The 72,089-nt window shown below is 44.9% G+C and overlaps 2 protein-coding genes across 5 annotated transcripts in view; one reads left to right on the top strand and one right to left on the bottom strand.

Annotated features, from left to right (window-relative positions):
- The window catches only part of LRRC36 (leucine rich repeat containing 36), a 43,383-nt gene extending 6,123 nt beyond the window's left edge, over positions 1-37,260 (top strand). The window contains exons 4-15 of one of the 3 annotated variants that reach the window (XM_073605840.1): positions 9,498-9,582; positions 12,371-12,459; positions 14,340-14,413; positions 15,152-15,200; positions 18,458-18,838; positions 20,921-21,210; positions 22,931-23,090; positions 25,101-25,225; positions 26,829-26,952; positions 27,647-27,761; positions 31,820-32,058; positions 35,462-37,260. In XM_073605840.1, coding sequence (XP_073461941.1) covers positions 9,498-9,582; positions 12,371-12,459; positions 14,340-14,413; positions 15,152-15,200; positions 18,458-18,838; positions 20,921-21,210; positions 22,931-23,090; positions 25,101-25,225; positions 26,829-26,952; positions 27,647-27,761; positions 31,820-32,030 — 1,703 coding nt within the window. In that variant the 3' untranslated portion in view covers positions 32,031-32,058; positions 35,462-37,260. Of the gene's footprint in view, positions 1-9,497; positions 9,583-12,370; positions 12,460-14,339; positions 14,414-15,151; positions 15,207-18,409; positions 18,839-20,920; positions 21,211-22,930; positions 23,091-25,100; positions 25,226-26,828; positions 26,953-27,646; positions 27,762-31,819; positions 32,059-35,461 lie in introns of all 3 variants that reach the window. The other 2 variants (XM_073605838.1, XM_073605839.1) reach the window with 2 other exon arrangements.
- A 6,707-nt stretch (positions 37,261-43,967) lies between these two features.
- AKTIP (AKT interacting protein) lies at positions 43,968-66,502 on the bottom strand. Of its 2 annotated transcripts, none has more exons than XM_073605841.1 (10): positions 66,372-66,502; positions 58,832-58,924; positions 56,478-56,686; positions 56,336-56,400; positions 55,212-55,312; positions 54,117-54,205; positions 53,924-54,022; positions 51,998-52,105; positions 50,362-50,422; positions 43,968-46,969 (listed from the first exon to the last, which is right to left on the bottom strand). In XM_073605841.1, exons 2-10 carry the CDS (start codon positions 58,874-58,876, stop codon positions 46,865-46,867), a joined length of 882 nt encoding a protein of 293 aa, XP_073461942.1. In that variant the 5' UTR covers positions 58,877-58,924; positions 66,372-66,502; the 3' UTR covers positions 43,968-46,864. The 2 variants fall into 2 exon arrangements, with proteins under 2 accessions (XP_073461942.1, XP_073461943.1); XM_073605842.1 differs by lacking the exon at positions 66,372-66,502 and adding an exon at positions 59,187-59,249.
- Positions 66,503-72,089: the final 5,587 nt, after the last annotated feature.

Here is a 72,089-nt window from a genome sequence, read left to right as displayed (position 1 = left end):
TTATTTGGTTCAGATGGTGTCAACTGTGTGTGACAGCAACCAGGTGAGGAGTACAAAGACAAGTGTGTCTTGTCTACAGTCAAGCATGGTGGTGGGAGTGTCATGGTCTGGGGCTGCATGAGTGCTGCCGGCACTGGGGAGCTACAGTTCATTGAGGGAACCATGAATGCCAACATGTACTGTGACATACTGAAGCAGAGCATGATCCCCTCCCTTCAGAGACTGGGCCGCAGGGCAGTATTCCAACATGATAACGACCCCAAACACACCTCCAAGATGACCACTGCCTTGTTAAAGAAGCTGAGGGTAAAGGTGATGGACTGGCCAAGCATGTCTCCAGACCTAAACCCTATTGATCATCTGTGGGACATCCTCAAATGGAAGGTGGAGGAGCGCAAGGTCTCTAACATCCACCAGCTCCGTGATGTTGTCATGGAGGAGGGGAAGAGGACTCCAGTGACAACCTGTGAAGCTCTGGTGACCTCCATGCCCAAGAGGGTTAAGACAGTGCTGGAAAATAATGGAGGCCACACAAAATATTGACACTTTGGGCCCAATTTGGACATTTTCACTTAGGGGTGTACTCACTTTTGTTGCCAGCGGTTTAGACATTAATGGCTGTGTGTTGAGTTATTTTGAGGGGACGGCAAATTTACACTGTTATACAAGCTGTACACTCACTACTTTACATTGTAGACAAGTGTCATTTCTTCAGTGTTGTCACATGAAAAGATAGTATAAAATATTTACAAAAATGTGAGGGGTGTACTCACTTTTGTGAGATACTGTATTTACTAAATAATTGCATTTCCATGTTCTGTGTACTGTGGGAGACCATATATAGTGAATGCAGGCTCCTGGGTTTAGTAACAATTCCTTTTTAAGCTGACTATACACACTACAATCTGCTTGTACAATTTCCTTAAGATCTGTCAGCAACTATGTTGTGCGGGAGCCTACCTGATTGGATTATTATTATTTTTTTTATATATAATCTTTATTTATATATGATAATCATGTACAAAAACACGGTCATTCAAAGACACTGATTGGGTCATTTAGCTGGGCCCTCAGATTTCATTGTGTCAGAAACCAAAAAATCAGACCGAGACAGAAGTACAGTTAAATCACACTTATTTAATAATAAAAGTAAAATAGAACAAAACGTAGTCAAAACATAGCCAGAGTTCAGGAACCAGAACGGATAGTCAGACAAGCCAAACATCAGAGAGCTGGAGATGAGCATAGTAAAACAGCAAGCAGGATCTGGAGCCAGAAGGAATGTCAGCCAAGCAAGTCTTTTAACAGGAATGCAGGAGATAGTCTCTGTGATGTTGACCATGGCGAAGGCAGAGATCCTCTGGGCTGGACGGCTTCAGTAGGCAGGACTGACGAGCAGGATATCATCAACAGCTGAGTAACTGTGGAGAGATAGGAGCTTGCAATTAGCCGACAGCTGAGAGAAGAAAGGGCTGAGCCCAGCCCTGACACATTGTTTTGGTAAATCTATGGGAAACTGTGCTATCATTTTTGTAACATGTCAAAAGGTTTACTTCTGCAATAGAGATTTCCGTGTTGGCTTGTTTATGAGGATACAGGCTCCAAACATGTGATTCTAATTCTCCATAGCAAGTCACTGACCTCAGCAAGCATGCGTCCAGTGAAATGTTCGGACATCCGATATGTACATACTGTACTTGGTTTGGTTCAGTGACTCAATAAGCACTGAGGCCAGGATCAAAAATGCAGCCCCCAAATTTACTGTATTAGCTGCTGTCATAAATCTGTGGTGACAGGTGCCCTTTAAAAAAAAAAAAACACAACTGTATACTTGGCGATGCCTTTGATCTAATCCCGCCCCACAGATCAGATTTGGGGTTTTTGCTAATATTTGCGTCCTTCAGTTTTTATTTTTGTAAGTGCTCTCCATTGTGTATTGCAAAATAATGATCAACTAACTGATGGAGGAGCTGACCTGAGATCGTTGACTTCCATGTAAGAGAATCACAAAAGGATTCATTTCAGAGGATTACATTACCGGAGTCCCTAGCAACCCTGGAAGGCCTCTCTTTTTATTAAAGCTAACAAATGTTTGCCGTGCATTGGGCACCATTTAACTTAAAGTATAACTAAAGGCAAAACTTTTTTTTATTCGTTTTGGACAGAGAGGAGAGGGATTAGAGCCCCTGTCAGTTTTTATTGTTGTCTGTGTCCCCGCTGGGGAGACCCCCCCCCTCCCTATTTGCATACCTCCCAACATTTTGAGATGGGAATGAGGGACACCTACTAACAAAGGTATGTAGGCATAGGACACGCCCCCTGCCACACCCCCTTAAAGGAGAATTAACCAAAAAAAAAAGGTTAATTAAATCCACAAGGACTTTTTTTTTACCACTACTATTCCTTTATATTGGCTTTTAAAATGTACTAATGCAGCAATTTGGAAATTGGATGAAAGGTTTAGCACTGGGAAACACTTTTTGAAAGATAAAAAGTGCATTTTACATACAACTATATAGATCAGACCAAAATGAGGGACGAATGAGGAGGAATGAGGGACAGAGGGACATTGCTCCAAATCAGGGACAGTCCCTAGGAATCAGGGACAGTTGGGAGCTATGTCTATGTGTCCTGTTTACCATTATCATTGAAAGTGAAAGTAAAAGAAATTGCCCAAATTTTGGGTCGTCCCCAGAAAAGTAATAGAGGGGAAATCTTCCAATGGGGACACTAGATCTGGTGACTTTTGGGTCCCCAAGGAATTGCCCTAATTTACAGGGATTTTCTCTCACTTCCTGTTTGGCTATGGGACAGGAAGTAAAGGGAAATGTTGGCAATGGGACACAGATGGTAAAAAAAATTGGCAGAGGTTATAACCCTCCCTTGCTCTATCCAAAATGGAAAGAAAAAGTTTTGCCCATAGTTCTATTTTAAAGTGACACTAAACATAAAAAGTTTAATTGCCATCATCCCTTCTTGCCAGTGTATTTCCTTTAATATAGTGGTCAGCACAGTGGTGTAGTGGGTAGGGGCGGCACAGTGGTGTAGTGGGTAGGGGCGGCACAGTGGTGTAGTGGGTAGGGGCGGCACAGTGGTGTAGTGGGTAGGGGCGGCACAGTGGTGTAGTGGGTAGGGGCGGCACAGTGGTGTAGTGGGTAGGGGCGGCACAGTGGTGTAGTGGGTAGGGGCAGCACAGTGGTGTAGTGGGTAGGGGCGGCAGAGTGGTGTAGTGGGTAGAGGCGGCACAGTGGTGTAGTGGGTAGGGGAGGCACAGTGGTGTAGTGGGTAGGGGCTGCACAGTGGTGTAGTGGGTAGGGGCGGCACAGTGGTGTAGTGGCGGCACAGTGGTGTAGTGGGTAGGGGAGGCACAGTGGTGTAGTGGGTAGGGGAGGCACAGTGGTGTAGTGGGTAGGGGCGGCACAGTGGTGTAGTGGGTAGGGGCGGCACAGTGGTGTAGTGGGTAGGGGCGGCACAGTGGTGTAGTGGGTAGGGGCGGCACAGTGGTGTAGTGGGTAGCACTCTCACCTAGCAGTAAAAAGGGGTCGCTGGTTCGAATCCCAACCACGACACTACCTGCCTGGAGTTTGTATGTTCTCCCTGCGTGGGTTTCCTCCGGGTACTCCGGTTTCCTCCCACACTCCAAAGACATGCTGGTAGGTTAATTGGCTTCTGTCCAAATTGGCCCTAGTATATGAATGTGAGTTAGGGACCTTAGATTGTAAGCTCCTTGAGGGTAGGGACCGATGTGAATGTACAAAGTATATGTAAAGCGATGCGTAAATTGACGGCACTATATAAGTACCTTAAATAATAATAATAAAAAAAATATCATGTGAGTACCTTGTTTAACCTTTTCCCACCGACGTGGCACATATATGTGGCCTCTCGGTGGGTGGGCTTTAACGCCGAGAGCCCCCTTTTTTTTTTTCGGTCTATGTAATCACTTTTCAGTGCCGAGAGCGTGTGCGCCCTGCGTGCTCCCGACACCCTCACCGGCGGGGACTGGAAAGCTCCCGGGGAATACTTGCAATCGGGAGCTTTTTCGATCATGTGACCATGGCAGTGAGAAGGGGTTATCATTGCTGTTCAGAGGTCTAATGACGTTTCCCAGGTCTTTCCTGCCCTCGGTGAAAGTTCTTAGGGAGGAGTTTCTAGTACTCTGCTGATGTATGAATCTCTGTCTGCACATCGCTGATTGGTGTTGTGCCGGTCACATGACATAAAAAAGAAGCTTTTAGGATAGAGAATCAGTGTAAATAATTACTAGCAACAAAGCTTCATACAAATCTATATTTCAAGGTAAATATTTATGATTTTTTTGCAATCTCATGGTTTAGGTGGAGTTTTTAATTTGACTGACAAATAGCTTTCACTTTGTTTACACTGTAAAGAGATCTGGAGGAGGTTCTGCCAATCACAGGTTGTGCCACGCCCCTTCAGCCTGTGTCTCTGATATGTATGTGCTGGGACTAACAGGGAGGTGAAGCCTCCATCATTCACCATCTTATAACTATAGTGTTTAGCAATGTGAGGACTTGGAGGAGGAGGGAGAGAAGAGTAATGTAATTTATCACTGTGTGTATACGCTTACATGTGTGACTTTATAGTTACATGGGCTGCACAGATAAGAAAAAAGGAGCAAATAAATAGCTTAGAAGGGAACTGAAACTGGAGCATGCTCAGTAGATATCAACAGCTGGTCTACACAATCTCAGGTGCGATTGGTAGTTCCGCTCTTACAAAGTTCTTACTGTAACGGGCGTCTTGATTGGAAGATTTACATTCACGTCTTCTAGTGGCAGCTGAATTTTGGATTTCCTCCCTCTCTCTCTCTCTTTCCGTCACCAGGACTAATAGGTTGGGGGAATCTCCTTGACAGATACAGACAGCACTAAATACTTTGCAGCGTGTCTAAACCTTTCCTGCACTATATCAAAAAAAAACTTAAGGTGAACCACCCACAATGTGTATTGGAAGCTGTAGCAAATCAGATAGAGCCCCGCCTCATTTTCCCGCCTGGAGGATGTCTAGCATCATCTAGTCCTTCCGTCCCCAGCTCTACTGTCCCTGGCCCACCCCTTTCATTTATTGGATTTCAGTTCCTTTAGTCCTGGAGCATCACATGTGGACAAAACAGTCAGCTATCTGTAGGTTGGGAATGCCCACTGCCCCTGAATGACATCCACCCATCGAGGCATTTTGACGCTTGCATCAGGACTGAGAGCTTTTGGAAGCAGTACTGAGTCCGGGTGTTGTGATAATTCCAGGAATATATATACAGGTAAAGCACCCTGCCAGCCCCTCCCACTAGCCATGACCTTCCTGCATTGTATAGAGAAGCACAGAGACCCCTTGATGACATAACTGGGCCTAACTTATGGTATGCAATTAAAATGGAAAGGTTTTTTTTTATTTTTATTTATGAGCATGTTGCTGAGGGGAGATAGGAGGTAACCATAATAAACTGCAAGGGGTTCTAAAGCCTTAATGTTTTTCACCTTGAAGCATTGTATGCATTAAGGGGAAAACCTGTTGTGCTGCAAAATCCACTCCAGCCCCCCCCCCCCCCCCCACCTTTACACTTACCTAAACCCGATCTAATCCAACGATGTGTCTCTCTCGTCTCTGGGCAGATTTATAGCAGCAGGAGCCATTGGCTCCCACTGCTGTCAATCAATTGCTGTGTCGAGCGAGTGGGGGGGTGGGGCCAACCACCTGCTCAGTGTTAATAGACAAAGACTTGCTGAAGAGGAGGAGCCTGAAGTCGAAAATGGGGGACCCCAGAAGAAGAGGATTGGGGCTGCTCTGTGCAGAACCAATACACAGAGCAGGTAAGTATAACACAACATTCGTGCATGCTCGCACCCGAGCCCCATTGCTGCGTCCATTGACTCGGCCCCGCCCTGCCCCGCCCCCACGCTTTCACTCATCACTGGCTTTGATTGACAGCACTGGGAGCCAATGGCTCCTGGTGCCCCAGCAAAGCTAGCAAAACCTGGAAGTGAGGGGAGATAAGATTTACTACTTTGGTTATGACTTTGGTCCAGAGAATGTAAAGTCAGATCAAAGTCGCACTGGAAGTTGTGTGACTTTGGAGGCGCACTAATGTAAAAGGAGCCTAAGATTTAAAGGATAAGTTCACCTTTTAAAAATAAAATAATAAATGCACATTTTTGTGCAGGTAAAAAAATGTACATTTACTTTTTTTTTTTTTTTTTTAAGAGCCTGGAAAGCATTGCAGCAGATTGCTGATGTAATGCAGGGCTCCTGCAGACAGTCAGTGTAAGCTGTCTGTCCGTACCTCATACGGGCAGGCAGTTACAAACTGACAGGAAGCTCAATGAACTACCTAGATCAGGGATATGCAATTAGCGGACCTCCAGCTGTTGCAGAACTACATGTCCCATGAGGCATAGCAAGACTCTGACAGCCACAAGCATGACACCCAGAGGCAGAGGCATGATGGGACTTGTAGTTTTGCAACAGCTGGAGGTCCACTAATTGCATATCCCCGAACTAGAGCTTGGGTGCTCAACCTGTGACCCTCCAGCTGTTGTGAAACTTCAAGTCCCATCATGCCTCTGCCTTTGGCAGTCATGCTTGTAACGGTCAGCCTTGCAATGCCTCATGGGACTTGTAGTTCTGCAACAGCTGGAGGGCCACTGGTTTAGCACCCATGACCTAGAGCGCTCAACAGCGCCGTGATAGTTCATTGAGAACTACAAGCCCACATCTGCAAAGGATGTCGGTACTTGTAGTCTATTCAATCACAGAACCCTGTGAACTAATGATGCAGCCGTGTGGGCTGAGCTCCGCACTGCCATGCTCTATTCAAACAGTGACAGCTGGTACGGGGAACTTCTCCCCGTACTGCTGTCCCACAGAGGGCTGGGATTACCGAGTCAATGCAGGAGTGGGAACATGTTACATGTTCCCAAAGGTGAACTTATCCTTTAAAAAGTTTTGTAGATATGCAAAGATAATTTGGATACTAGGTCCCCATTCACACCAGTGCGACTGGTCATTGCGACTTGCATAGACTTCTGTTAAATTAAGTTGCAAGCCTCAATGAAATCAGCAGTGCAAATCGCACTGAAGTAGCGTGATTTCAAAGCAGCATCGGCGTGAACCAGGGCTTACGGTTACTGCATGGCAGCCACTCCATTCAAAGGAGAAGATTTACTAAAACTGGTGCACACAGATTCTGGTGCAGCTGTGCAAAGTAACCAATGACCTTCTAACTTCAGCTTGTTGACCGGCTGAATTGCGATCCATCTATGACCGTTCCCGCTCCATAGAAATCGATCTAAGCCTAGGTTCACATTGAGGGCGGGTTTGAAATTGTGTGAGTTCAGCAGAACTTCACGATTTTAAACTGGAAAAGCAGTGTGACTTTGGGGGGGGGGGCTGTGATTTGACAGACATCTGTGCGGGTTCATGCACAGATGTCTATTCAAATCCCTCTCGAAGTCGCCAAAAGTAGTAGAGGAACTACTTTTGGGAATCGGTGCGGTGTCGCACCGATTCGAACGGTGCTGTTGCCGGCAATAGCCGGCGATTTGACATGTCAAATCGCATGTCAAGAGGTATGAAAAATGAAATAGTAGAGTGAGATTATATTGAATTAAAACACTAAACATAATAGGACACGAAAATAGTAACTTGAAATTTTATTTTTTTATTTTTTTATATATATATATATATATATATATATATATTTTTTTTTTTATTACTTTTTTTTGTTGTTGTTGTTTTTGTATTGTTGGTTGTTTGACAAATGTAATAGGGCGCTGTAAAGCCCCCTTCTTAATTATACTTTGAATGTTTTACACAAATTGAGTTTTGGTTATGGGTAGGTAAGTGGGTGGGCTTTTTCCTTTTTTTTGTTTTTTCTTTCTCTCTTTTGAACAAGACATGATCAAAGATCCGGTGTGTTTTGGTTAGTGTGGTGTATGTTAATGAAAAGATTTATATAGATATATTGTGCAATGGGTATTTCCATGTTGTATGTTGAAATTTGTCTTAAAGGGGCTGTAAAGGTTGGTGTTTTTTTCACCTTATTGCAACCTATGCATTAAGGTGAAAAAACACCTTGCAGTTTTACTTACCTGAGCCTCGAAATTTCCGTGGGCGCGATCCCGCGTCTCTCTCTCCACGGCTTCTCGGCTCTTCGTTGGATAGATTGATAGCAGCGCAGCCATTGGCTCCCGCTGCTGTCAATCAAATCCAATGACTCAGGGGGCGGGGCCGAGTCACACACTGCCCGTAAGGTAACCCCCTTGGAAGCTTCCCAGAGGGGGTTATCTATTGCGAGGGGGAGCCGCCGTGGTACCCCAGAACAGGTGGATCGGGGCCACTCTGTGCCAAAATGAACTGCACAGTGGAGGTAAGTATAACATGTTGTTATTTAAACAAAAAAAAAAAAAAAAACTGTACCTTTAGGCTGCTTTCACACTGGGGCGGTAGGGGGCGTCGGCGGTAAAACAGCGCTATTTTTAGCGCTGTTTTACCGCAGTATTCGGCCGCTAGCGGTGCGGTTTTCACCCCCTGCTGGCAGCCGAAAAAGGGTTAAAACCACTCGTGCAGCGCGGCTATAGCCGCGCTGTCCCATTGATTTCAATGGGCAGGAGCGGTTTAGGAGCAGTGAATACACCGCTCCTTCACCGCTCCAAAGATGCGGCTTGCAGGAGTTTTTTTCTTCTCCTGCCAGCGCACCGATTCAGTGTGAAAGCCTTCAGGCTTTCACACTGAACAAACAGCGGAGGTTGTTTTGGGGAGGTTTGCAGGTGGTATTTTTAGTGCAATAACGCCTGCAAACCGCCCCAGTGTGAAAGGGGTCTTAGTGTCACTTTAATAAAGAAAAAGTGATTAAAAAAAAAATCGCATGTCAAAAGGTCCCGATGTGAACGCGGGCTAATGATCTATAGTGAAAAACGTTTGTAGATCAGCCAATAGGCAGCAGCTGCTGATCAGTGTATTTTGACAGTCGCACTATCAAAATACATTTGTACAGCATGTGTGAATAGGGGAATGTCTTATTTTTTTTTTTTTTTTTTTTACCATTCAGCCCACCTGATGATCAAAAAAAAAAAAAAAAAAATCGATCTTCCTATGGCCAGCCCTAGTTTTCCTAACATCCCCGGAGGGCTCTGCCTTGATGTGCTTTTATTTATTTATTTATTTATTTCTCGGTAGGTATTTGTCCTGCAGGGTAGTTCAATGGTTAACCCAAAGCAATCTTACCCACAGAGTGAGTATAATAAGGGAGGTCCCTGCCCAGGTTTGTGTTGTGTACTGCCTGGGATGTTGCTATGGCTTCCTCAGGAGTTTGTTTGGCTTATGCATGAAGTTCAGTTCATCCAACTGTCAGCCAGGCCCATTACTCGTCTCGCTGCACCGGCCATGCAGTAGATCAGCAGAAACTAGGAGGAGGAGGGGGGGTCAGTACAGCATTTCACACCTTCCAGATCTAACTGCAGATATGTCACTCTTTTCAGATGAGAGACCGGTGAGGGAGAGCGAGAGAAAAAACGCAACGTATAACTTCCAGCTAAAATCTCAGGAGACGTCCGAGTCCGGGAGGTGAGTGCTTACAGTCCGTAAAATGCCCCTTTTTGTTGTTTGGGGGGAAGACATAAAATGACTATTGTCATGCATGTGAATGGAGCTACAGCCGGATGTGCAGCTTGCCACCTGTTTGCAGTGTAGAGATGCCTTGCAGGGCTGTTCATACTTGTCTGTTCCTGTGTAGGGTGTGCTGAGATTGGTGGATCTCTCTGGCTGCTTTCACACTGATCAGTTTTCTTCTGTTTTTGCGTTTACAATAAGCAGAAGAAAAATTGCACGACCATAAAATCCTCTCTTCACAGCAGTCCATTGCGTTTTTAAAAGTCCTGCATGATACATTCTTGGTGCATCTTGGGTGTTTTAAAACCGTACCTCTCCATTGAAATGCATTGAAAACGCATCAAAAACGCACCCACGGTTGTGTGTTTGGTGCATTTTTTGAGTTACATGGCTGTCGTCAGGCAAACAGGAAACGCAGCAAAAATGCATATTGCCCCGTACACACGGTCGGATTTTCCGACGGAAAATGTCCGATCGGAGCGTGTTGTCAGAAATTCCGACCGTGTGTGGGCTCCATCACACATTTTCCATCGGATTTTCCGACACACAAAGTTTGAGAGCAGGATATAAAATTTTCCGACAACAAAAAATCCGTTGTCGGAAATTCCGATCGTGTGTACACAAATCCGACGGACAAAGTGCCACGCATGTTTAGAATAAATAAAGGGATGAAAGCTATTGGCCACTGCCCCGTTTATAGTCCCGACGAACGTGTTTTACGTCACCGCGTTTAGAACGATTTTCCGACAACTTTGTGTGACCGTGTGTATGCAAGACAAGGAAAAAATCCTAGGATTTTGTTGTCGGAATGTCCGAACAAAGTCCGACCGTGTGTACGGGGCATAAGTGTTTTTACCACGTTTTTGCAACAGAGCAGCGTGAAAGCAGTCTAAAGCTGGCTACACATTGTACAATTTTCTTGTTCCATTTCTTTTAGATTTACCTTCCACTGTGTAGTGCAAGGGCCTGCCTGCTTGCCTACAATTTGAAAGTGTTTAGTGTCTGACCTCATATTACATGGTTTTGGTAAATCTAAGGCCGGGTTCACACCTAAGCAAATTGGATGCGGGTTTCTCCACATCCAATTCGCATAGCAGGAGAATGTGACTGGCTCCCTATGGAGCCGGCTCACATATCTCTGTTGCGGCTGCGGAGCGCACTGCACAGTAATGATGTGCGTCTTTGGCTCCGTTTCAGGGCCGAATTCAGGCATAGATTCGGCCCGGAAACAGGGGAACAGGGACGCACAGCCAGTTCCAGTGTGAACCGAGCCTAAAGGAAAATTATACAAGAAAATTGTATAATGTATGGCCAGCTTTAGGCCGGGTTCACACTATTGCGAATTGGATGCGGGTTCCCCACTTATTAGTGTCCTAATAATAAAAGTCAGCAGCTACAGTATGTGTAACTGCTGACTTTTAATTTTTGGAGGGGGGGACTCCGATTTATTCTCCTCCTCCCCTGCAGCACACGCTTACCTCTCCTTCACTTCCCCACCACTCCATTCAGCTGCTGTAAGAGAAGAAAATACTGCATACTTGCAAGTATGGAGAAGCATGTGACTCATATAAAGCTGACACCTTGGCATCGGAACCTTCATTTAAATTTGTTCCTATTTAACTTAAAGAATATAAATTCAGTTTGCACCAAACGCCTTTGTAATACAAGATAATACCTTGGTAAAGTAACAGTGACATCATCGCTGTGCTGTACAAAGCCTGTGCAGAGAGCAGAGCTGTGGGAGGGACCCAGCATGCCCCACCCACCACAGTCTACCTGCAGAAAACTACAGGAGGGGGGCGGAGACAAGACCAGTCACCCTGCACAGGAGAGAGAGTGAGCAGAGCTGTGGGAGGGACCCAGCATGCCCCACTCACCACAGTCTACCTGCAGAAAACTACAGGAGGGGGGTGGAGACAAGACCAGTCACCCTGCACAGGAGAGAGAGAGAGAGAGAGAGAGAGAGAGCAGAGCTGTGGGAGGGACCCAGCATGCCCCACCCACCACAGTCCACCTGCAGAAAACTACAGTAGGGGGGTGGAGACATGACCAGTCACCCTGCACAGGAGAGAGAGAGAGCAGAGCTGTGGGAGGGACCCAGCATGCCCCACCCACCACAGTCTACCTGCAGAAAACTACAGGAGGGGGCGGAGACAAGACCAGTCACCCTGCACAGGAGAGAGAGAGAAAGAGAGAGAGCAGAGCTGTGGGAGGGACCCAGCATGCCCCACCCACCACAGTCTACCTGCAGAAAACTACAGGAGGGGGGCGGAGACAAGACCAGTCACCCTGCACAAGGTGAAAGAGCAGCAGTGAGCGGTCTTTATTACAGGAAATCTCACACTGGATTAATGCACAGGCCTGAGAGAAATATACAAAGCTCACCGAGATCCAAGAATACACATAATGACTGAATGTAGACAATATTTACTCATCTCAGAGTTCAGCTTTTAACAATCCTGTATTGGTTTGTAATGTTTATTTGGATTTAGCTGTGTAGTAACTGACAGAGTGAATGGTGGACTTGAGTATTAAAGGATTTGTACACGTGATAAGTGATGTCACAGCAGCTTAACTGGCAGAACTCTCAGCTTTTAGTATGTTGTAGACATGGGAGGGGCTCAGTACGGCCATATTGTGTTGTGTAACAACGTGAAGGGTCATACAAATTTATATATGGTTATGGATGATGTGAGTAGACTGTGTAAGAGATATCAATAATAAATTGCTATTGACGTTTCAGCTCTATGCACAGCCCGTCACGCAGCCATCTCTATGGGGATAAAGGAGGAGCTAAAGCTCACTTGGATTTCGGATTGAGCAATATGACTGGTAAGATCTTAAAACTGTATTAAGCAGAATCAGTATTTACTTTGCTAATGCAGAAAGATAGAAGTAGTCTCTATAGCAGTAATGGTGATAAAAAATATGTAGAAAATTGTACCATCATCCTGAAACTAAGAAATAAAGAGGTCGGGAGCTTGGTCCCCAACCAAGCCTCCTTAGAGAATGGGGGCAATTGGACTATCTCGGTACAATATAAACTAGAGTAAATTCAAGTATGTAGGCAGACATGTAAAAAATGTATATAAAGGTTTATTATAACAAAATTAATAACACATAACAAATAATCAGGTACAGATTAAAAGCATGGTAACAATCCATATGTATCACCAAGATACAATAATGATCCCCAAACGGGGAAGATCACAGTGGGATAGTTGATCACGGATAACATCTCAACTAGTTTCGCGGTCTAATGCAATATCTGTAATTTGATCGGCAAATGTCAATAGTATTGTTATTGATCATTTGCCAATCAAATTACGGATATCCTCCTGACAAAACGGCATTAGACCGCAAAACTAGTAGAGATGTGATCCGCGATCATCTATCCCACTGTGATGTTCCCCGTTTGGGGATCATTATCTTGGTGATACATATGGATTGTTACCATGCTTTTAATCTGTACCTGATTATTCACTATGTGTTATTAATTTTGTATTAATAAACCTTTATATACATTTTATACATATCTGCCTACATACTTGAATTTATTGTAGTTTATATTGTACCGAGATAGTCCAATTGCCCCTGTTCTCTAAGGAGGCTTGATTGGGGACCAAGCTCCCGACTTCTTTATTACTTTACTAATGCAATAATGTATTTTATTGATTATTGCAGTGGCTGTATGCGAATAGAGCCTCTGGCTGACCCCGGACACAACCAGTGTGTGTTCAGGATTTTGGCAGAGTTCTGGCCGCGGCGAATCCTCCAGTTTGTATGCAGCCAGAGCACAGAGGGGATTATTTACAAAAGGCAAATCCATTTTGCACTACAAGTGCAAACTACAAGTGCAAAGTGCACTTGAAATTGCACTGAAAGTGCACTTTGCAGTGCAGTCGCTGTAAATCTGAGGGGTAGATCTGAAATGAGGGGAAGCTCTGCTGATTTTATTATCCAATCATGTGCAAGCTAAAATGCTGGTTTTTATTTTCCTTGCATATCCTCCTCAGATCTACAGCGACTGCACTTCCAAGTGCACTTTTAGTGCAATTTCAAATGCACTTTGCACTTGTAGTTTGCACTTGTAGTGCAAAGTAGATTTGCCTTTAGTAAATAACCCCCAGAGTGTTGTTGTGTACAGAGGAGGTGTTTAGCCACCTCTGAACGCAGCGAACCATGCTCCCATGATGACCATCCATGTGCATGTGGCCTAAACATCAGCTTTAATGCAGTGTGTTGTATTGCATGTCTTCAAGTGCATTTGGAGCAGCTCAGTGTAAATGCAATTTGCTTATTATTTCAAAATAATACATTGGGGGTTATTTACTATAGCCAAATCCACTTTGCACTACAAGTGCAAACTGCACTTGAAATTGCACTGAAAGTGCACTTGGAAGTGCAGCTGCTGTAGATCTGAGGGGGACAAGCAAGGAAAATAAAAATCAGCATTTTAGCTTGCACATGATTGGATGATAAAATCAGCAGAGCTTCCCCTCATTTCCGACCCCCCCCCCCCCCCCCAGATTTACAGGGACTGCACTTCCAAGTGCACTTTGCACTTGTAGTTTGCACTTGTAGTGCAAAGTGGATTTGACTTTCGTAAATACCCCCCATTGTGATACCAGCATTTATGTTCATGAAATGTTTCTCTGCTGCATTTTGTATAATAGAGACAATTCTGACACTCTGATCCTTTTTTGTTTCAGAAATGGGCAGGACAAATAGTCAGGAACAGCATTCCAGAGATTATACCAGAGGCTCTTCTCCCTCTAAGTATCAGGTAAGTTTACCTTCTGTATAACATATAAAACCAGGGGTCATTCTGAGTTCTAATCCCATTTCTAAGGGCAGATGGGTTCCCCAATACTCATAAGTGTTCAGTTCAATTCCATCATTGTTAGCTGCAGACAAGCAGTGTAATAAAAAAAAAAAAGTCAAATGGAAAAAATTGTCAATAAACTTGAAGAACCGTTTCTTGAGATAATTTTGTTCTGCTGCTGGCCTGATCCCCCACATACCCACTAAAGGTACCCATAGGCATGAAATGAAAACTCTCAGCTGGACCAAGCTGTGACTAATTCCACTGACCAGTTACTGGTTGTAAACAAATTTAGGGTTGTCCTTAAAACCGTAATAAAGTGGAGAACAAGTTTGGTGACAACCAGGGATTCTCTCGCTTTGGAAGGATTTCCTAATACTTCCTGTTGTGGCTATGGGACAGGAAGTGAGGGGAAACCTTCCCAATGGGACACAGATGACCTGACAAAGATTATTACCCTCCTTTACTGTATCCAAGTTGGGGAAAAAAAAGTTTTTGCATTTAGTTCTACTTTAATAGGATCACTTTAGTCCTCCAATTGAATGAGCGTCTTTGTTCTGGGCATATGAATTAAAGTATTACCAACAGTATTAGAATTCAAATGGAAAGAGTCTGTTTTCACATTAGCTCAAATTATAATTATGATAACATTATATTTATTGGATCTCCATTTACATGAAAAGTTGTTTCCATTTACAGTCAGAAGAGCACCAGTCCTATCTACAGCCACAAACCGACTTTGAAGATGGTATTGGTATAATATTTTGATATTTATCTTATTCATACTAAATTATATTTCTATATTTCAAATCAATTAAACTAAAGAAAACTGTGCTTAATGCAGCAATTAATTTACAAGTGTTATATACAGTGCCTTGAATAAGTATTTATACCCCCTGAAATTTTCCCCATTTCGTTACAACTAAAAACGTAAATGTATTTTATTGGGATTTTATGTGATAGACCAACAGAAAGTGACACATAATTGTGAAGTGGAAGGAAAGTGATAAATGGTTTCCAAACTTTTTTACAAATAAATATGTGAAAAGTGTGGGGGGGGATTTGTATGGCGCCCCCCCGGAGTCAGTACTTTGTAGAACCACCTTTCACTGCAATTACAGCTGCAAGTCTTTTTGGGGATGTCTTTACCAGCTTTGCACATCTAGAGAGGGACATTTTTACGCATTCTTCTTTGCAAAATGGCTCAAGCTCTGTCAGATTGGATGGAGAGCGCCTGTGAACAGCAATTTTCAAGTCTTGCCACAGATTCTCAATTGGATTTAGGTCTGGACTGTGACTGGGCCATTCTAACACATGAATATGCTTTGATCTAAACCATTCCATTGTAGCTCCGGCTGTATGTTTAGGGTCGTTGTCCTGCTGCAAGGTGAACCTCCGCCCCAGTCTAAAGTCTTTTGCGGACTCTAATGCCCTGTACACACAGGCGGACTTTTTGACAACAAAGTTCCGACGGACTTTCGACGGACTTTAGAATGATTGGACTTGCCTACACACGATCAAAACAAAGTCCGACGGATTCGTACGTGATGACGTACGACCGGATTAAAATAAGGAAGTTCATAGCCAGTAGCCAATAGCTGTCCTAGCTTCGGTGTTCGTCCGTCGGACTAGCATACACAAGCGGATTTCTGGGTCCGGTGGAGTTCCGACGTAAAGATTTGAAACATGTTCCAAATCTAAAGTCCGTCAGATTTTCGACAGAAACAGTCCGCTGAAGGTCCGATGAAGCCCACACACGGTCAGATTGTCTGCCGGATTCGGTCCAGCGGACCAGTCCGGTCGAAAAAGTCTGCTCGTGTGTACAGGGCATAACAGGTTTTCTTCTAAGATTGCCCTGGCCTGTATTTGGCTCCATCCATCTTCCCTTCAACTCTGACCAGCTTCCCTGTCCCTGATGAAGAAAAGCATCCCCACAACATGATGCTGCCACCGCCATGTTTCACGGTGGGGATGGTGTGTTCAGGGTGATGTGCAGTGTTAGTTTTCCACCACATATAGCCTTTTGCTTTTAGGCCTAAAAGTTAAATGTTGGTCTCATCTGACCAGAGCACCGTCTTCCACATGTTTGCTGTGTCCCCCACATGGCTTCTCACAAACTGCAAACGGACTTCTTATGTCTTTCTTCTTGTCACTCTTCCATAAAGGGCAGATTTGTGGAGAACACGACTAATAGTTGTCCTGTGGACAGATTCTCCCACCTGAGCTGTGAATCTCTGCAGCTCCTCCAGAGTTAATATGGACCTCTTGGCTGCTTCTCTGATGAATGCTCTCCTTGCCCGGCCGGTCAGTTTAGGTGGACGGCCGTGTCTTGGTAGGTTTGTAGTTGTTCCATACTCTTTCCATTGATGATGGATTGAACAGAGCTCCGTGAGATGTTCAAAGCTTGGGATATATTTGTTATAACCTAACCCTGCTTTAAACTTCTCCACAACTTTATCCCTGACCTGTCTGGTATCAGCTTAAAGGGGGCTAAATAAAAAATGCACCCCACACTTTTTTAGATATTATTTATTTCTAAATAAAATTGGAAACCATTCACCATTTTCCTTCCACTTCACAATTATGTGCCACTTTGTGTTGGTCTATCACATAAAATCCCAATAAAATACATTTACAATTTTGGTTGTAACATGACAAAATGTGGAAAATTTCAAGGGGTGTGAATACTTTTTCAAGGCTTTGTATGTACAGCAGCACAAAATACAAGTGCATAGATCAGCTTTCAAATATTGTTGCGCTGTACCCTTTAATTAAATCAAGTGTGATGAAATAAATAAAAATTTCAAATAAATAATATGTGAAACAAATCAATATATAGTGAGTCAACCCCTCCACTCAGATTTATACTCTGTGTTATATCATATGGTCCAAAAGAAATGTCCATCCAAGTGACTTAAAAACTCGAAAATCTCCTGGTGAGTTCCACCACCATTGCCACCCACAGCCTTTTACCAGTCGGAAATACCCCAAATTATAGGTGGTCTTAATACACTCACAAATACATAGGATCTGATGCAGCAAGATGTATCCTATCACATGGGAACCACAGGGCACAGCAACAGGGATTCTCCTAAATCACCTCTCTTGCTCCACATACATCAATCTGGCAAGAGAAACAAATAACAGCCTCCCATTGTGTATAACCACCATCTTTAATGGTCTATAAACTGTAAATCTACTTACAATCTGATGTGTGTAAAGAGCATTGCAGAAACCTAGCTCTGGCGTGCATGATGACGTCAGCACAGGCCTCCCCCCCAATGTGTTTTGTCCCATTAGACGTTCCCAAGGGGTCCGCTGAAAATAGGATGTTATTTTTTTTTCTCTTGCTGGATTGATGTATGCGGAGTGAGAGGTGATTTAGGAGAATCCCTATTGGTGTGCCCTGTGGTTCCCATGTCCTAGGATACATCTTGCTGCAGCAGATCCCATGTATTTGTGAGTGTATTAAGACCACCTACAATTTGGGGACTTTCTGACTGGTAAGAGGCTGTGTGTGGTGGAACGCATTGGGAGATTTTTAAATTGTTAAGGTACTTAGATGGACTATAAGATATAACACAGAGTATAAGGTATATCTCACTGGCGGTGTTGACACATTATATATTGATTTGTTTCAGGTATTATTTATTTGAACATTTTATTTATTTCATCACACTTGTTTTATTTAGAGGTACAGCACAACAAAGTTTAGTTTGCAAAGTTGTTATTTCTATATTTACTATGCCATTTGTAATGGGAAATATCTTGTGATGACTGGAATGCGTAGGGACCAACGGAGTAATAACAAGTGATAATTAGGATTGAAATGCTGGTTATAACTCTGCTGACAGTTGACCTCATTTAGCTGGACAGAATGGTCAGGGGTGTTTTGTGAGAGAACCCCACTGAGCTCAGACTTTTTATATTTCCCCTTTGCTTTGTTTTCCTGTTTAGAGTACAGGCCATTGCCATCCCCAACACGCTCTTCTCTCCGTTCTCCAGGCCCCTCTTCTCGTGCTAAAGAAGGGCACCGCGTCACCTTCGCCGACTCCACAATGTCTGAGTTTTTCCCAAAGCAAGAGGATATTTCTACGCCTATGAAAAATGAAGAAGATATCAGCTCCACAAAACATTTGGGTTTTAGCTACCCGGACAAATTGGGGACGGCATTTAACTTCAAGAATACCTACCTAACATCTACACCAGTAAGGAAAGATGCTGCGGGCAGCGAGAGGATGAGGGCAAGCACTCTCGATGGGAAGGAAAGGGTTAGGTCTGGTGACATCGATGACATCGGCCAAAGCTCAGAGACAAGGGACCGTCTCAAACCCTCACATAATGGCGAGGAGACCAGCAGAGAGAGGCTACTGCGGCTGAGTTCCGGTATCAGACTATCATTTATATCTCGTCTTTTTCTCTCCCTACTCAAAAATGTATTTGTCTTGCTTCCACCCAAAATGGCCCTGTAGGACTGTGATAGAAAAAATGAATTGTAAGCTCCTTTGAGAGCAGGAAATTAGGTGAGAGGTTCAATGCTGTCTTTTGTGTCCACAATCTTAAAGAGATATATATGGGCATGTGATGAACTTAAAGGATAACTGTACTTTTTAAAGACACTAGTGTACTCTATCCAGGAACATAACAAAGCTATGCTAATCTAATCGTATTACCTCTGCCTGTGCTATCTCTATGCTTTAACTGTCTTCACAAGCCCAAGCCAGGGTGTGAACACTGATTTGTTTTCAGTCAGCCTGTCATCCTGGGTGCCAACCCAATGGGGCCTGTTCTTCCCTGAGTTCGAACAAAGAAAGACCCACCTCCGTCACTTTTTTTTTTTGTCAAAGCTTTTTGAAGTTTTGGCAAACAAATGTGGCGGAGGTACGTCTTTCTTCAATTCAATTCCCAAGTGCCATTGGATAGACTTCTTTTCAGTTGTTCCCACAGGAAGTCAGTGGAAATATCTCCAAAGTTAGAGGGGGGGGGGGGGGCTCTCCCAATCTATTAACAAGATATTTGGGGGGCACACTCTAAAAAATGCATTAAAGATGGTGCAGCCATAAGACCATACAGTAGAAGAAAATATTACAGCGCACACATGCAAAAAAGACATTTACCTCAAGCAAGGCTAGTTTAAAACGCCTAAGCATTTCTAGAAAAACATTTTCAAAAAATATGGGGATTTGGTCACACCATATTGCTATATGGTGCTAAGCCCACTTACTGCGACAAAGTACCCCATAATCAGTGGGTCCTACACTATTCATGGAGTGGGAGAACCTGCATCTCTGAACCATGAGAGCATTGCACTCTTCTAAATGGGAGAATCATAAGGTATCCACCCATGACACAAGTGGACACTAATTAAAGGTACTTATGTTATGTAAGCGCTGTAATATTTTCTTCTACTGTATGGTCTTATGGCTGCACCATCTTTAATGCATTTTTTAGAGTGTGCCCCCCAAATATCTTGTTTGTATATTGTATGGATTCTGACCAAATCCTTTTGGGTGCAGAGCACCTCACTACATAACATAAGTACCTTTAATTAGTGTCCACTTATGTCATGGGTGGAGACCTTATGATTCTCCCATTTAGAAGAGTGCAATGCTCTCATGGTTCAGAGATGCAGGTTCTCCCACTCCATGGATAGTGTAGGACCCACTGATTATGGGGTACTTTGTCGCAGTAAGTGGGCTTAGCACAATATAGCAATATGGTGTGACCAAATCCCCATATTTTTTGAAAATGTTTTTCTAGAAATGCTTAGGTGTTTTAAACTAGCCTTGCTTGAGGTAAATGTCTTTTTTGCATGTGTGCGCTGTAATATTTTCTTCTCCCAATCTATTGTCACCACTATTAAAAAGTGTCCCCTTTTGGAAGATTTTCCATCTATTCCTGTTTTGGTACCAACTCAAAACATTTGATTGTCTCCCAATATCAGTCCAAAAAGGCCAGTTACCCAGGATAAATAGGGAGAGTAAATCTTTCCCTCGGGGATACAGACCGCAATACAACATATCTCATATATATTCATTTTGGTTAAAGTAAGGGAAGGTTATAAACCCTATCAGTTTTTTTGCTATCTGTGTCCCTTTATGGGGATATTTGCCTTCACTTCCTGTTCTACAGGAAGTGAGAGGAAATCCCTCCCAAAGGGAGGTACCCACTGGTTGTCACTAAGTTCACCAGAACTAGTGTCCCCATTGGAAGATTCCCCTCTATCAACCCAAAATTTGGAATTTTCTTTGACTTTCTATGATAAAAGTAAACAGAAAAAATAAAGAAAGTGAATCTTCCCAAGGCTAGGTTCACACTATTGTGGTTTCCCCAGGCTCAGAAGCTCTTCCATTTGAACGTTTTAGTTAGTTATACTTTAAAAAAAAAAAAAAAAAGAAAGAAAAAACTGTAGCTCTAGACAATGTTTCAGGTACAGTTGATAATTGTACATATGTTGTATTCTTCTAGATCTTTATATTACAACACATATGGCTGACCCACCCTCGTCTTCCAGTTCTCTCTCTGCTCTTAGAAAAGGTTTCAGTGACATCTCCAAGACCTACACGCTGCCTTCTAAACCCACGCTATCAAACGCTCACTTTACTGCAAAAACTGCCGAATTGTGTAGAGATTACAAGAGCGCCTGGAATCCAGAGAAATCGTCCACTTCAAACTTGACTCAAATGGGACTGAAAAGATCCAGCAGCCTGAACTCCCTGATATCGCCGAAACCCTCCGATCTCTATTCAGACCTGCATGTAAGTCCATAACCACACTGTATGATCTTTTTAATATGGGAGAATTCCCAAAGTGGTTCTAAAGGCAGAAGTTTTTTTTACCTTTTTAAAGTGTTACTAAACCAGTTATAGTGAACCTTGGCACCCCAGATGTTTTGGAACTATATTTCCCATGATGCTCATGCACTCTGCAGTGTAGTTGAGCATCATGGGAAATGTAGTTCCAAAACATCTGGGGTGCCAAGGTTTGCCATCCACTGTACTAAACCCTCGTTTTGTTTTTTTTTTGTTTTTTACATTAAAATAACAATTATGTCATACTTACCGGCTCTGTGTAATGGTTTTGCACAGAGCAGCCCCGATCCTCCTCTTCTCGGGTCCCTCACTGGCACTCCCGGCCCCTCCCTCCTGCCAAGTGCCCCCACAGCAAGCAGCTTGCCATGGGGTACTCGTGCATGCTCGCTCCCAAATTGGCTGTGTGTCCATTCACACACACAGGTATCACTCCATATTCCCATCGCACACGTTCCTGGATACGCTCTCAAAGATTTGGGTGCTGCAGCAACGGCCAGCTGGAAGCTGGTTTGGAAAGTCACAAGGGAGATATTTGCCAGCACACCATGGATCGACAAGGTAGCATCCAAAACGGGTTTTTATTGCATGATCACATCACAGAGAAGTGTAGGAGTGACCCCGACCTGCAGCTCTGTGTGTCCATTCAGACATGGAGCCTTAAAATGTAATAATAAAATACAATCTAAATAACAATTCTCACATAAAAAAAAAAAAAGCTGTCAACCCACTCGGCCCGCCCCCTCCATCTCCTGATTGGCTCACTGTATGTGATTGACAGCAGCGGGAGTCAATGGCTGGCAAAGGCAAGGCTCTCGTGGACATTGTTGGATCAAGAGTGGGCTCAGGTGTTAGGGGGGGATGCTGCACACAGAAGGTTTTTTACCTTCATGCATTGAATGCATGAAGGTAAAAAAACTTGTGCCTTTACAACCACTTTAATGCATTCTATGCATTAGGGTAAAATTCCTTCTGCATGCAGCCCCCCCTCCATCCCCCCTTCTACTTACCTGAGCCCGATCTCAATCCAGTAATGAGCACAAGAGAAAATTACACTCTCCCTCCTCATTGGCTATGGCTCCTGCTGCTGTCAATTACAGCCATTAAGGAGAGAGGGGGGGGGGGGGCGAAGCATGCCTGGCAAAGGGGTCCTGTGTGACTCTGAAATGTTGCACTTCTCTGTGATGTGATCATGCAATAAAAACCCGTTTTGGATGCTACCTTGTCGATCCATGGTGTGCTGGCAAATATCTCCCTTGTGACTTTCCAAACCAGCTTCCAGCTGGCCTTTGCTGCAGCACCCAAATCTTTGAGAGCGTATCCAGGAACGTGTGCGATGGGAATATGGAGTGATACCTGTGTGTGAATGGACACACAGCCAATTCGGGAGCGAGCATGCACGAGTACCCCATGGCAAGCGGCTTGCTATGGGGGGCACTTGGCAGGAAGGAGGGGCCAGGAGCACCGGTGGGGGACCTGAAAAGAGGACGATCAGAGCTGCTGTGTGCAAAACCATTACACAGAGCAGGTGAGTATACCATGTTTGTTATTTTGGAAAAAAAAACATTTTTTGCCTTTTTTTAAAGCACTTTAAAGCATAATATTGGTTGGCAGCAATATGCAATACAATAGCAATGTCATAGAGCAATACAACGTTTGTTGTTTTCAGAGAGAGGATTTGCTGAGTGAAAATGAGCTGAAGAAAAGGGAGAGCTCGCCCAGTAGAAGTGAGACTTCTTCCATCTCAGATGTTCTCCAGCAACTTATGGACTTAGTGGATCGGTACTGGAATGGCTCGGGGTCTCTCCTTCACAATCAGAGATTTCTGGGTGAGTATCTTATATTATCAAGCATTTGAGGGATAGACAGGAAGGGACAAGTAAGAACTTTCTGGTCCTTTCCCTAGAAAAATACTGAAAGGCACACTGCAGCTTCCATATGTACCAAAATATATATGACTGCTCACTCACCAAGAACAAATACAAGCACTATTCACAATGTAGCACTTAAGGAAACCTCTACTGAAAGAGTACACAGGATGCCATTGATGACCTCTCCTTCTACAAATGATAGTTGCCTGGCTGTCACGCTGATGCATCTTCTTTTGAAAATATTTGTGGCCTGGCTATCATGCTGATTAAAGTGGAGTTCCACCCAAAAGTGGAACTTCCACTCATCGGATTCCTCCCCCCCTCCGGTGTCACAGTTGGCACCTTTCAGGGGGGAGGGGGGTGCAGATACCTGTATATTACAGGTATCTGTACCCACTTCCAGCATAGATAGCCGCAGAATCTGCGGTTATTTACGCCACTTCCTGTTCCCCCCCGCTGTCTGCTGGGAAACACACGGGTCCCAGAGACAGCAGGGACCAGCCGTATTGTGCTGCACGACTCGCGCATGCGCAGTAGGGAACCGGGAAGTGAAGCCGCACGGCTTCACTTCCTGATTCCCTTACCGAAGATGGAGGCGGCAGCACCCGAGGACCGAGAGACGGTTCGGCCTCGGGTGCCGACATCGCGGGTGCCCTGGACAGGTAAGTGTCCTTATTTTAAAAGTCAGCAGCTGCAGTATTTGTAGCTGCTGACTTTTAAAAAAAAAAAAATTTCGGCGGAGCTCCGCTTTAAATACCTTCAGAAGCATCAACCTCAATGCAAATTACGAGCTCCTGTACCTGAATTTTTAAGCACCCCAATACCGAGTACTTTTATTCCCTTTCTGCCCGGGGCAATTTCCAGCTTTCAGCGCTGTCACACTTTGAATGACAATTGTGCGGTCATGCTACACTGTATACATAGGAAATTTTTATAATTTTTTTTTCCCCACAAATGGAGCTTTCTTTTGGTGGTATTTTGATCACCAATGGGTTTTTTATTTTTTGCTAAACAAATTAAAAAGATCTAAATTTTTGAAAAAAAATATGTTTTTCTTCATTTATGCTATAAACTTTTGTAAATAAAGTATGTTTTCTTCTTCGCTCCCATTCAGCAGATCTCCAGGATTATTAGTACCCTTGCTCAGCAGATCCCCAGCACATTCATACTCTTGTTCAGCAGATTCCCTGGCTCTGTAATACCCCCAGCTCTGCTGATCCCCTGCTCATTACTAACCCCCAGCTCTGCTGAACCCCTGCTCATTAGTAACCCCCAGCTCTGCTGATCCCCTGCTCATTACTAACCCCCTAACTGCTGATCTCCCACTCAGTAGTACCTCCAAGCTCTGCTGATCCCCTGCTCATTAGTAACCCCCCGACTCTGCGGATCTCCCACTCAGTAGTACCTCCAAGCTCTGCTGATCCTTCTCTCTCTCCAGTTCCTGCTCACATGCTGCTATATTGCTCCCAGGCTGCTCACCACATGTGACATCTGCTAGTTTCTCCTACTCTGTTCCACCAGCTCTGCTGATCCTCCACCGCTTAGTCCTCTCTCTGCGGTCCCTGCTTATTTTCCACTATAGAGTTCCCACATTCCTTTCTGCTTCTCCCTGCTGCAAACCAGATGTGACATCTGCACCAGACACTTCCAGAATATATACACATAAACCGGACGTGACTGCTGATATCTTTTTAGTTCACTTGTTGGTTTCCCAGTGCATCCTGGGATATCTCCTATCTCCAATGCCTCCAAAATAAAGCCAGGCTAACCCCGAACTGATTTAAAAAAGCGTTTCCAATGCCACATTTTGAAGCAAGTGTAAACAAGCCCTTATTGTAATTCTAAAATACTGGTAGTCTTCAAACATGCAGCGATGGCTCTCATATTTTAGGCATTTGAACACGAGAAGTGCTTTAAAAAACAATAATTTCCTTTGCTGTAAGCTAACATGGTGTTCTTTCATGCTAGTTCCTGCTCGAGAGCTGCTTACCAAGCAGATGACCTCAGACTCGGCCAAACAGATGTTCCCTATGGGCGATCAGCTGCGAGGTTCCAGGAACAGCCATGGAGCGCTGGAGGATGGTGACAGTATGGTATGCCATCTGTAATGATAACAGTGTTTGCAAAGCCCCAATGTTCATGAAAAAAGTAAACTCCAGGGAAGACAAAATACAAACTGGTTAAACTTCAGGTTTAACTTTGTAACTACGGGCCTTACTTCAGGACGTAAATCCTACCCCATCTAACCCCCCTGTCCAACAACAGTACTTAAAGGGCTAATAATGGCACTGGTATTCACTAAGGGAATGTCAGCTGGCATGGCTTAGCCCTGAAGTAAGGGCCCTAGTGATAGGGTACAGCCAGTTTCAGATGAAGAAAATAGTAGATAACTATCTGCTCTTAGACAAGGCTTTAACTTTAAGTTTTAAAGGCAATTCTAAACTTTCATATCTGTACCTTTATGTTTTTTTCACCTGCATAAGATGAGTGTTGATCATGTAGTTTCATGCTGTAATTTTTTGGCCTGTACACACAGCCTATAGTAGAGTCAATGTTCCACTTCTGGTGAATTTTTATTTTTGGCATGGCACCGCACAAAGGTTAATGTATGACTTCTGTCTGTAGTCTAAGAACTGACACTTCCTGTGAAGAAACTCCATATTCCACAATCCCTGGGTTTCTTAGTCTAGCACTGGTACAGGTGCTGTAATTAGATCTGACACAGCCACAAACAGGCAGAGCATTACCAGAGAGGTCACCATGCTGGAGGAGATGTGTTTTCATCACATTAGCTCTCCCACATTAGTGATGCAACACAGAGGAAATGGCAAGGCATGAATTGAACGCTGTGTGACCTTGAACAAGACGTTGCCTGCCCCTATAGCGAATAGGGACAAGTTGGGTGAATATATACATGGAAGAGCAGTCCCTTCCAGCCCTATGGGGTCCTCCACAGTTGAATAGGACTACAGGACCACAAACCTAAATGCTTGGCAGATGCAGCCCTCCTCGGACAGGGGAATCCAAAGTGAAACTGAAAAAATAGAAAAAGATGAGGCGCAAGCACCTAGTGCATTATCAAAAATTCATTGAGGCGAATAGAAACTGCTAAAAACAAATACTCACAAAAAGAGGCAACTTGTAAAAGCCAATGAACCACAAGACGCCATACAGTGCAGGATACAAGTACTCTAAAGGCACCCTGCTGTGGTGTAAAACTGATGCATTTTGGAGGCACACCCCCTTTCTCAGAGCTAATAAGTTATTAGCTCTGAGGAATAGGGTGCGCCCCCGAAACGCGTTGGCTTGACACCACAGCGGGGTGTCTTTGGGGTACGTGTATCCTGCACTGTATGGCGTCTTGTGGTTCATTGGCTTTTACAAGTTGCCCCTTTTTGTGAGTATTTGTTTTTAGCAGCTTCTATTCGCCTCAATACATTTTCGGTAATGCACTAGGTGCTTGCGCCTTTCTCTTTGTCTGTTTTTTCAGTTTCACTTTGAATGAATACATGGACATAGGGGAGCTGATCATCCATGACAAACTGCAGCCAAATGTGAGCCCATCATTACAAGGTAAGGCAAACAAACGACAGGGGATATAATGACACTAATACCTAGTTTAAAGCAATAAAAACATTAGAAAGTGTACAATTCAATTGGGTTTGACAGAGTATACTGTGTTTTCTACTCTTTCAGGATTCCATAAAACTGAGGCTGATAAAAGTTATGGAGGAAAATCATTTTCTACGAAGTAAAGTCCATAAACTAGAGAACCAAGTGGCCCGCAGGGAAACGGGAGGGAATTTGCCACTAATGCAAGGTAGTCCAAATCGCTGAATATTCCTGTGCTCCAATAACCCTTCAATTAAACTCACCCCTCCTTTAAAATAATCACATTTTGTTGCTTTGCAGCCTGAAATGAAGACAGACACAGGTTTTGTTTTACCCAGGTGTATTTACTCAGTGCCACTTAAAACATGCAAGTAAAAGATATAACACCAACATGCCAGAAAACAATAAAAATCAAAATAAAAAATCGAATCACTGAGTTGAAAAAAGGATCACCCCCTCCTAAAAATGACTTGTAAATTCAATCAGGAGGAGCTAATGACCTTCTCAATGGCACACAAAGCCATTTGGCTTTTAACTATGATCAGCTGTGGTCATTTTAAATTGGCTCAGCATGAAAAGAGCTTTCCTGGAGTATATCAGTCCCTGGTAGTAAAACTGAAGCAAACAGTCAACTATGGGAGGCATTACATGGGCCACATTAGGAGACTTTGTGCTCATGCCCTGTAAAAACACTCTTGGAGCAATAGAAACATCTCTGCTGAAGCACAGAATGACATGACTGAAAAGCACAGACAACTGGAAAGTACTGTTTTAAAATACATTTGGTTTGGTTTACAGAAGACCCAGGTCCATGCAATTTATCTGAAGGGGGATATACCACTTTAGCTAGCTAGGGACAATGGGTGGTTGTAGTAAGTGGTCACCATTTTCCTGTATTTCAGATGACCTGCGGCAGAAGTACGAGCAGCTAAGCCTCCAGGTGGACTCCTTACAGCAGCAACTGAGTAAGACCAATAAACTGCAGGAGACCGTGAATCTGCTACACAACAGTCAAAGGTAATTGCCATGTTATACCAGATTTCCTGTTGCCAACATGGCAGCCTGTATGTATGCTGCCATAAATTGGTGCCAGGAAAGGAAAATTACAGTATTTGATACAAATTTCCATCTTCCTGGCGCCAACATGGCAGCACACATGTGGGTAGTATGCTGCCATGTTGACGCAAGGAAAGGAAAATTACGGTAAGTATTTGATACAATTTTCCATTTTCATGTAAAGCACTATTAGATGACTCTGTGCCCACCAGAGGGATAGTAGCATTGGGCCTACTACGCTGGACTGAGTCGCACTTGATTCCAACAGTTTACTAATGCACAGCCCTCTGAAGAGCAATCAGTGTTTGGATAACTTTTTAGAGGGTATTTGACAGGTGGTGAGGAGGTGTTCTAACCCTGTAACCATACCACCCCACCGTACCGCAGTGATGTGCATGCACACCGTTGCGGCACAACCCCATTGAACTCAGTGGGCGAGTTTGAGAGACATTGGCACCTGTCAAGCTGCATCCCAAGTTAAAAATGCTGCCAAATAAAGCATTGTGGCTGCAACATGTGTACAGCCCTGTTCAGCTGTATTGTTAGCATTCAGGGACGCGGTAAAACTCAGCTGCCTGTTTTTCCACACCCTAGCCTCCCATCTGAAAGAGCCCTAATGTCGCGTACACACGGGCGGACCTTTCGACCAGACTGGTCCGACGGACTTTCCGATGGGCTTTCGAACGAACGGACACGATCAACCAAAGTCCGACAGATTCGTACGTGATGACGTACGACCGGACTAAAATAAGGAAGTTTATAGCCAGTAGCCAATAGCTGCCCTAGCGTCGGTTTTTGTCCGTCGGACTAGCCTACAGACGAGCGGATTTTTCGACCGCACTCGAGTCCGTTGGAAAGATTTGAAACATGTTTTATTTCTAGGTCCGTCTGACTTTTGGGGAAAAAAAAGTCCGCTGGAGCCCACACACGATCGAATGGTCCGCCGGACCAAGTCTGCCGGAAAGTCCGCTCGTGTGTACGCGGCATTAGGCTCTATTCACACCTAAGCGTACTGCAGCGACACCGCGTGTGTTTTTGTGGTGCATTTTTGAAAAGGCACCATTCATTTGAATGGGCCTCCCTCCGCTCCAGAAAGACGCCATAGAAGCTCATGTACCAAATTTTGGTACAGAGCCAGCCACGCTTGGCAGTGCGTTTTTTTTTTTTTTTTTTTCCCCCGCTGCAATTTTAGAGCGTTTTGTCGCGAAATCACACCGCCTTTGTGGCGCTTATTAAAAAATAATGGCATCGCAAATGTGTCCCGTGTTTTGCTGCGATTTTGGTACACTTAGGTGTGAATGGAGTCTTACAGTTCAGTAGCTTTAGACCTCTACAGGATAGCTATAAGATGACTATCGTGTTGCAGCCATGAATGTTTGGCTTATAAACAGTCAGAGCTGAAATTGAAGGACATTTTGCTTCTTGTGGGTACAATCATGGGGCCTTGACTTCTGCCCATTAAGCCCCACCCTCTGTCATTTAAAGGTCATAGTCTTTCCCATCCATGGACACTCTGTATCTGTCAGTGGAATGGTGGGGGCAGGACTTATAGGGCGTACACACGGTCGGACTTTGTTCGGACATTCCGACAACAAAATCCTAGGATTTCTTCTGACGGATGTTGGCTCAAACTTGTCTTGCATACACACGGTCACACAAAGTTGTCGGAAAATCCGATCGCTCTAAACGCGGTGACGTAAAACATGTACGTCGGGACTATAAACCGGGCAGTGGCCAATAGCTTTCATCTCTTTATTTATTCTGAGCATGCGTGGCACTTTGTCCGTCGGATTTGTGTACACACGATCGGAATTTCCGACAACGGATTTTGTTGTCGGAAAATTTTATCTCCTACTGTCCAACTTTGTGTGTCGGAAAATCCGATGGAAAATGTCCGATGGAGCCCACACACGGTCGGAATTTCCGACAACACGCTCCGATCAGACATTTTCCATCGGAAAATCCGACCGTGTGTACGGGGCATTAGAGTAAAACTGATGGCAAAACATTTTTTTTCAGTTTGGCTAGAGAGGGTTGTAACCCCTGTATAGGGCTCATTTACACTTGCTTCAAAACAAGGCTCTGGACGCTCTTTGTAAAGCTCTCTTAAGACTAGTCAAAGCCCCTGTCACTAAATAAAATGGTTAACTTACGGTCCTGTTTACACCTTTTGTTTGCTTTGCTTTGGCTTCACTTTAAAATGAATACCCCATGTAGCTTTAGCCTGGGTTCACACATGTGCGGTGCGAGTTGAAGCTCAGGTTTCACTGGGAAGATAAAAATCAGTTGTTCAGAGGTTCCTCTGGGTTTTAGCTGCGGATCAGTGAGCAGGGAGAGGGGGAGGGAGAGGGGGAGGTGTAGTGAGGAGGAGAAAATCCATGTTCAGAACGCAATGCATCTGTGAAGCAGATGCGTTCCCATAGAAGATAATGGGCTTGTAATTCGCACCGCAATGCCCAGAAAATGCACACTTTTTTTTGCGAATGCAACGCACATATGTGAACCAGATGCATTCATATGAATGTATTTTAAAATGTCCTGCGAACTGGATGCTGTGTAAGCCGCATCTAATTCGCATAGGTGTGAACGGGGGCTTAGTGGTGCTTCAAAATGTCTTCAAAGCCTCCATAGAAGTCTATGACAACGCTCGCTTGAAGCACCTGCAGCTTTTGAGAGGCTTTATTTCAGCTTTAGCTTCGCTTTGTTTTGGAGAAATTGCATGTGTAAGATATCAACACACACATGGCATCTGTCAAGCTTCAACAAAGCTTTGAAAGAGTATCACTGAAGCACCACCGAAGCATCAAAAACACATCATAAAAGCTTGTTAAAGCAGTAGGAGCTTTGGGCTGGGTTCACACTATTGTGAACTGGATGTGGGTTTCTCCGCATCCAATTCGCATGACAGGAGATTGTGACCTGCACTATTTGGAGCGAGTTCACATACTGTATCTCCGGGGCGGCTGCGGAGCAGTGTGAACCCAGCCTTAATGTGCCTTGAAGCCGAAGCATGTGTAAATTCGTTTTTTTTTTTTGCTATCTGTCTACCACTGGGGAGATCTATGGGGAGTCTATGAGACTCGCCTGATCACAGATCGGAGTAAGGGGTCGATCCCAATCCCTTACCACATGATCAGCTGTCAGCCAATGACAGCTGATCATGTGATGTCAACAGAGCCGGTAATCGGCTATTTTTTCTTCTCGCGCTGACAGCGTGAGGAGGAAAAAAGAGCTGATCCCCGGCGGCCGTGAGAGGGACATCAGTCCCGAGCACGGCAAGCTGATAAAGATCATCAGTGCCCACCTGTGCCACCTAGCAATAGGCAGCAGTGCCGCATACCAGTGCCCACCAGCGCCACCCATCAGTGCCCACAATCAGTGCCTCAACAACAGTGCTGCACATCAGTGCCGCCCATCATTGGTACCTATCAGTGCCCATCCGTGCCACCCATCAGTGCCGCCCATCAGTGGCCATCAGTACCGCCTTATCTGTCCCCATCAGTGCTGCCTTAACTGTGCCCATCAGTGCTGCTTTAACTGTGCCCATCAGTGCCGCCTTAACTGTGCCCATCAGTGCAGCCTATCAGTGCCTACCAGTGCCGCCTCATCAGCGCATATTAATGAAGGAGAAAAATTACCTGTTTGCAAAATTTTATAACAAACTATGAAACATGATTTTTTTTAATCAAAATTTTCCATCTTTTTTTGTTTGTTTAGCAAAAAATAAAAATCCCAGTTGTGATTAAATACCACCAAAAGAAAGCTCTATTTGTGGGAAAAAAATGCTAAAAATCTCATATGAGTACAGTGTTGCATGACCGCGCAATTGTCATTCGAAGTGCGACAGCGCTGAAAGCTGAAAATTGGTCTGGGCAGGAGGGGGGTTTAGGTGCCCAGGCTTTTTACTGGCTCCTTTTATTGGACAACGCACTATACATATAATATGTATCCGTCATTTTGGAATACAGTTATTTGTGACATAATTGCTGCTGTTCTCAGGCTTTGCTCTCCTTTTGCAGGTCATTGGTTAGTACAAATGAATATCTACTACAGCAACTTAACAAAATCTCTCCAAGCATGATTTCCAAGCTACCAAGATCACCTTCCCCACAAAGGAGCAGCACTGATAAGTACCAGGCGCCGGAACCCTCCAATGTACCCGGTCTGACTCCAGCATACAGTAGCAGCCAGTACAGGAATCCAGAGAGGCTCAGTGCCTGCCCATTGTAGCCAATATCATGACAGATCACATCCTCAGGTACATAGATATAGGAAGCTGGGAAGATGGTATTAGTCTACCATTGCTGACTTGTTCAACCTCTTCAATACTGGAAATAAAGAGGGAATACTCATATTTGCCTCTCCAACAGCCCATGTGTTAAACAATTGCCACATCTTTGATCTCCAGTCTAAAGAGGTTGTAAACCTTTCCATATTCCCAGTGAAGTGACTGATCTCAGGTGATACGCTGAGATTAGATAAATCCTCCTACATAAGTTGTACCTGTTTCCCTATAGCCACTCAAAGTCCAGAATTTATACAGCTTGTCTGAGGTATTAGAAAAAGGGGTCGGAGAGCTGAAGTCACCCTCTGCAGAGCTTACTGAGGAGAACTGATTGGAGGGAAAGGACACAAACCCCCCCTTCACACAGCACACAGGAACAGAGCTGAGGCTGTCAATCTCAACCTGTGTGCTGGAGCTCCATCCCTTGCCACCTTTGTTTTCTCTCGGTGTCAGAAGTGATTCATGCAGATAGCAGAGGAAGGAGTCAGCAGACATAAAGGACACTTATGCCGCGTACACACGAGCAGACTTTTCAGCATCAAAGGTCCGATGGACTTTCGAATGACCGGACTTGCCAACACACGAACGGACTAAAGTCTGGTCGAAAGTCCGTTGGTTTGAACGTGATGACGTACGAAGGGACTAGAATAAGGAAGTTCATAGCCAGGAGCCAATTGTTGCCCTTGCGTACTTTTTTGTCCGTCGGACTAGCACACAGACGAATGGATTTTTCGACCAGACTCGAGTCCATCGGAAAGATTTGAAACCTGTTCTAAATCTAAAGCCCGTCTGATTTTCGACAAAAAAAGTCAGCTGAAGGTCCGATGAAGCCCACACACGGTCAGATTGTCCGACGGATTCGTTCTGTCAGACCAGTCCGGTCGAAAAGTCCGGTCATGTGTACACGGCTTTAGTGGAATAAGACAAGTACACACTATAGAGGGATGTGCTTAGTTCATATTTCATGTCTGAGGTTTACAACCACTTTAACCGCTTGCCGACCGGTGCACACAGATGTACTTTGGCAGAATGGCACAGGCAGGCAAATGGGCGTACAGGTATGTCCCTTTAAAATTTGCCGCCTTTCGGGCGAGCCGGAGCGTGCCCGCGGGTCCCGGGAACTCAATGTTCTCTGGCGCCCCGCGATTGCAGTGTGGAGAGGAAGAACGGGGAGATGCCTATGTAAACAAGGCATTTCCCCATTCCGCCTTGTGTAATGACAGAGATCACCGCTCCCTGTCATCGGGAGCAGTGATCGCTGTCATGTCCTAGGTAGCCCCTCCCCCCCACAGTTAGAATCACTCACTAGGACACACTTAACTCCTTCATCGCCCCCTAGTGGTTAACCCCTTCCCTGCCAGTGTCATTTACACAGTAATCTATGCATTTTTATAGCACTGATCTCTGTATAAATGACAATGGTCCCAAAATAGCGTCAAAGGTGTCTGATGTGTCTGCCATAATGTCGAAGTCACGATAAAAATCGCAGATCGCCACCATTACTAATAAAAAAACAAAATAATAATAAAAATGCCATAAAACTATCCCCTATTTTGTAGACGCTATAACTTTTGTGCAAACCAATCAATATACGCTCATTGCGTTTTTTTGGGGTTTTTTTAACCAAAAATATGTAGAAGAATACATATTGGCCTAAAATGGGGAGGGGAGGATATTTATTATAGCAAAAAGTAAATATTACTTTTTTTTTTTTTTCAAAATCGTCGCTTTTTTTTTTTGTTTATAGCGCAAAAAATAAAAACCGCAGAGGCGATCAAATACCACCAAAAGAAAGCTCTATTTGTGGGGAAAAAAAGGACGTCAATTTTGTTTGGTTGCAAAGTCGCACGACCGCGCAATTGTCAGTTAAATTGACGCAGTGCCGTATCGCAAAAAATGGCCTAATCTTTGAGCAGCCAAATCTTCCGGGGCTGAAGTGGTTAAATAAACGCCCCCCCCCCCCTAGTTGCTGTGGATCTTCCCTTTTGGCTCACACATCCTGTAGCGACATGCAAGCTGGCAAGAGGAACCGCAGAAGCCGTAGCGGGAGTAAGTATTCTATACACTCACATATATAGAATATTTGCAGCGGCCAGGGAGCAGAGATGTGGCAGCTTTTTAATACACAGGACATCAGAAAGGCAAGTGTATTCACAATTCTTTTAGGCTGGGGGTTCAGACCTCTGACGGTTGCAGCTCGCAGCTGAGGCCCGGCTCCGTTTCAGGCCCGAATTTTTGCCTCAATTCGGCCCTGAAATGGAGCCAAAGACGCACAGGACGTCTGTGCAAGCCGCCCCGTAGCTGCAACGGAGATATGTGAACCGGCTCCATAGAGAGCCGGTCACACTCTCCTGTCATGCAAATTGGATGTGGAGAAACCCTCATCCAATTCGCATAGGTGTGAACTTGGCCTTACAGGTGAGATATTGGATAAAAATGGTGTGGTGACAGGGTCACTTTAATGTCGAGCTGTGATGAGCAGCGATGATGGATAAAGTGCGCTCACATCTACAACAAATTCACACTGAAATCTTCACCATCCATGAGGGGATTTATGAAGCCAATATTGGGTTGCTATTAGTTTGTATAGAGTTGGATCTATAAATCATGGGAACTCTTGCCAAGTTGGGCAGTTGTTTAAAACAAGTACAGATATTGTATGCTGACCAATGAGAAGTATCAGTGTTTGTGTGCCCCAATTACTGGACTGCTGCTGTCTGCAAAGTTTGTTTTCTAATCAGTGATGTATATTGAGGTCAGGTGACCCGAGGTCAGTGGCAGTACCGACATGGACTACCATTCTCCAATCAAAAGCTGCACCGATGCCAACATTTTTATTATATTGAACAGCCGATTGTGAATGCTTGTGTTGTGGCAGAAAAATTGGAGGTGTGTAAAGATTTAATTATATCTTTGTATGCTTTTTTTTATTGTTTTATTACTGATAATGTGTACATTTTGCATAAAAACAAATTTTTCATACAAAATATGGTTTTCAAGTATTATGTCTCCATGGAAACATCTTTCACCATGATCTGGGCTGAAGGCTGCGTCTTATTGATGGAACCTACTTATACTATGTAACACAAGCCATAGGTGTGTGCAGCCTATTGTATTAGGGCAGGGGTCTCAAACTGGCGGCCCTCCAGCTGTTGGGAAACTACAAGTCCCATGAGGCATTGCAAGGCTGACAGTTAAAGCATGACTCCCACAGTAGAAGGCATGATGGGACTTGTAGTTTTGCAACAGCTGGAAGGCCTCCAGTTTGAGACCCCTGCATTAGGGTGTGCACCCCAAAGCTCAAGCACAAAGCGGCAGTGGCTAGGGGTGTAGTTCTTCCTTCTTTTTTTTTCACATTTCCTAACTGTCCTTTTAGGGGGCTTTGGTGAAATGTCTTACATTTAAGACATGAGGACAGGATGGAGGAGCAGATGCTAGAACAGACCCCCCTCCAGTGCAGCTGAATTGCGAGAGAGGAGGAGAAGCCAGAAGCGATGCAGGAGGAAGAACAAGAGGATCGGTATCTGCAATAAGGCAGCATAGCCACTTCTGCTCGGCAGGGGCCCGGGCCCCTGAACAACCAGGAGACGAGCTGGGTACAGGAGGGCTGGCTGTACTGCCTTATCATCGGCTCTGGTGCATGGGGTGACACACTCCTATGACACAAGCTTGTTTAAAGCTTTGGTTGTGCAGAACCATATGCCCCCATATCTTAATGCATGGAATGCATTAAGATAAAAAAAAAAACCTTCTGAGTTTACAACGGCTTTAAGACTGAGCAGCCCATACCAGGGGCGGACTGACAACTCATGGAGCCCCCTGCCTAAACTGAGGAAAAAAATAGCTTTTTTTTAAAAAAAAATTGGGGATATTTATTATAGCAAAAAGTACAAAATATTGGTTTTTTTTTTTCAAAATTGTTGCTCTTTTTTGTTTATAGCGCAAAAAATAAAAGCCGCAGAGATGATGAAATACCACCAAAAGAAAGCTCTATTTGTGGGGGAAAAAAGGACGTAAATTTTGTTTGGGTACAACGTTGCACGACTGCGCAATTGTAAGTTAAACCGACGCAGTGCCATATCGCAAAAAATGGCCTGGTCATTGAGCAGCCAAATCTTCCAGGGCTGAAGTAGTTAAAAGAGAAAAAAAAGGAAGCGCTAAATTTATTCTCCCTGGAGAAAAAACGCTTGAGAGGAGATATGATAGCAATATAAAAATATCTCAATGGTGATCCCAGCGTAAACATGAAACTTTTTCAGTTCCAGGGAGTATAAGAGGACACGGGGCCACACGATGAGACTGGAAGAGAAACGGTTTAATCCTAAGAAGCGTAGGGGTTTTTTCACTGTCAGGGCGGTAAGGATGTGGAACTCTCTTCCACAATCGGTGGTGTCGGCAGGAAGTATGGCAAGTTTTAAAGGACTCTTGGACGTGCATCTTAGTGAACACAATATATGGGGATATGGGAAATGGTTTTTGTTACAAACATACATATCAAACTGGACGGACTGTTATCTTTATTCAACCTTACCAACTATGTAAGAACGAACAAAAAACAAAAGCTTAGGGAAAATAGCCAAGCAAACTCCTATCAAACCAGCTGTGTTGAAAAATAAAACCCACTTTAAGGCAAAAGGCAGCAGCTCCACTTTTTTACAAGAAAAAAAAAATGCTCCTGGCTTTTTACTTCCTGAAGTGGCCAAACAAAGTTGGAAGGAAAGAAATAAAAAAAAAGTATGTATAACAGAAAATATGTTTTTCAACATGCTAATTTTTTTTTTTTAGCCTGTGAAGTTCTCTATGAAAATCACATACTATTAGCTCAACTCAGCAGGCAAAGGAACACAATATTAAACCAAAATTAAACCAATAGGTTGCTGGTGAAAACAGTTTATACATTTATTAAGATGTCATTGTGTTGCTACCCAACATAGGATGAGATTTCACACACATCATTTATATGCAGCTGTTTGAGGTGGTACCCCCAATTCATACAATCCACCTCTAGCACCAGAGTGAACCTGTAAGACTGATGTCATATGGGTTTGTAGGACCAGAGTGCACCTCTAGGAGTGATGTCATATGGGTTTCTAGCACCAGAGTGAACCTGTAAGAGTGATGTCATATGGGTTTCTAGCACCAGAGTGAACCTCTAGGAGTGACGTCATATGGGTTTCTAGCACCAGAGTGAACCTGTAAGAGTGATGTCATATGGGTTTCTAGGACCAGAGTGCACCTCTAGGAGTGATGTCATATGGGTTTCTAGCACCAGAGTGAACCTCTAGGAGTGATGTCATATGGGTTTCTAGCACCAGAGTGAACCTCTAGGAGTGACGTCATATGGGATTCTAGCACCAGAGTGAACCTCTAGGAGTGACGTCATATGGGTTTCTAGCACCAGAGTGAACCTCTAGGAGTGACGTCATATGGGATTCTAGCACCAGAGTGAACCTCTAGGAGTGATGTCATATGGGTTTCTAGCACCAGACAGAACCTGTAAGAGTGATGTCATATGGGTTTCTAGGACCAGAGTGCACCTCTAGGAGTGATGTCATATGGGTTTCTAGCACCAGAGTGAACCTCTAGGAGTGACGTCATATGGGTTTCTAGCACCAGAGTGAACCTCTAGGAGTGACGTCATATGGGTTTCTAGCACCAGAGTGAACCTCTAGGAGTGATGTCATAAGGATTTGTAGGAGCAGAGTGAATCTCTAGGAGATTGCTGCTGCTCTCACAGAGTCCAGTGAGAAGGGAGAGAGTGAGTAGCACTGGATCGGGATCAGGTTAGTATTTTGTAGGGGGGCAGCTGCATGTAAGGGCCCCTTTCACACTACCGCGACTTCAAAGTTGCGCGATTTTGTCACAATTGCAGGGAATGCCTGTGTAACTCACATCAAAGTCGGACAAAAGTAGTACAGGGACTACTTTGAAGTCGCACAGATATGAAGGGTACTCACTGGAAATCATGGGGTATGACTTGTCATGCGACTTTGCAGTCCCAAGTCGCACAAGTGTGAAAGGGGCCTTAGGCTTTTGGGTAAAAAAAAAAAAAAAAAAAGCCTAACTCCCGTACTGCAAGAGTCAACTGCTTGTTTCGGTCTAGACCAGTGGTTCTCAACGCCTGTCCTCAGGACCTACTAACAGGCCAGGTTTGCAAGATAACAAAATACAAATCATAGGTGATATCATTTGCTGCTCAGAGATTGCAATATTCTAGTAGTGATTGCAGTATTTTAATCTCGCCAAGGTAATACTTAAAATCTGGCCCGTGGACATGTATTGAGAACCACGGATCCAGGAGATTGGAGATATACTTACCCAATCCTCCCTACACAAGACCGGACCTTGCAGCTCCTACCCTCCCCCTGGTCTCGTATGGTGGACTGTTCCTAATGTCATCAAGCCCATAGCCCTGCTCTGGATGTAAGGACGTCAGGAACAGCCCACTGCTGGCTTGTGGGGTGAGCCATTTGCTGCTGAAACGTTGAATCAGGTGAGTATAAGCTTTCTAGTCTCCCCAGGACCAAACCAGCAGTTAAACAATGCGGAGGGGCAGAGCCCCAATTCATGGGAGACGTTTTTTTTTTTTGGGTAAGCCAGAGTTGGGCTTACCCAAAAATAGAGCTTTTTAGTGGCATTTGATCACCTCTGCGGTTTTTATTTTTTGTGCTAAAAAAAAAACAAAAAGAGACCGACAATATTGAAAAAAATATTTTTTACTTCATTCTCTAAAACATAAAGAAAAAAAAAAAAAAAAATTAAATTTCTTCATCAATTTAGGCCAATATGTATTCTGCTACATATTTTTGGTAAAAAAAAAAAAAAATAATCCCAATAAGCATATATTGATTAGTTTGCACAAAAGTTATAGCATCTACAAACTATGGGATAGATGAATGGAATTTAAATTTTTTACTAGTAATGGCGGCGATCAGCGACTTCTAGCGTGACTGCGATATTGCGGTGGACAAATCGGACACCCACACTTTTTTGGGAACCAATACAGAGATCAGTGCTAAAAATACGCACTATACAGGTAGGGAAGGTGTTGACATCTAGGGCAATTAAAGGGTTAAATGTGTGGCCAATATGCGTGTGTCTTGCAGGAAAAAGAAGAAGAAAAAAAAAAAAAAGCACCTGCACATTGCTGCTGTCAGAAGGGAGCCCTGCGTTTGTTTACCTACACGGGGCTCTCTTCAGTAATGCCGGAAGCCGATCGTCGGGTGCCAACAACCGATCAGCGGCCAGCAGCCTATGATTGATTGGTGCTGCAGCCAATCGCAGCACAGCCAGGGCAACAGGGGCATGCGCAGATGCCCTGCCGCAGTATATCTGCGGTGGGCAGTCGTTAAGCAGTTAACTTGGAAGGGGTCAGGGACTTTTTTTTTTTTTAATTGCTGAACGGTGCAATTTTGGTTCAATAGACTTCAATGGAAAGCGCACTGCAAAAAGAACTGCAGAAACGGATCAGGAGGCAAACTGCAGAAACGGATCAGGAGGCAAACTGCATAGGTGTGATGCAGGCCTGAGCATTTACAACCACATTCAGTCTCTACTCCTCTCCCTCCAGTCCCCCCATAACATCAAACAATCTCACACATTGGGTGGGGATTAATTAGAACTTCTCATTTTCTTTTTTTTTACTCAACTGGTGCAGTTACTCTAGGAGAGGGATGCACATGACAGACTCCACCCACCCCATATTCATAATGCTTCCTTGGGGATGAATGGTGAGGGGAGGAGACCAAAGACCCGGGTCGTACCACCAGTCCTTTACAGGGCCCGGGCAGTAGGGTGAATTGGATGTGGGCAGAGAGGCCGATTTACCAGCCCCTTCCTTTCCTTATTGAACACAATGAATGATCGGTACAGATCACTCACTGGTGTTCATTCATAACTGATGCATAAGAAAATTATTTGGGGGTGCCTGACCTCACAAATACGCTTCTGGAAGAATGGTCCAACATTCCCATAGACAGACACACTCCTAAACCTTGTGGACGGCCTTCCCAGAAGAGCTGAAGCTGTTATAGCTGCAAAGGGTGGGCCAACCCAATATTGAACCCTACGGACTAAGACTGGGATCCTCAAACTACACCCCTCCAGCTGTTGAAGAACTACACGTCCCACGAGGCATTGCAAAACTCTGACATTCACAGACATGACTAGGCATGATGGGAATTATAGTTCCTGAACAACTGGAGGGCCGTAGTTTGAAGACCCCTGGACTAAGATGACGTTAAAGTTCATGTTTGTGTAAAGGCAGGCGTCCCAATACTTTTGGTAATATAGTGTAACTTTCCTGTTAAAGCCAAAGCAATGATTCTCCATGTGGTTCCTGAATGGAGCAGCTATGAGCCATGGGTCCTGTGTCTAACAGGCCACATTAAAGAAGTCAGCTCATTTCTCAGACTTGTGGAAGCCATTTATTGTAAGCTCTGAGACCTTGTCACATGAGCAGACATAAAGGCACTCTGCCGCCCCACCCCCCCAAATGTGGTAGGACCCCCAAAGTCAGCATTGTTTGGACAGACAGTAAGTAATGCATCTTCTTACGGTATCATTATGTGATTTACAGCAGCGTAATGTTTTTATTATTGAAGTATGGAGTGCTGCGACACAAGCTGGTAGCCATCATGGACATTACATACAATAAAAGCGGAACTCTGGGGAAAATGGCAAATAAATTGTTAAAATACATTGGTAAACAATTATACCTACCAAAGCCTGGTTCTGTTCAGCTAATCTTGCGATTCAAAACACCTTCTGCCACAATCTAGCAGTTCATCTTTACAGCTCCTGGGAGACAACTGTTTGCTATGGACAGAGTTCATCATAGTGATTCCCTGTCCTTTTAGCAAGCTGGAGAGGAAACCCTGAAGGAGGAGGACAGGGTTGTCATCTGCCTGTGCAGTGTGGTATACGAGGATCACAAGACTGGCCAGACAGAATTACAAATCAGGTGACAGGTACAATAGTTCACATATAAAATTTCCCTTATTTGCTACAAAAACACAGCAGACCTCCAAGTATTACAGAGAGATGGGCACCAAGTGAAACGTGGTTCTCCCTCTAAGCTTAAAGCGGTAGACGGTGTGAAAGCTCAACTGAACTTTTAGTTTAAAGCGGAACTAAACCCATCGATTTAACGGTTAAAAAAAAAAAAAAAAAAAAAAAAAAACAACACACAGGTCACATGCTGGGACTGTAATGGTCACATTTGCTTGTACTCAACCAAACCATGAAATGTCTGGTGTCATAACTGATCACATGTGCAGCACCATGGCAGCTGCAGATCAAACGGAGGCCAAGATGGCCGCTTCCTTGGCTGAAAATGATAGGAGGGTTTAGTTCCACTTTAAAATCAGCTCAATACATTCCAAGTACAAACAACAACAAAAAATCCAACTAAAAGGGTATGCAAGTCTTACAGTTTTATTTAGAAAGCAGCCAGATTACAAAAAGCCTGTCCTCTACCAGCATGCCAGAGTACAAGGGACCTTCTCTGCATCATGCCGGCAGGGGACAGGCTTCTCCACTCAGGCTGTGGCTACTTCCAAAGAAAGTGAAGTGTAATTCTTTGATTACCTTTATACCAGGAATACATTCGATACACCTGGAACATCCGATTTAAAATTGAAAAGTTCAGTTGGGCTTGAAAACTGGAACTAAACCCATTAACAGTTTTAAAAAATAAATGTTACATTCCCAGCATGCTGAGAATGTCGTCAGATTTGCTTGTGTCCTCAACCAAACGTCTGGAGTCATAACTGATCACATGTGCAGCACCATGGCAGCAGTTCAAATGGACACCAAGATGGCAGCTGCCTTGGCTGAGAAGGATAGGAGGGTTTAGTTCCACTTTGAGCTATTAGGCCAAAGTTCTGGTTTAAAAAGGGAACTAAACTTTTCAGCCAAGGAAGCTGCCATCTTAGCGTCTATTTTATCTGCTGCCATGGTGCTGCACATGTGATCAGTTATGATTCCAGCCATTTGATGGTTTGACAAGCACAACCAAGGTGACAGTTACATTCCTGGCATGCTGGGAATGAAACAGTTTTTTTTAAAACCATTAAATTGATGGGATTAGTTCTGGTTTAAAATGGTTTTGCTTTTCAGAGAGGTTTTAACATAGAGATTGCCATATCAAAAATCATATTACTACCACACATTGAGCTCATTTATTTATGACCACCCCCCGTAAATTACAAAAAAAAATAAAATAATTAGGTTTTACATTCTGTAGTTCCTGTCTCTATGCACAGTTTGGATACACAGGGGAAAAAAAAAAAAAAAAAAAAAAAAAAAAACCACACTTCATCCTTTTAAATGCTCACTGAGCTGCAATCTATTTTCCCTCTTTGTCACGAGCAAAACACACATTAGTCTCCGACTCTCTGTATTAAATTTATTTGAAGCGGTAACCAAGCAGTAATAGAAATAAACACACCTCCGATTATCCAAACATGGGGATGTATTAATTGTCACTACCAACAAAAAAAATATAAAAGTAATATACAATTTTATTTATACAATAAAAAACAAACTTGTTACAAGAATCCATATCCAAAAGAATATATAAAATCACAACGATACAATTTGTAGAGCTTAGTGGATAAACACGTTTCACATGTATCCAGCGCTTCATCAATACCCACATTGTTTTGTAAGACTAACATGGTTTTCCATACATTATATCATACATAATGTGTGTATATAATAATAATAATAATTAAAAAAAAAAAGTTGTTACATAATATAGTATATAAAATCTACAAATACAAAAACAGAACAAAAAAAAAATAAAAATGTTCCATATCTATGTAAAATCAAGGACACGTAGCTCCTGATGAAGCACTGGATACATGCGAAACACGTTTATCCACTAAGCTCTACAAAATGGGATCATTGTGATTATATATTCTTTTGGACATGGATCATTTTTTAACAAGTTTGTGTTTTATTGTATAAATACTTTTTAAGAGATGATCTATATCCAAAAGAACATATAATCACGATGATGCAATTTGTAGAGCTTAGTGGATCAACATGTTTTGCATGTATCCAGCAATTCATCAGGAGCTACATGTCTTTGATTTACATGGATATGGAACATTAAAAAAAACAAACAAACATACTATATTCCATATCTATGTAACTCAAGGACACGTAGCTCCTGATGAAGCACTGGATACATGTGAAACATGTTGATCCACTAAGCTCTACAAAATTGTACCATCGTGATTATATGTTATGTTCTATTGGATATGGATCATCTTTTAACAAGTATTTATATAGTATAATGCAAAAACTTGTTAAAAGATTATCTATATCCAAAATAATATACAATGATTATGCAAGTCAGAGCTTAGTGGATCAACGCGTTTCACATGTATCCAGTGCTTAAATAAGGACCCACGTGCCCTTGATTTATATGGAACATAATATATGAACACACACTTTATACATAATGTATGTATAAAAATGGCAAAAAGTTACATTGTTCTGAATTTTCTAGGATACTGTACTATGTTCCATATCAATCAAGGGTCCTGATAAAGCACTGGATACATGTGAAATGCAATGATCCACTAAGCTCTACAAAATTGCATAATTGTGATTATATATTCTTTTGGATATGGATCATCCAACAAGTTAATGTGTTTTATTGTATAAATAGTTGTATTTACTTAATCTTCTGTTTGTAGTGACATTTAAACACCCCCCCCCCCCTTCCAACATCCCATATTCAGATAATTGGAGACGTGTTATTTTTCTCTACATAATATTTGGGGATGGTGTTCAATTCTCTAAAGACATGGGCACCGACATACCAAATTTTCTAAAGCCCCTGTACCCACATACCAAACCCAAGCAGTAAATGGCATTGAATGTATCTGTTTATTGAGGGACATTAAAACACAATTTGAACAGTGATCAATAAGTGAAAAAAAAAAAAAAGTAAGGACAGTTCCCCATTTTTGCAGATTACCAATTTTCACCAAGACTGATGTGTGATTGTGTGACAACACAAACGATATTGTGGGTAGGTAGCAGGGCAGCATTCCAGGTTTCACTACTCAGAGTGGGGAGAGGCCTATTATATGGGCTGAACCAAGACAATGCATCTTATTAAAATTTGCTAGGAGCTTCTGCTTTTAACAAATCGCAAGCTGCTAGCTTTATCATAAGCTGTTAAAAACCAGTCTACCCCACACCGAGATACCCATGTAAGTGTATGCCAGTAGACCTAATAAAGGGTCTCATGGCTCCGGTGGGAGTCACAATGTCATTTAAAATAAATTAAAGTACAACATAGAGAGGCCTTGTTATAAAGGCCAGAACCACAATTAAGAGTTAAAAGTTGAATTCCAGGCTAAACCCAACTAGCCTTAAAATGCTCCCTCCCAACACCTATTGCTGGTGTAAAGAACGACGTCTATATACTTACCCCATTTTCATCCCGCTCCAGTCCGGGTCACGTGATCCCCTATGTCAGCCAGCGGCAACTGCAGGGGAGAGCGCACAACAACAGCTGGGAATGCCTCGGAGTGGTGACACCACCTATAGGCTCCTGTGGCCCATCCGTTGTCAGCTCTCCATCTTCTCCCCTGCACTTGCTGCAGGGGAGCCGGATCACGTGACCAGACCAGAGTGGCCTAAAAATAGGCAAGCGGATACAGCTTTCATACATAAGTCAGGGAGCATTTTTAGGACAAGTTTTTCATTGAATTCTACTGTAAGAAGCCAAGAGCGCACAAACTAGTCTTAAAAATGCTCCTTTCCACCTCCGAATACCTATGCCAAGACTAGTTTGGGGGCTCTTGGCCTCAAAGTAGTCTTCAATGAAAAACTTTTCCCAAGAATGGTCCCTTCCACCTCCTGACACCCATGTTTACTCACCTCTGTAAGAAAGATGTATCTACTTCAGGCTCCTCCTGGTCTGGTCATGTAATCCTCTGTGTCAGCCAGCGGCAGCTGTAGGGAAGAGAAGGGAGTGCTGACAACAGGATCGGCTGTAGGAGCCTATGCTTGATGTCACCCCATCCAGGCATTTCCAGCCATTTTCCAGTGCCCTCTCCTCTCCCCAGCAGCTGCCCCTGGCTGACACACGGGGAAATCACATGACTAGACCAGAGCAGCCAGAAAAATAGGCAAGTATATACATCTTTATTACACAGGTAAGTCAGCATAGGAGGTTAGGGAGGTGGAAAGGAGCATTTTTAAAGACTAGTTTGTGCGCTCTTGGCTTCTTAAAAGTAGAATTTTTATTTTAATTTTTTTTTTTTTTTTTTTAGGACTAGTTTCTCATTTAAAAGTGCTCCCTTCCACTCCTAACAACCATGCTGACTTACCTGTGTATGAAAGATGTCTATACTTGCCTATTTTTAGGCCATTCCAGTGTGGTTATGTGATCCCCTGTGTCATCTGCAGGGGAGAGGAGAGAGTGCCGACAATGGGATCGGCCATAGGAGCCTATGAATGAGGTCACCGCACCCAGGCATTCCCAGCTGTTGGAGGGAGGAGAAAGCACTGGACAACAGCGGAGATGCCTGGGTGTGGTGACCTCATGCATAGGCTCCAATGGCCGCTCCCGTTGTCAGCACTCACTCCTCTCCCCTGCAGCTACCCCTGGCTGACACAGGGGATCGCATGACCAGACCAGAGTGGCTTGAAAATAAGTATATACCATCTTTCTTATATAGAAAAGTCAGCATAAAAGTGTTATGAGGGGGTGAGGGAGCATTTTTAAGACTTGTAAGGCTTTGTATGGAATTCTACTTTAAGAGGCTGAGAGCTCACTATCATTAGTAGGGCTATATATGCAAGTTTTGGGTGGCATGGCTATATAATAAGTTGGCATATAAAAAAAGCCACTGCTGAAGTTAGGCCTAAACTACTAAAATGTTTACTGATATATTTTAGGCCAATTCATTACAAAAAGCTGATAATCTAAAGAGAACGTCACACGCCTCAATGCCAGCCAATCATGTGATGAGCAAATCAAAATCAGGCGTCTCCATTGTAAGAGAGCCACGCCCCCATGCTGCTGAACCAGCCAACCGCGCAATACATACACTGCAACCCAACTAAAAAAGGGTAAACAACCCCCTTTAAAACCAACTTCAAAAAACAAAAACCTTTCAAATCTTCCCCTCCAAAAGTGCTAGATGTGGAGTTACCAAACACGATATTTACAATTTTAATATTCTAACTGTATTTACACACAAAAAAAAAAAGGCATTTTTAAAACAAGTTATACTACAGGATGTGTTAATGTAGTGTATAGTTTATCAAAATGTAGTTAATTTTCCGTACACCAAAGATTCCCAGTCAAATTTAGCAAGCCAAGAAACCATCAACAGGTACATCCAATAAAATAAGGGGGGGTGGGGGGGGGGGGTATTACAACTACCCCACTGCCAGAAAAGCTCTGATGAGGCAAGCTGAAGGCATAAGCATGCATGCATTTCCCAGAGCGGCCTCCCCCAACCAAGGCCACCCCGACTAGGGATCCCTTCCTGCAAAGACTCAGCAGCTCCTCCTCCGAGTATCAGACGGGCAGCTGCTCCTTTCCCCCAGGAGCGAAATTAAAAACTGTAAAGAGTTAAAATCCTAATTTGTGTAGGAAATCCAAAAATGGGATAAAATCAAAAGCTTGATCTGGAGAAGGAGAGAAGAAGTCCTCCCAATCTTCTTCCATGCGGTCTCAGCAGCACCATTATAGTGTCATTGCAGTCCACCTGGTTTTCCAATCCTGTCCCATGTGCAGCCGGCACTAAGTTTGCAGTGCGTTCTCCTCTTTGCTGAACGGCATGACAGATCCCGGCTTCACCCAGGATAAGCCGGAGACGTGAAGGGTCTTATTCTCTTCTGATTTCTTCTAGAAGAAGCAAGAAAGATGAACTTGAATGATTGCCATCACAGATCCCCCCCCCCAAAAAAAAAAAAAATATTTAAAAAAAAGGAACATACAGTGGAACCTTGGATTACAAGCATAATCTGTTCCAGGAGAATGCTTTGCTTGTAATCCAAAGCACTCGCATATCAAAGCGAGTTTCCCAATAGAAGTCAATGGAAGCTAAGAATTTGTTCCACATTGACTTCTATTGCATGCAATACCTCATTAGGAGAGGTGGGGGGGAGGGGGGCGCCGGAGAGCCTCGGAAATACTCCGGGACAGCTCGGCTGAACTCGGAAACGGAGTCATTCCGAGTATTTCCAAATGGCTCCGAACCGTTACTAGTGTCACCGGCACCCCCACACCTCTGGCCAAATGTGGTACTACACACCCCATTAGCTTGAATTCTGCTCGTTTTGCAAGACAACCCTCGCAAACCGAGTCAAAAAAAAAAAAAAAAAGTTGCTAGTCTTACAAAACACTCATTAACCACGTTACTCGTTAACCAAGGTTCCACTGTTTACATATATTTGTATACGATTTATACTCTTAGCATGTTTATTTTTTTTTTACAGTAGACCCAAAACATAAATTTTTTTTTTAAAGCCGAACTTTAGCCAAAAGGGGGAAGTTGCACTTTAAGGCCTCCTCCCCCGCTCCACTTGACATTTACCAATTTTTTGGGGGTGGGTACCTGGTTTTGACCGGGTTCCCGCTCCCACTTTCGCTTGGATCACCTAGGACAGGGGGTGTCAAACTCAATATCGTCACATGCCACATCAGCATTATGGTTTCCTTCAAAAAGGGCTGGTTGAATCTGTAAGCCTAAATAAATGCATCTATTTACAGTGCCTTGCAAAAGTATTCACCCCCCTTGGCATTTTTCGTGTTTTGTTGCCTCACAACCTGGAATCAACATGGATGGTTTGAGAATTTTTTTTTTTTTTTTTTTTTTTTTTTTAAGACAAAAAAAAAAAAAAACATTCATACAAAACAAGTTCAGCCTAAGCCGGGTTGCCACCCCCGACCCTGCTATACATATAAAAATAGTCTCAAAATTACAACAGGAGGAGGTTGGATTGTTTGGAAGATTTGCATCATTTAATTTACAGAACATGCCCGTAACTTTGAAGATTTTTTTTTTTTATTGTGAAACAAACAAATAGGACAAAATAACAGAAAAAGTCAATGTGCATAACTATTCACCCCCCTAAAGTCAATACTTTGTAGAGACACCTTTTGCGGCTATCACAGCTCCAAGTCGCTTTGGATAAGCCTCTATGAGCTTGCCACATCTTACCACTGAGATATTTGCCCATTCCTCCTTGCAAAACTGCTCCAGATCCTTCAAGTTGGATGGTTTGCTCTTGTGAACAGCAATCTAAGTATGACCACAGATTTTCTATTGGATTGAGGTCTGGGCTTTGACTAGGCCATTCCAACACATTTACATGTTTCCCTTTAAACCACTCAAGTGTTGCTTTAGCAGTGTGTTTGGGGTCATTGTCCTGCTGGAAGGTGAACCTCCATCCTAGCCTCAAATCGCACACAGAGTTGTACAGGTTTTACTCAAGAATATCTCTGTATTTATCACCATCCATCTTTCCCTCAACTCTGACTAGTTTCCCAGTCCCGACTGCTGAAAAACATCCCCACAGCATGGTGCTACCAGCACCGTGTTTCACGGTGGGGATGGTGTTCTATGGGTGATGTGATGTGTTGGGTTTGTGCCAGACACAGCATTTTCTTTGATGGACAAAAAGTTAAAATGTCAGTCTCATCAGACCAGAGCACCTTCCTCCATACATTTTGGGAGTCTCCCACATGCCTTTTCACAAACTCAGAACGTGCCATTTTGTTATTTGCTGAAAGTAATGTCTTTCTTCTGGCCACTCTGCCATAAATCCCAACTCTATGGAGCGTACGGCTTATTGTGGTCCTATGTACAGATACTCCAGTCTCTGCTGTGGAACTCTGCAGCTCCTCCAGGGTTACCTTAGGTCTCTGAGCTCCTCTCTGATTAATGCCCTCCTTGCCCGGTCTGTGGGTTTTGGTGTGCGGCCGTCTCTTGGCAGGTTTGCTGTTGTGCCATGTTCTTTCCATTTGGTTATGATAGATTTGATGGGGCTCCTAGGGATCATCAAAGATTTGGATATTTTTTTATAACCTAACCCTGACTTGTACTTCTCAACAACATTGTCCCTTACTTGTTTGGAGAGTTCCTTGGTCTTCATGGCAGTGTTTGGTTAGTGGTGCCTCTTGCTTAGGTGTTGCAGCCTCTGGGGCCTTTCAAAAAGGTGTGTCCATGTAATGACAGATCATGTGACACTTAGATTGCACACAGGTGGACATCATTTCACCAATTATGTGACTTCTGAAGATAATTGGTTGCACCAGAGCTTTTTATGGGCTTCATAACAAAAGGGGGTGAATACATACGCACATGCCAATTATAATTTTTTTATTTCTGAAAAATAGTTTTATGTATATATTTTTCTAATGTTACTTCACCAACTTAGACTATTGTGTTCTGATCCACCACATATAATTCAGATTTTAAAAAAACCCCATTGAACTAAAGGCTGTAATGTAACAAAATAGGTAAAAACCCAAGGCACTGCATCATTAAATAAATGCCTCTGCATTTGATTATTACTGGTTTTATTTGCGCTGCTAGGGGGGGGGGGGGGGGCGCTGAAAAGCAGAAAGTGCTGGGTCTGGAGTCAGCTGCCGGAAGTCTGGTGAATGCGGAGACCAGGGGAGGAGGAGACAAGGTGGTGCTCCAGCTGTACAAAGAGGCATAAGATCTGTAGGGGGGAGGGGGGAGTTCTGTTCTCTCTGCAGAGACAGGAGGAGCCCTACAAGGGTAGTTTTATTTTTTCCCCATATTCCCAGAATTCAGCTTTAAAAACGCCTGGAAGACTCGGCTTATACACTCTGCAAATTGTTCAATGCAGTAAAACACAGAGATGCAAACAAGAAGGCATTATATCTGCCAGGAATATTAGCATGTCTATATACAGACTTCCCTCTAGCAGGGGTCTCAAGCTGGTGGCCCTCCAGCTGTTGCAGAACTACAGTTCCCATGAGGCACTACAAGGCTGACAGTTACAAGCATGAATTTCATAGGCAGAGGCATGATGGGACTTGTAGTTCTGCAACAGCTGGAGGGCCGCCAGTTTGAGACCCCTAAAGGCTCGGAACAAGCTGGTGGAAAATTCCCTATAGTCTTCAGTGACAGTTCATTGCTCTGAACACACATACAAAACGTTAGACTTCATTCAAATCACAGGTCAGCCTCTCGGTGCATATAACCCAAAAAGGGTGGAGATACAAATATTCCATCACTCTGATGGACAAAATTAGGTGCATACTTTTTGCGCTAGCATTTTTTCTCTGGCGTCATCGTGTACTGCTGGATTCCAAGGAGAAAACCTAAAATGGAAAGATGAAATAAAAAAATAAATCAATCAAATATCACAAAAACTAAGCCTGACAAGCAACTTGCCAAATAACAGCCTATAAAAAGCAAGCGCAGTCATCATACGTACAATACTTTACAAACTAAGACCCAAAACACCGCAAGGCCATTAGTAAACAGGTGAAAGCAGCCTCAGCCAGCGCCATGATTACGCTGGAGGCGTGGCTTTGGATGAAGCCGCTTTCACCCGTTTACTAATGGCTGTGCGGCGTTTGGGACTATCTATACATGTACACGGTATGTAGAGAGTTAAAACAGACTCCTGCCCAGCCAGCGCCCATTGCAGGAATCACTAGATGGATTTACAGGAGCTTGAGCAGAGACCTCCAGTTTTAACCTAAGGATTTGCCCCCTTAATGACCAGGCCATTTTGTGCGATTCGGCACTGCGTCGCTTGACAATTGCGTGGTCGTGTGACGTTGTACCCAAACAAAACGTATGTTTTGTTACAGAGAGAGAGAGAGAGAGAGAGAGAGAGAGAGAGAGAGAGAGAGAGAATTGCATAATGGATGGGAGCGCGCAAAGAGGCGAGCGAGAGAGCGCGAAGAGGAGTGAGAGCGCGCGAAGAGGAGCGATAGAGAGAGATTCCTAATCACTAGAAACAGCAATCCGTCTCTCCTCCCGTCAGAACAGGGATCTGTCCATTTACATGGACACCCTGTTCTGGCTCTCTGGAGCGATCGAGGGTGGCTGGTGGACATTGCAGCCACCGGCCACGCACATAGGCTCCAGCGTCGCGAGCTTCCTATCGCTCTTAAGAAGCAGCCGACGTACACCTACACCAATTCGCCCAGGAGAGGCAAGCTGCAGCAGTATAAGGACGGCGGCTGGTCCTTAAGCGGTTAAAGAGAACCGGTCACGAAAAACACACATCTTGGATGTTAAAGTTACACCCAAGCACATAAACACCCCCCCCCCCAAAAATAAAATTGAGGGTCCCTACAAAATGCAAATGCACAAGGTGGGGCCATGCTGAAAAAATGGTGATTGTTATACACACACGTTACACATCACTGCGCAGGCCGAAATGAGAGCAATAATTCTAGCACCAGGTCTTACGTAATGCTAAATAAAGCTTTGTTCATTTAAAAAAAAAAAAAAAAAAAAAAAGGCTCCAACTTTTAGCTGGCTCCTAGATTCAAAGCTAATTTGTCAAGCCCTGTGAGGGATTTTGTATCAAAGAAAGAGCTCCCTCCTGTGATGGCGGAGGTGAACTGCAACAGCTTAGCATCTCTTAGCAAAGTCCTTAGGGTGGGATCTTTGGGAGGGTTTTTTTTTTTTGTGCCAGGCTTCAGGAAGAACGTAAATGGTGTAACACCTATAGCAAGGGCATTATTCAACTTTGATCAAAGCTATTTAGTTTGTTTAATCTACAGACGCCCCTTCGCTGGATAGGTATTTTTTACGATAAATGTAAAACAAACCCTTTAAAAACCCGACTCCCTCATAAGTGTTAGCTGTGTAAGTGTAGTTCTGAGTTGGTTCCAGACCATCACACATCCCAGTCAGTCACAGTCACAGCGACTTACATTATTGCATAGGGGTCTTCTACCTTCGGCTGATCGAAAAGGTGGCTGTTGCATAGTTTAACACTGTCTACCACTTTACTCTTAAAGAGCTGTACATCCTTTTCATATCTAGAATGACACAAAGCAGAAAACGACATTATAACCTGGTCAGGGACGATCGATACAAAAAATGTTCCGCAATGACAATCATTATGGTAAACAAAATGGCAAGGAAAGGATATCACAGAACACCCAGATGAATTTATAGCTGGATACTTCCTCCAATATGCACTGAGCAGTACTACGGGTGTCACCATAACAAGGACCTGCTTCTAACTGAAATCCACATCTTTGTATCGCAAATGGAATTTGGCAATATGGCGAAATTAACAATGAAGTAAAAGTAAAAAAAAAAAAAAAAAAAAAAAAAAAAAAAAACACTCACAGATGTAGGTAGTATCTACGCTCGCACATCACACCACTGTAGGTGGCTACAAACTCCCTTTGTCGAAACCTCCATCTCAAGGACCTCGCCGGGGTCCTTGCTGTCTGAAGCGTTTAGAAGGTGACCCTTCATCGGAACGTCTGTAGATTGTTAAAACAGTTTTTTTGTTATCTACAGACGTTCCGATGAAGAAGGGTCACCTTCTAAACGCTTCAGACAGCAAGGACCCCGGCAAGGTCCTTGAGATGGAGGTTTCGACAAAGTTGGGAGTTTGTAGCCACATACAGTGGTGTGATGTGGGAGTGTAGATACTACCTATAAATTGTGAGTAGGTTTATTTTACCTTAATTCTTGTTGGATAATGCACTAGGGTCAGTGAGCCCCCCTGTTTTTATGCTCTACAGTGTACTGAGGACAATGCCAGTCCCAGAGGGCAGCAAGGCTGTGCAGCAATATCCACTTGAGACCGTTTTACTCTCTTCTGAGTTGTACCATCACACAAACGCGCAGGAGAACATTGTTGCGGTTATATGTTGCCTGGTCTGAGGAGTCTGGAATTAAGCTGTGACATTGATGGTCGGGGTCAGAATTTGGTGCAAACATGAAAGCATGGATCCATCCCGTCTTGTATCACCGGTTCAGGCTGGTGGTGGGGGTGTAATGGTGGGGGGGATATTTTCTTGGCACACTTTGGGCCCCTTCGTACCAACTGAGAATTGTTAAAATGTCACGGCCTACCTGAGTATTGTTGCTGACCATGTCCATCCCTTTATGACTACAGTGTCCCCATCTTCTGATGGCTCCTTCCAGCACCATGTCACAAAGCTCAAATCATCTCATCTCACCACTAGTTTCTTGAACATGACAAGGAGGTCGCTGTACGCCAATGTCCTCCACACTCACCGGATCTCATCCAATAGAGCGCCTTTGGGATGTGGTGGAACGAATGGGAGATTGGCATCATGATTGTGCAGCCAACAAGTCTGCAGCAACTACGTGATGCTATCATGTCACTATGGGCCAAAATCTGAGGAATGTTCCCAATACCTTGTAGAATCTATGCCACGAAGAATGAAGGCAAAAAGGGGTCCAGCCCGCTACAAGCAAGAGGGACCCAATAAAGTGACCGGTGAGTGTTGATCACCTGTATTTAGGTTGTTTAAACAGGTAACATTGTAAACGCTTTGCTTCCCACCCTTAAAACCTACAACCCAGAACTGTATAGTAGTGTTTCTCTATCTGCAGACTAAAGAATCTTGCATAGCAATAAATCAACATTATTGGATGAAGCCTCAACTTGATGTCACTCTTCACGGATTTCTTGATAGTTGCAGTTATTATTGCGGTGACACCCAAGTGAGAAGGGCTCAGGGCACCACAACCTTTTTTTGTGAATTCCCCCAACCAACAGCTTTTTAGTTCCCCCTCTTGCATAGCAAAAAGCCATTTCGTTTAGTAGCACCCTCCCTCCCCCTACACCCCCCTACACCCACTTTACTTACAGTACCGCAGCTTCTGGATTTAAGGGGCTGGTTGTGTCGATCTTGTAGAAAATTCTTCTTGCGTACATCAACACTTGCCATATGTGATTGTGGTTTCTCCTGAAGGAGATGAAAAACAAAAAGGTTTAGGAGTTTACAAAGTAGGACGACAAATTTGGGTCAGTAATGGTCGAGTCTTCAGCAGAGCACATACCTCCATTTGGCGAACGCTCTTCTCACATCCAGCTCTCCTGAAACGGGATCAACCAGAGGATGGAAGACCGGGATGTCAAACACAAGACGCTATAAAAAAGGGAGACCAGAAGGAAGGAATGAGACGCCAACATACACTAAACACTATGCAACTTTTAGGTTTTTAAAAGACAGAACCAAACTAGAGCCAAGATAATCAGGAAGTCCAACCAGACTAATAGGTGCAAAATGTGCGACTAAGAAAAGGAACCCTTCCCATTCACGATCTGTATAAAGCAGAACTAAACCCTCATATCCTGTACAGTCAAGGAAGCTGCCATCTGATTAATTGTTGTCACATATGCTTTTCATTTCAACTGAACGGTCAAGTCATCAAGTGGCCGGTGTCATAACTGATCACATGTGCAGCACCATGGCAACTGCAGATCAGAGGCCAAGATGGCAGCTTCCTTGGTTGTAAAGGATAGGAGGGTTTAGTTTCACTTTAATGTGTCATTAAACCCAGGATCCTGTATTCACTATATCTGTATCTATTTATCATTTTCCTTCCACTTTACAATTATGTGCCACTTTGTGTTGGTCTATCACATAAAATCCCAATAAAAATACATTTACGTTTTTGGTTTTAATATGACAAAATGTGGGAAATGTGAAGGGGGTATGAATACTTGCAAGGCACTGTAGTCCTATGACTTCTATCAGTTTCTGGTTATAGCTTGAAGGAGAAGTTTGCATTCTACTATGAGGCTGCAAGAACCCCGACCCTCTGTCTGGACAGTACCGTTTGGCCCTGTGCTGATATACACAATCCCAAGACAAAAAAAAAAAAAAACTCTAGCCATACACACCAAACTGAGCTTGTGCAGAGTGCCCCCAAGGCTCTGTACTATCAGCAGAAGCTTTGGGGACTGTGGAAGAAGGGGAGAATCAGAGAAGACAGGACCAAACAGCCTTTTTCTTTTTTTACACAATGCAGAGGATTAACCCCTTAGGTTCCACAGTGAGTATAACAAGCATGCTTTACTGCATATAGAGATTGATTTTACGGTTGTGGGTTTAGTAACACTAACTCTATAACAGCAAAGCGAGCACTTACCGGACATTCGCCATCAGGATAATTATCAGGGATGTATACTGTGAATTTAAATACACCGTCCTGGTACAGTCCATGCCTTATGAATATGACTCCAAACCACACTGGAAATGAAGAGGCAATTATTATTGCACAAGCAGGTCAGCGAGTGACAAAGAACTACTACTGCAGACAAGCCATTATTTACACCAAGAAAAATATCCAGCATAGTAGAGGAGCGATCAATGCAAGCCCGTCTTTCAAGGCAATTTAAGTCTATTGAGAGCGCCAAAGATGCTTTCATCTTATTTATTTGCCAAAACTGATGTACAAGAAATGTAGAAAGAAAAACCCCGAGCAAAGTCAAGTGGCAACTAGATTCTAGCTGTAATTCATCTCATGAGGTTTGGACCTGATGACTACTACAGACTACTACACGGCATCAATCCAGTGGGCCACCTCTCATCAGACACCCTCTGATCCTAAACAGTCACTGCCGAATGTAACCGAGTATATAGGATTTAAAAAAGGTAACCAACGACTTATAAGAGGCCCGCATGTATGGTACAGCATAGTCGTCTTCCTATCAGGTTTGCCTGATCCATTGAATGCTGCAGTTGTGATGCGCTGAGACGGCAAATTATGCCATTATGAGGAATATGGATTTTGGGATCAGACACAGAAACTGAACTGGTTCAATCTTCTAAAGGTTCCCCATCAGGTCTGTTAAAGTAGTTCCAAAAGGTTTTTTTTTTACCTTACAATGCAGCAGGGTGTAAAAAAAAAAAAAAAAAAAAACACCCCCCACACCACACGGATCTGTCATTTTCCATTAGGTGGATCGAATCAGAGGGTAGTCAGGTGTAAAACGGGCAGCGGAGTTCGTTTACACCCAGCCACCCATAGAGCAGAGGAGGCTGTGTCTGTGTCCTCTCTGCATTGACTGAGCGGGCACAGAGGTGTCATCCGCCTACTCTGCTCAAATCAGCAAGGGATCGGTGAGCAGATCGAATCCCCTGCTGATCAGAACAGGAGTCCGTCCCATCTAAAAAAAAAAAAAAAAAAAAGGGCCTAAGCTGGATGGGGGTTACTTCAAAAAAAAGAAAGCATCATTATTTTGTTAAAAATTGAAATGTAACATGGCTTACCTAATGCAGAGCGATAGGAAGGCTGCACATAGACCCCAGGGAGCTTCTGCTTTACCACCAGCGTACTGAGAAAAAATAAAAATAAAATGAAATTTGACTGAATTAAATGACAGAACTAATGTGAACACAGCAAGAGACTTACAATTCTGCCAAAAGTGAATACTCCAGGTAGAAAGGGCCATAGGAGGCATGTGTCCCGTTTGTGGACTGTACAGTGGGGGCTGGAGAAATGGGTTTGGTAATGGGGACTGCATTCTTCGGGATCGTAGGGAGTTGTTTTTTGTTTGAGGAGGACCGAGGAGGGCTTATTTTTTGGTCTCCAGTTACAATCCTCTCTTCATTATCCGGTCTCTGCAAAAAAAAAAAAACTGTTTAATTGGTTGACGGGACATAAACGTTCAATATAACAAAAAGTATCTGAGGAAAAAGGCAAGAAATATCTAATGGTGCAGAGGAACCCCACAACTACCACAAAATACAGGAAAATATCCCCCCCCCCCCTTTTTTTTTTTTTTTTTTTTATTACATGGTAGAGCTGCACGATTCTGGATGAAGATCACGATTCTTGGCATAACATTTTTTTTTTTTTTTTGTAAAAATTGGGCTAACTACTGTTTATTGTTTAATTAATTGAAGGGTATTTTTGCACAAAAAAAATAGCGTTTGAAAGACTGCTGCTCAAATACAGCGTGACATATATACACACACACACACACACACACACACACACACACACACTTTCTAGCATAAGATAAATATTTTAACTTGTAAGGAAGACGTGTCAGAAGAAGGTTTAGTCCTTAAGTGGTTAAACTGCCCTCATTTACAGACAAGTTCATCCCTTTGATCTAAAAGAACCAAAAGAAAGATACTTTATACCGTGTTTCCCCGAAAGACCTACCCTGAAAATAAGACCTACTGTGATATTCGGGGAGGGCTGCAATATAAGCCCTACCCTGAAAATAAGCCCTAGTTTTTAAATGGTTGTAAACTGCTAGAATCCTCTCTATTACAGTAGTATATCATGTAAAAGGTCTGCAATTCTGTAATCTAATTCAGTCAAATTCCCTCCATCGCTGGTGCCAGCGGGGAGAAGCAGTGCCCACCCCCCCTTCCATCGCTGGGGCCAGAGGGGACGAGCAGTGCCCACCCCCCCTTCCATCGCTGGGGCCAGAGGGGACGAGCAGTGCCCACCCCCCCTTCCATCGCTGGCGCCAGAGGGGACGAGCAGTGCCAACCCCCCCTTCCATCGCTGGCGCCAGAGGGGACGAGCAGTGCCAACCCCCCCCCCCCCTCCATCGCTGGCACCAGAGGGGACGAGCAGTGCACACCCCCCCTCCATCGCTGGCACCAGAGGGGACGAGCAGTGCACACCCCCCCTCCATCGCTGGCACCAGAGGGGACGAGCAGTGCCCCCCCATCGCCGGCGCCAGAGGGGAAGAGCAGTGCACACCCCCCCTCCATCGCTGGCACCAGAGGGGACAAGCAGTGCACACCCCCCCTCCATCGCTGGCACCAGAGGGGACGAGCAGTGCACACCCCCCCTCCATCGCTGGCACCAGAGGGGACGAGCAGTGCACACCCCCCCTCCATCGCTGGCACCAGAGGGGACGAGCAGTGCACACCCCCCCTCCATCGCTGGCACCAGAGGGGACGAGCAGTGCACACCCCCCCCTCCATCGCTGGCACCAGAGGGGACGAGCAGTGCACACCCCCCCATCGCCGGCGCCAGAGGGGACGAGCAGTGCCCCCCCATCGCCGGCGCCAGAGGGGACGAGCAGTGCCCCCCCCCCTCCATCGCTGGCACCAGAGGGGAAGAGCAGTGCACACCCCCCCTCCATCGCTGGCACCAGAGGGGACGAGCAGTGCACACCCCCCCTCCATCGCTGGCACCAGAGGGGACGAGCAGTGCACACCCCCCCTCCATCGCTGGCACCAGAGGGGACGAGCAGTGCACACCCCCCCTCCATCGCTGGCACCAGAGGGGACGAGCAGTGCACACCCCCCCTCCATCGCTGGCACCAGAGGGGACGAGCAGTGCACACCCCCCCTCCATCGCTGGCACCAGAGGGGACGAGCAGTGCACACCCCCCCTCCATCGCTGGCACCAGAGGGGACGAGCAGTGCACACCCCCCCTCCATCGCTGGCACCAGAGGGGACGAGCAGTGCACACCCCCCCCTTCGCCGGCGCCAGAGGGGACAAGCAGTGCCCCCCCATCGCCGGCGCCAGAGGGGACGAGCAGTGCACACCCCCCCTCCATCGCTGGCACCAGAGGGGACGAGCAGTGCACACCCCCCCTCCATCGCTGGCACCAGAGGGGATGAGCAGTGCCCCCCCACCTTCCTTCGCTGGCTCCAGATAAACGCAAGTAAGCCCAGCCCATGGGCCACAGTTTGCAGACCACCGATCAAGAGCATCAAGCTGTAAGGGTTGCACTACAGACAATACTTTTTATCCTCCTCAGACACTTTGGAATATACGACCACATTCCTACCTTTCTTACAGATGCCGACGACATGCTCCAGAAAGGATTCATCATCTCACCTCCGGACAAAGCACGTCTCTTCTCGAGGATCAACCTCTGCCGCTGTAACAAACGAAAAAAGAAATAAAATTAAAGGTCTGTGAAGTAAATTAAATCTATGCCAGGTCCTTCAGCTACTAGACGTTTAAATGAAAAACACAGCAATGACTACAAGGCAGAATGTTGCCATTGGGAAATACTTTTGAATCCGTGTAAATGGGGTGTGAGAAAATCCCCGCATGAAGCAGGGTACCCGTTGATTAAACGCCTTACCATTTACCACGGAAAAGCTAAACAAGACACAGATATGTACGCAAGACATTACCATGGGAGTTTTACCACTACAGTGCAGCACTATGCACGAATGGTACAGCAAGTATGAACAAAAGGAACATTATTCAGGATTTTTCAATGCAAGTCTTCACGTGCCAGGCCAAAGGGTGAAATCCAGCCTGACACTGAACCATCTATTCTGAGTGCAGCAGGCAGAGCACATCCACAGCCTAGACAAATGCACGTCTCTATTTTACAATTAATTCAATACATGAAACGTTGGCTTATGGTTTTCAACTAGCAAACTGCACGCTCATTTGACCACTTTGGCCACGCTCAACCTCTACACCTGCTGCTGAACTACATGTCTCAGCAGGAGCCTGCAGCAGTCCCTCTCAAACTTTTTGACCTAGAGCAGTGGTCTCCAAACTGTGGCCCTAGGACCACATGTGGCTCTGTGTGCGCCTTTATCCGGCCCTTGGGGCTCTATTCCTCCCACTGATGGAGCACCATTCCTCCCACTGACCCCAAAGATTGGGGGCACCATTCTGCCCAAAGACCCCCAAAGATTGGGGGCACCATTCTGCCCAAAGACCCCCAAAGATGGGGGCACCATTCTGCCCAAAGACCCCCAAAGACGGGGCATTATTCCTCCTGCTGACACTGAAGATGGGGCACCATTCCTTCCACCAACAATGGGGCACTATACCTCCTCCTACTAACCAAAGGCATAATGTAATTTTTTTTTTACTCCCCTTGACTACCAAGCCTGAGGCATTGTTGCTCCCACAGTCTGGGCCCTCTAAAGTTTAATGGACAGTACAATATCCCTCTGTTTAGAAAGTTGGGAGACCCCTGTTCTAGAGGAACCCTAGAAATTATAATATAATATAATATAATATAATATAATATAATATAATATAATATAATATAATATAATATAATATAATATAATATAATATAATATAATATAATATAATATATATATATATATATACACACACAACAAATTAATTTGGAGTCAGTGGGGAAAAATGCCCCTTACATCGGCGGCCAATGGGAAGTAGATAGAATGGTGGTCCGAATTCCACCTTTACAGACAGCTTAAAAAGACCATTGTCGTCATGCAGCTTACACTGCCAAGTCGCGTTGGTCTCAGAAATATGGAGGCATCACCAAATCAGAGGTCAATCAGCCACAGCTCTAGGAACTCCTAGCAACCTCTGGAGGAACCCTAGGATTCCACATAACTCTGGAAGAGAATCCCTGGCCTACATCCTCTAGCTCAACACTATAGCTCTGAATCAGATCAAATCCCAGTTTTAAAAAAGGACCTTCCACCTTCAGAAGGTGAAAAACCCCATATGGAATGTAACCAGTTGGGGCTATGCTTCTTGTACTCCTAATTACCCATTTGAGGTCCCTCTTCTAGCAGCAGTGAGCCCTCAGATGTTTGGAGTTACCCTACCTTCTCTGACATGATGCAAATAAGGGCCTGCAAAGATAGAATACCCCTTAAGCTCCTTAACTGTGCACCTCTGAACCAAACTAGTGCAGTGATCACTGAAAAGTAGTAGCCTATTACATCAAGTTTCAGTTTACCATAACCAGATCAGTGAGATATTAGTGTGAACTGGACCCCACCAAGCTTTACAACCTACATCCCATCTTCTTACTTGCCTTCTCCTGCAAACTTCTTGAAAGACTGGTCTACAACCGATTAAGCGACCATCTGACCATGAATAAGCTTCTTGATCCCCTTCAATCCAGATTTCACCTCAACACTCCACGGAAACTGCTCTCCTTAAACTCTCAAATGACCTACTAATGGCTAAAACCAGTGGACACTATTCTGTATTACTTCTCCTGGATCTCTCTGCTGCCTTTGACACAGTGGACCACTCCCCCCTCAAGAAACTCCACTCCTTTGGTCCCCTTAACTGTACTCTTCACTGGTTCTCATCCTACCTATCCCACCGCTCCTTCAGCGTCACAACTCTACTTCCTCCTCTCTCTTTCTCCGTTGTGGTCCCCCAAGGTTCTGTTCTTGGACCTCTCCTTTTCTCAATCTACACCACCTCCCTGGGTCAGTTGATAGCCTCCCACGGCTTTAAATATCAGCTCTACGCTGATGACACCCAAATCTCTCTCTCCACCTCCCAGCTCTCTCCATCGGTCTCCTCACGCATTACCAACTTACTAGCAGACATATCAGCCTGGACATCACATCACTTCCTCAAACTCAACCTATCCAAAACCGAGCTCATGATATTTCCTCCCTCAGGTGCCGCTTCCCCTGATTTCTCTGTCAATATCAACGGCTCAATTATCAACTTGTCCCCCCGCGCCAAGGTCCTAGGTGTAATCCTGGACTTTGAAATAACCTTTCGGCCCCACATCCTATCGCTATCCAATATTTTCCGCCTCAACCTCCACAACATCTCCAAGATATGCCCCTTCCTAACAATGTCACCACAAAGCTTCTAATCCACTCCCTGGTCATCTCCCGCCTTGACTACTGCAACTCCCTCCTCATTGGTTTACCTCTAAATAAGCTATCCCCACTTGAGTCCATTATGAACGCTGCTGCCAGGCTCATCCACCTCGCAAACCGCTCAGCGTCTGCTATACCCCTCTGCCAATCCCTCCATCGGCTGCCACTCAGTCATCGAATTAAATTCAAGATATTAACTATAACTTACAAAGCTATCCACAACCTGGCCCCCAGCTATATCTCTAACCTAGTCTCAAAATACCAACCTAATCGTTCTCTTCTCTCCTCCCAAGACCTCCTCTCAAACTCCCTTGTCACCTCATCCCATGCTCGCCTTCAGGACTTGTCCAGAGCCTCCCCCATCCTCTGGAATGCTCTACAACCAATCCGTCAGATTTTCTCCTACTTTATCCACTTTCAAACGATCCCCGAAAACTTATCTCTTCAGAGAAGCCTACCTGGCCCCCCACCTAACAACAACTGTTCATTTATCTTCTCAATCAGCACATCACCCACAGTTATCACCTCTTGTATCTCTTGACCTTCCCTCTTAGATTGTAAGCTCTAAGGAGCAGGGCCCTCTGATTCCTACTGTATTAAAGTGTATTGTATTTGTACTGTCTACCCTCAAGTTGTAAAGCGCTACGTAAACTGTTGGCACTATATAAATCCTGTATAATAATAATAATAATAATAATAATAATAATAATAATAATAATAATAATAATAGTAGATGTCAGGAGCTTGCACAGTGGTAAAGACTTCCTCCTCAGCCTCACATGACCATGTTCAGGTCAGATCTTAGACTTGAGGACTTCAGCCAAGATACAGTGCTTATGTCTGAGTGGTCAATTGCCAGACCTAAACATAGTCATGTGAGGCTAAGGAAGAAGAAGAAGTCCTTGCTGAGGTCTGGCAATTAACCACTCAGGAACAGGCACTATATTTTGAAAGGTGGTCACATGCTCCCACATACCTGGAAGCACTTGGGGCACTGACATAGCAACTGAGCCGAGACGGACGCAGCAAACATCAGTATCAGTGATAAAAGGGAAGTGTTCTTCACTAAAGAACCTATCAAGTAACCCTGAATGGGCAAACACAAGTCTGTTAACGTTTCCACCACATTGCAAAATGTGGAGAGAACAGACCAGACAATCGCACAGCAAAAAAAAGCTTCTGCTGTGCAAATTCCTTTTATGTAAAAAAGGTACAAAACATTGTGCTATATAAGCAAGTACGTTGGTGAAGAACAGCTGACTGTATAGATCTACAACCAGCACTGAACAAACACCGAGCAGGACGGAGTGTAGAAACAGCATGGGAGCCGGAGTCGTGCCTTACGGGGAGTGTCAGCCAGCTGCCAGGAATGCAGCAGAATTCTTTCTGAAGGCCAGAAATCCCAGTGAGAAGGAAATGAGCAGCAAGAACTCGAATATCCAATGAAACCACAAAGACAAATCAAAGACTAATGGGTAACCCAGCTGCAGAATACTAAAAGTGTATGTAAACCCTAAAAAAAAAAAAAAAAAAAAAAAAAGTCTAATTTGCTCCCTTTTGATCCATTAAACACAGTTTAAAATATTTAGTCACGTCTGCCAAGAACAAAAACAAATACCCGTTGATCCTGCCAGAACTCTAGAAAGCCGATAACTTCCTGTTGTCTCTGCTGCACTGTTATCAGTTAGCGTTGTACTGTGCATTTTAGTGCATCAGTTTCCTTCTTTTTTTTTATTCAACTTTATTTCACATGAACAAGCAGCAGAGCGGAGCATTATGCTGCTGTGTGATGCCTACCTATGGCCTGCGATAAAAGATACCATCAAAGGGAAATCACATCTAAAAAGGGATACAGACCCTGCCACTTGCCTCAAAGCCCTGCAAGTGCAGCACCTGGTTGATAATTATAAAGTCACTCCCATTAACTCTGCACATGGACACAGAGAAACAAAGAGCTATTTTTTCAGAAAAAAAAAAAAAAAAAAAAAGGTAGAAATCTGCAACAAAGTTTGTTACAATCCATGCAATGTACAGTGATCACCTTGCATTCTATGCATTAAAAGAAGTCCAGCCTGAGCTCCTTTAGCTGTACTTCTATGGAGTGAAATTCGTTTTGCACGCCTGTGACCCGTGGGCTGAAGTCTGCTCTCTCTGCTGACATCACAGAAGTAAGTCCAGGCACCGCGTCATCCCGACAATGGGAGTCGGGATCCGCCAGGTCCCTAGACTGACACCTGACTCAGCCTCTCAGTGAGCGGCTCAGAGCCTGAGCTGGCCACTCCCGCCCCTCCTCAGCCCAGCACTCCAGTGAGTGTGGGGGGAGGGGGGGGGAGAGAGAGCAGAGAGCTGTGACTGACAGTCTACAGCTCTCTGCTCACGGAGCTGTGAGAACCGAGCGATCAGGGGTGTTCAATTGCTCGGTTCTCAGTGTAGAGGCGCCGGGGGTAGATGCTGCATCCACCTAGGCACGCATTTAAGGTGAAAACCTGTACTGCAGCTCCCCCCCTTTTTCTTATCCTAACCCGATCCCATGATATGCACGAGAGCAGCAGCTCCAGCCACTGTCACTCCCCTCACCATTGCACAGAGCAGGCAAGTATAACATGTTTGTTATTAAAAACATCACACGTTTGCAATCTCTTTAAAAAGGGGTTGTAAACCCTTGAAGTTTTTCACCTTCATCCATTTTATACATGGAGGTGAAAAACCTTTTGTAGTGCAGCAGCCCCCCCAGAGCCCCCCCTTCTTACTTGCCTGAACCCGATCTTTCCAGTGAAGGGGACAAGCACAGCAGCTCCAGCCACTCTCACATCCTCACTGGACAGATTGATAGCAGCAGGAGCCATTGGCTCCTGCTGCTGTCAATCAAAGCCAGTGACACAGGAGCCGAGGCTGAGTCAAGCTGTCCATGTCAATGGACGCAGCAGCAGGACTCGAGAGCGTGCCCACATGAGTGCCCCCCCATGGAATACGGGTCTCCGTGGAGGCACTCAAGAAGAGGAGCCAGGAGTGCCCCTGGGGGATCCCAGAAGAGGAGGATCGGGGCCACTGTGTGCAACACCAACTTCACAGAGGAGGCAAGTATGACATGTTTGCAATTAAAAAGGACGAACCTTTACAACCCCTTTAAAGTGATTGTAAAAAGGTAATTTAAAAAATAAAAAAAATAAATAACAAACATATACTTATCTCCACTGTGCAACTCGTTTTGCACAGAGTGGCCCCAAACCTGATCTTCTGGGGTCCCCCGGCGGCTCCTCCCCAGATCTGATAACCCCCTAGGAGAAGTGCTTCCCCAAGGTGGCTACCTTGCGGGTGCGCTACCGAGTCCAGCATTCGGCGTCCATAGAGGCCAAAACGCAGGACTCGGCCCCGCCACCCCCAGTGCTTGCGTCATTGGATTTGATTGACGGCAGCGGGAGCCAATGGCTATCAAGAGCCGAGAACCCCGAGCAAAGAGAGAGAGCACGTCCCCGCCAGGTCAAGTTCGAGGGTTCCGGTAAGTAAAACGCAGGGGGCGCTGGGGGGCCGGTCACTGACAGGTGTTTTTTTTCACATTAATGCATATGCATTAAGGTGAAAAAACACAAACCTTTTACACCCCTTTAACCTCCCTGGCGGTATGATTATTTCGGATTTTAGGTGCTGAAAGCGGTACCATTATTTTGCATGGAAATTTGGCGTTTTATATTGTAGGTCTGTAAATCTTAACAATAACACACTTAAATCTGTCCAAACCAGAGTCTAGTAGATATCCCGGGTATGATAAAGTTTGAAACACAAAAACATAAATTATAATATAATAAATAAAAATAAATAATTTAAAAAAATTTAAAAAAATAGTAATAAAATAAATTTCCCCACAATTCACTATCGCTCAATTCTGCAAGTGTTCTAATTTACTATCGCTGTTTTCTAGCTGGTCTAAAGCCACTTTTGACGTAAAGGGACACTTTTTGGTTGCTATGGACAATCTCCAGTTTCCAGGCAGAAAGAACAGTATATATCATATAAAACTGCATGCAGGGCATGGGCCAAAGCACTGGGGACAAAAGGGATGTGAAATCATTTCATACAGTACTGTAATCTGTAAGATTACAGTACTGTATGTGTTATGATTTTTTACTTTTTTTTTAATTTGCCGCCAGGCTCCGCCCCCGTGCGTCGCGCCGCTCGCAGGGAACGGAGCCTGGCACAGAGAGGCTTCGGAGGAGGACGGAGCCCTTGGACACAGCGGGTGACATCGCAGGATCCCGGGGACAAGGTAAGTAACGCCGCCCCAGGATCCTGCAATGCGATCCCGAGTGTGGCTCGGGGTTACCGCTAATGGTACTGAATTTTAACCCCGAGCCACACTCAGGAAAACCACCAGGGAGGCTACGCTTTGACAAAAAAACCCTGGAAGCTGATTGGCTACCATGCACAGCTGCACAGGATTTTGCACTTTCCAGTTTTAGTAAATCAGCCCCTTTAAGCGGTTAAAGCTTCCGGCTGAATTCTGGACGGGTCTCCGGAATTCTATAGCAATCCGTCAGGCTCGGTTACAGACGGGGAATCAGCTGCCACAGTCCAATGTCATGAGAGCAGATCACCAACTAATACAGAACGACTGTCAAATCCTACAGATGTGGATTCAATGTTCCCCTAGAGCCAGAATTCCAAGAAGAAATTAAAGGAGAGATCCCTCCCAAATGAGTCACCCCTTCATCCCGCAGGATTAAAACTCCCAACCCCGACACATACCTGCAGAGAGAGGCTGGCAGACAGGCATACCGATATCACCTTACAGAACAGGTTGTGCCAGACGCTGCAGTAAAGTGAAGCCACTTTGCAGCAGCTATTAAACTGGAAGCATTGCAGGCGGAAAGAGGGAGGTGGGGGCCGGGGGCGTAATGAAATCATCCCTGGTGCTGCTACCGGAGAATTGCAGCCGGATCCCAGTGCTGATTAATAAGTCATGAAAACTCCATGTATGCCGAAAAGAATGAGACAAACATTGGGAGCTTCAGAAGCCGGCCATAGAAATTAAATAAAACCACATGTGGGGATGGGTGAGGGGTCTACTGCAAAGGAGGAAGAAAAACTGCCATTTTTGGGGGTTTATAGGTCTACCCATAATATGGAGAACTAAGCCCAAAATGGTAAAGGAGAACTCTGCTTGCATAACTACTATACAGGGGGAAAAAAAAAAAAAAAAAAAAAAAAACACCACACATACAAATAGGACTTTTGGGATTGGGTGACCAGACATCCCTGATTTGATGACATCACGTGTCCATATTACGTGGTCTTCCTAGTCTCTACCCTCTCGGTCGGTGAAGACTTCATTGTGGGGGGGGGGGATAAGGTTATGGATTATTCGCCCCTGGATTGTCACGGTGACCTGCAGTGCACAACCGGCTCCGCACTGACCCAGAGCAAGGTAGGCTCCGGTGTGAAGCCTTTACGCCCATACGCCTTTAAGCCCCTCCTACCGTTAAAACAAATTGGCAAAACCCGACATTTGATGTGGCATGCTTCACATGCCGCTATTATGCCCACGCCCCTGGTCCGCCCCATCCAACCCTCAATAAAACAAAAAGTGGGCCTGGTCAGTAAGGGCATCATGTCAGTGGGAAGAATGTTCCTTACATTGGTGATCGGTGAGAAGAATGGCCCTTACATTGGTGGTCGGTGGGAAGAATGGCCCTTACATTGGTGATCGGTGGGAAGAATGGCCCTTACATTGGTGATCGGTGGGAAGAATGGCCCTTACATTGGTGATCGGTGGGAAGAATGGCCCTTACATTGGTGATCGGTGGGAAGAATGGCCCTTACATTGGTGATCGGTGGGAAGAATGGCCCTTACATTGGTGATCGGTGGGAAGAATGGCCCTTACATTGGTGATCGGTGGGAAGAATGGCCCTTACATTGGTGATCGGTGGGAAGAATGGCCCTTACATTGGTGATCGGTGGGAAGAATGGCCCTTACATTGGTGATCGGTGGGAAGAATGGCCCTTACATTGGTGATCGGTGGGAAGAATGGCCCTTACATTGGTGATCGGTGGGAAGAATGGCCCTTACATTGGTGATCGGTGGGAAGAATGGCCCTTACATTGGTGATCGGTGGGAAGAATGGCCCTTACATTGGTGATCGGTGGGAAGAATGGCCCTTACATTGGTGATCGGTGGGAAGAATGGCCCTTACATTGGTGATCGGTGGGAAGAATGGCCCTTACATTGGTGATCGGTGGGAAGAATGGCCCTTACATTGGTGATCGGTGGGAAGAATGGCCCTTACATTGGTGATCGGTGGGAAGAATGGCCCTTACATTGGTGATCGGTGGGAAGAATGGCCCTTACATTGGTGATCGGTGGGAAGAATGGCCCTTACATTGGTGATCGGTGGGAAGAATGGCCCTTACATTGGTGATCGGTGGGAAGAATGGCCCTTACATTGGTGATCGGTGGGAAGAATGGCCCTTACATTGGTGATCGGTGGGAAGAATGGCCCTTACATTGGTGATCGGTGGGAAGAATGGCCCTTACATTGGTGATCGGTGGGAAGAATGGCCCTTACATTGGTGATCGGTGGGAAGAATGGCCCTTACATTGGTGATCGGTGGGAAGAATGGCCCTTACATTGGTGATCGGTGGGAAGAATGGCCCTTACATTGGTGATCGGTGGGAAGAATGGCCCTTACATTGGTGATCGGTGGGAAGAATGGCCCTTACATTGGTGATCGGTGGGAAGAATGGCCCTTACATTGGTGATCGGTGGGAAGAATGGCCCTTACATTGGTGATCGGTGGGAAGAATGGCCCTTACATTGGTGATCGGTGGGAAGAATGGCCCTTACATTGGTGATCGGTGGGAAGAATGGCCCTTACATTGGTGATCGGTGGAAAGAATGGCCCTTACATTGGTGATCGGTGGGAAGAATGGCCCTTACATTGGTGATCGGTGGGAAGAATGGCCCTTACATTGGTGATCGGTGGGAAGAATGGCCCTTACATTGGTGATCGGTGGGAAGAATGGCCCTGACATTGGTGATCGGTGGGAAGAATGGCCCTGACATTGGTGATCGGTGGGAAGAATGGCCCTGACATTGGTGATCGGTGGGAAGAATGGCCCTGACATTGGTGATCGGTGGGAAGAATGGCCCTGACATTGGTGATCGGTGGGAAGAATGGCCCTGACATTGGTGATCGGTGGGAAGAATGGCCCTTACATTGGTGATCGGTGGGAAGAATGGCCCTTACATTGGTGATCGGTGGGAAGAATGGCCCTTACATTGGTGATCGGTGGGAAGAATGGCCCTTACATTGGTGATCGGTGGGAAGAATGGCCCTTACATTGGTGGTCAGTGAGAAGAATGCTCCTTACATTGGTGATCAGTGAGAAGAATGCTCCTTACATTGGTGATCAGTGAGAAGAATGCTCCTTACATTGGTGATCAGTGAGAAGAATGCTCCTTACATTGGTGATCAGTGAGAAGAATGCTCCTTACATTGGTGATCAGTGAGAAGATGCTCCTTACATTGGTGATCAGTGAGAAGAATGTTCCTTACATTGGTGATCAGTGAGAAGAATGTTCCTTACATTGGTGATCAGTGAGAAGAATGTTCCTTACATTGGTGATCAGTGAGAAGAATGTTCCTTACATTGGTGATCAGTGAGAAGAATGTTCCTTACATTGGTGATCAGTGAGAAGAATGTTCCTTACATTGGTGATCAGTGAGAAGAATGTTCCTTACATTGGTGATCAGTGAGAAGAATGTCCCTTACATTGGTGATCAGTGAGAAGAATGTCCCTTACATTGGTGATCAGTGGGAAGAATGTTCCTTACATTGGTGATCAGTGGGAAGAATGTTCCTTACATTGGTGATCAGTGGGAAGAATGATCCTTACATTGGGGGTCAGTGGGAAGAACGTCCCTCTTACAGACAACTAAAAAGATCGTTGGTGTCATGCTGCTCTTGTGGCTTTGGCCCCAGAACTACACACATTATCTGATGGGAGGTCAATCAGCCACATCAAGGAACTCCGACCAACCTCTGGAGGAATCCTGGATGAGAAGACTAGACGCTCATTTAGTAGCCATCACAGGCATCCAAACATCAGCTAATCACAGCATAATATGCAATTATAACATCTGCTGGCACACCTAGCATGACAGATCAGCATTACACAAAGGTGACACATCGGACAGAACTGACAGATATCTCTCCTAGAAGGTCAAAACAAATCTGTATAATATGTACAACATGGAAGTACTTCAAACAGGTCTTGAAGGCCCAACTCAAGCCCAATGTGTTTTGGGTTTGGACACCATGACAAAGATGAAGCCCTTGTTCACACGGCCTCAAAGTTTGAATCGGACATCCCTGGGCGACCTTATCGCGTCTTGCATACGACTTCTTTATACCCTGCCTATATTGGCACTTCTCTCCTACATGTAAAAACAATCATTTTTTGCTAGAAAATTACTCAGAACCCCCAAACATTATATATTTTTTTTTAGCAGACATGTTATTGTTTTAAATAAAATAAAATAATTTGAGCAGTTCAACTATGTGTTATTAACCTAAAATCGGTTCTGATATCGCTGTTTTACGAACCTGACAGCTTATTATTCTAAATAGAAAACCTTTATTTTGTTTGCAAATATGAAAGATTCTAATTACCAGCAAGAATGAGTCCTTACATTTAAAGGGCACCTGTCATTTCAGATCCATCATGGCAGCGCCTGTTAGCGGGCATCCACATTACCAGCCGTCTCCATTAAAGTGAATGGGACTGTCGGTGAGTCAACAGCGGGTCAAAGGAGGGTGCCAACAGCGGGTCAAAGGAGGGTGCCAACAGCGGGTCAAAGGAGGGTGCCAACAGCGGGTCAAAGGAGGGTGCCAACAGCGGGTCAAAGGAGGGTGCCAACAGCGGGTCAAAGGAGGGTGCCAACAGCGGGTCAAAGGAGGGTGCCAACAGCGGGTCAAAGGAGGGTGCCAACAGCGGGTCAAAGGAGGGTGCCAACAGCGGGTCAAAGGAGGGTGCCAACAGCGGGTCAAAGGAGGGTGCCAACAGCGGGTCAAAGGAGGGTGCCAACAGCGGGTCAAAGGAGGGTGCCAACAGCGGGTCAAAGGAGGGTGCCAACAGCGGGTCAAAGGAGGGTGCCAACAGCGGGTCAAAGGAGGGTGCCAACAGCGGGTCAAAGGAGGGTGCCAACAGCGGGTCAAAGGAGGGTGCCAACAGCGGGTCAAAGGAGGGTGCCAACAGCGGGTCAAAGGAGGGTGCCAACAGCGGGTCAAAGGAGGGTGCCAACAGCGGGTCAAAGGAGGGTGCCAACAGCGGGTCAAAGGAGGGTGCCAACAGCGGGTCAAAGGAGGGTGCCAACAGCGGGTCAAAGGAGGGTGCCAACAGCGGGTCAAAGGAGGGTGCCAACAGCGGGTCAAAGGAGGGTGCCAACAGCGGGTCAAAGGAGGGTGCCAACAGCGGGTCAAAGGAGGGTGCCAACAGCGGGTCAAAGGAGGGTGCCAACAGCGGGTCAAAGGAGGGTGCCAACAGCGGGTCAAAGGAGGGTGCCAACAGCGGGTCAAAGGAGGGTGCCAACAGCGGGTCAAAGGAGGGTGCCAACAGCGGGTCAAAGGAGGGTGCCAACAGCGGGTCAAAGGAGGGTGCCAACAGCGGGTCAAAGGAGGGTGCCAACAGCGGGTCAAAGGAGGGTGCCAACAGCGGGTCAAAGGAGGGTGCCAACAGCGGGTCAAAGGAGGGTGCCAACAGCGGGTCAAAGGAGGGTGCCAACAGCGGGTCAAAGGAGGGTGCCAACAGCGGGTCAAAGGAGGGTGCCAACAGCGGGTCAAAGGAGGGTGCCAACAGCGGGTCAAAGGAGGGTGCCAACAGCGGGTCAAAGGAGGGTGCCAACAGCGGGTCAAAGGAGGGTGCCAACAGCGGGTCAAAGGAGGGTGCCAACAGCGGGTCAAAGGAGGGTGCCAACAGCGGGTCAAAGGAGGGTGCCAACAGCGGGTCAAAGGAGGGTGCCAACAGCGGGTCAAAGGAGGGTGCCAACAGCGGGTCAAAGGAGGGTGCCAACAGCGGGTCAAAGGAGGGTGCCAACAGCGGGTCAAAGGAGGGTGCCAACAGCGGGTCAAAGGAGGGTGCCAACAGCGGGTCAAAGGAGGGTGCCAACAGCGGGTCAAAGGAGGGTGCCAACAGCGGGTCAAAGGAGGGTGCCAACAGCGGGTCAAAGGAGGGTGCCAACAGCGGGTCAAAGGAGGGTGCCAACAGCGGGTCAAAGGAGGGTGCCAACAGCGGGTCAAAGGAGGGTGCCAACAGCGGGTCAAAGGAGGGTGCCAACAGCGGGTCAAAGGAGGGTGCCAACAGCGGGTCAAAGGAGGGTGCCAACAGCGGGTCAAAGGAGGGTGCCAACAGCGGGTCAAAGGAGGGTGCCAACAGCGGGTCAAAGGAGGGTGCCAACAGCGGGTC

Source organism: Aquarana catesbeiana, linkage group LG11, assembly GCF_042186555.1.
Source record: "Aquarana catesbeiana isolate 2022-GZ linkage group LG11, ASM4218655v1, whole genome shotgun sequence".
Classification (NCBI taxonomy): Eukaryota; Metazoa; Chordata; class Amphibia; order Anura; family Ranidae; genus Aquarana; species Aquarana catesbeiana.
The sequence above is the reverse complement of the archived record's forward strand: the minus strand, read 5'-3'. Positions and strand labels throughout refer to the sequence as shown.

What these genes read in the sequence shown, in the direction of transcription:
- AKTIP (XM_073605842.1), bottom strand. An exon ending in TATTCACTTTTGGCAGAATT is followed by an intron (nt 56,401 to 56,477) that starts GTAAGTCTCTTG and finishes ATTTTTTCTCAG; the next exon opens with TACGCTGGTGGTAAAGCAGA. An exon ending in AGAGCGTTCGCCAAATGGAG is followed by an intron (nt 54,023 to 54,116) that starts GTATGTGCTCTG and finishes CATCTCCTTCAG; the next exon opens with GAGAAACCACAATCACATAT.